Raw genomic sequence first — 72,089 nt, forward strand, 5'->3', positions numbered from 1 at the left:
ACAGTCGAATGAAGCAGTAGTGTTCAGAAATACTCACTACACAAATCACCTGCATCATAAAACTCCCTTGAGTGACTAAAAGCATTATTGTGAAAAAGCATTTAGCTACACTGACCTAATATTTCCAGATCCTGCCTTTTTCTATTGAACACTGAACATGTCAGATATTACCTCATGTATGCACTCCTGGGCAAACAAAAGCCCAAAATGGCAAAATGTGAAGATTTAGGTGGTCTTCTCAACAAATTATTGGTTAGACAACAAGTAAGAATTAAAGAAATGCAATCCTGAGAGCTTTTGTGCCACCATTTGCTTGTTAACTGTTTGCTCTAGGAAACTGTTCAGGGAAAAGTTAGAAACAGGAGGTTTACTTATACAGGAGGTTGTACAAAAAAAAGTTAAATCAAGACAATGATTAAAATGTTTGATGTCAAATTCAATACATGTCTGGATTCACAAAACTTTTCAAATACTCATTAACTGTTTGAAGCCATCAGCAGTAATTAATAGAGCATTGACTTTTCTTTCTGTAAAAAACTGTCCACAAGTTTACCCAAAAGGCTTAAAAATGTAAAAAAAAAAAAAAAAAACTATAAGGAAAATATCAGAAATATAATCTATGCCATACTAAACAACTTTGTAATTTTTCACTCATTTCCTTACAAATGATTTGTTGATGTTGAGTTGTTGTTTTTTTGTTGAAAATGAGAGGACCAAAAAAAAAACCAAGCCATTAAAAGAGAGAGAGAGAAAAAGAAACAGCAATGACCAAGAGCACAATGCCCTTCTCCTGTCATACATTCAGTCACTTTCTAAGCACAAAACCACTTATCTTAATAGCTGGGCTAAAATTACTTTTCCTGAGCTGCATATTTGTGTCAGCAATAACTCTTCTAATGCTTTTAAGTTATAATTGCAAATAACACACCTGATTTTAATAACAGTTAAAGAATAATAAAGCTCCATGGTGTGTAATGAACTGGCTGATGAACCTGTCAGTTCTGTAATGATGTCTACATTCAGTAGAATTAGATTTCAGACCAGTTAGATGCATATTACCTCTATCAGAAGAACAAGGTAGTAAATGAGACATCATTTGTCTGCCTATTTTTTAATTCCTGATGGAATTCGAACTGGTATTTACAACATGCTCCATGTTCTACATTTAAATGTATCACTGTTATGTCTTCAAGGAATACTGTGTGAATAATAAAATATAGATGTTTTATGCACACAGTGTTTTTTATTCGAACCTTAAGGCTTTTTGAAATAATAAAATTTGATAGTTTATATATTCCTTAAAGACATTCATAACCCATAACAAACAAACAAATTGTCACTTTTTTGCACACTTTGCTTTTCCAGTCAGTAATTTTTTTTTACATGAATGTGCTACTAAAATGAGAATATACAGTATGTAGAAAAGACCATACATGACTGATGTGCAGATTTATTGTCTTTTTGGCACATTCTATTATTTTATCTTGAATGATAACCTCATCATTAGAAACAAGGCGAGGTGACTGATGTTTACAACAGTTCTAGGGTAAATGACCTTGCATAGGGCGTTAATAAATGATCACTGTTGTCTACAAAACACAACGTTTTTTTTTTCTTTACAAAGACATTGTTGACATTATGTATTAGAAGCTGGTTGAATATTCCTCTTGGTTGTAGTGCCCCCCCACAAAAGAGAGTCTTTATGATAAAGGATAATCCATGTTCCCTCCTCAGTTTGGGTATTCCTTCCAAAGTTTGCACACTACACTCTGCAGAGTGCACCAAATACACTTTCACCAAGAAAGACTCTCATATGTCCTTTTCTATTCGAGCTGAAGTGGTAGAACTTTAAAAGTAAATGTCCCTCATCATTCTGAGAGCATGCAGAGAGCATTTTAGAGTAGAATTTACAGGGCAATACCATTTTCAATATATAAAAAAATGTTGCATAAAGAGAGACAAACAATTTAAGGTAGCTGGACATTTTTTAAGGGAAAACATAACTTAGATCCAGGTATGACCAATTTATCATGTTAAAACAAAACTGTTACAAGATTGAGATGAAAAAATCTTGACAACTGTAGCAAAAACTTTTTTTTTTTTTTTTTAATTTAGGAATTTGGGTGCTGTTTAAACAAATAGCCCTTGCAAGTACATAGACCCGGGTATCTTTCACAAACTGATAATAAGGAGAGGCCTTAAATAATGATGTAATCTTCATATCTTCTGACACTGTGACTCAGGTCCATGTTAGCATTGGCCATTTAGACAGAAAAGCAAAAAGAAAAAGTACACCAGAAGCTGGCAGGTTAACGAATATTTAATGTCTCTCTTCAATGAATTAAGTGAGTGAGTGAGTGAATGATTAAGTGAATGAGTGGTCGAGGAAAACAAGAGAGTGAATATTTTTTAGGAAAGGTGAACGCAGGGGCACAAAGTCAATTTCACACCCAAGTGCACTTCCGGAGAAGCCATAAATGGCAGACATTTGGAACGTGCTATCACTTTAATGATAGCTTTGTCCATAAACTACAGTATACAGAGAATGTCCTCAATTTACACATGCATACTAAAAAAAAGAAAAAAGAAGAAGAGTGTGGTAAAAAAAATGTCAAACTGAAAAGCAAAGCCAAAGAGTATGAAATGTAATAAGCCTTGTATAAGTGACTACTTCTGTAGCAGAGTTAAGTGTCTGGAACAGTGTGCCATCCCCCCAGGGACCCTACTCTACAAAATTCTCTGCTTTATGCTTAGCCTCTAGGCCAGGAACTGAAATAGAGCATAGAAGAGGGGAAAAAAACAAGAAACAGAACAATAAAAACAAAACCACAGAAAAAAACTTCTATTTTTGAAGGCTTCATAATAAAATGATGCATCATTTTCAGTGAAATTAGCTGAATGAAGAATGTTGGGCTGTTTTGGTAACTGCCGGATGAGCAATATGGGTCTGATTGAGGGAAATGATGAGGTTTAGGCCTGCTGACTTAGGGCCAGTGCTGGTAATAAGCTGTAAAGCCAGTCACATGGTTGAAAGATAATGACTATGACTATGTATCTGGAGGGTTAAACAAATGATTTCAACAAATGTGTCCACCTAAGCCAGATAATGACCATAGTGTATAGTGGAAATGGTAAAATGGTAGGAATAAGTTTCCACTGCTAGTCACCAAAATGTCGATTGCGACTAGCATCAAATAGATAATTAACCTGATATCCTTATAATGCAGTACATTTGCATTGTACATTTTTATAAAAATTTATAATTATATAAACATAACGTTAATGTCATTCGAAATACTGTATATGTTAGTATAAGCACTTACAGCACACCTGAATGCTTCCTACTTATCCAAGCTGTCATTTATCAATTCAACAACACTTCCAGTGAACCACTAATTGTAAGAAAGAAAAAAAAAACACACTATACAATAAGGGATTTGTAAAAGCAAACATATTGTGCTGCAAACTGTTGCAAGGTGGTTGTTTAATTTCAAAAATAATACTTGTGCAACATATAATGGGAAAAAATGTTTTAATTGAAAATTAACAATTGCTTTGCTTAAAGGAGAAAGGAAAGAAATTATAAGCTAGCTGGTGAATTCTCTTTTGACTATCTCGAAGCGAAATAAAATACATGCATACATATCTGCTATTGATGGTCAGATATCCGCCCACACAAAGCAAGTTCCACATGAGAAAATGCCTTACTGCTGACAACATCTATCACCATTAACACATACATAAATGTGTCAACATGAAAACAAATTGTGATTCTGCAGATTTGCCAGAAAACACACTCATACTAATAGAAAAATAGATTAAATTCAACTGGTTTTCAATTTGATGTTTTCATTTTCAATGGCGATACTCCTACACCTATATGCTTTTTTCTTTTTCAAGGGCTAGTAAATCTAAGACTGTTTTCATATATTCACATGCTCATTCTGTGAAAGGACGCATTGACAATCTCTAAAACATTTTGGGATTATGTTTCCCAGTTGATCTTCTGATGTGCTTGTCCAGGCTGCTTTGTTTGTCCAGTTATTGAAAGAAGATTCTGGAAATTGTGTTGAATTTGCTTGACATGATCCTAGCAGGAATTCCACGTCCATTATCTGCTGTTTGGCTTTAAGAAATGTGACAAAATGTTAAAATTCTGTGTTTAGACTCCTCTTGCTTCCATGGTTTCTTTGGATAAATATACAACCCAGTACACCATGTTGAATGCCCCAAAGGACACTGGAAAAAGGATGCGTGCATACTTATCAATCTTGCTGGCCCCGCCTGTAGAAGCTGTTGGCTGAGCACTGGATGCAGCCTTGGCATCTGTTTTCTGCATATTCTCCAATTTTGGAGCTATAAGATGGTGTAGAGAGCCAGAGCTGGTGGGCGTGTTGGCTGTCGAAAGCTCAGGGACTGTTGGCGTTGAAGGTGGAGCAGGGGGGGTGGTTTTGGAAGTTGATACTGGAGCAAGTGCTTTGGATTGGGTGAAGGATTTGGAATGGAGTCGTGTTAGGCCCGAGGAGCTGCCTGTTGTACTTGAGCTAGAAGATAATTGGCTTGTCTGGAGCTCTTTGGACATGGCTGTAGAAATCCTGCTGCCAGATTCATTTCTTTGGCTGCCCTTAGGGTCAGGCAGAGACTGAGTCGTGGAGTTTACACGTTTGCGTAGGTTGCCATTAGTGTCGGAGTTTTGCTGTGGGAGAAATAAAAAGGCATGGTGTTCAACAAACAAAAGAACCTTACAGTATTCCTTTGTAACATTTGTAAATTATTAATATATAATAAATAGCAATACTTTATTAGTCATTTATGTTTTTGTAATTTTTGTAATGTAATTAATGTATTATATTCTTAGAACGAGGTGAGTAAAAACGGTGGATCAGCTATTAGTCCACTTAGGCCACCATAAATACAACACATTCACATCTATCTCTTGTATATCTAGAATCTTGGCCATGTTTTTTAAAAGATGGAAGAAACCAAAAATCCAGAGGAAACCTTGTGTACTTGAGTACACACAAATGACAAGGAACTCAGGAAAGGATCCTGGAGCTGTGAGACAGCAAAGCTTCTTGCTGCACTACCATGTTGGCCTATATATTTGGTGATATATATAATGGTCATTTTATAATTCATTATATACATTATTGAAGATACAACTTTTTTTAATTTACTTTACACTTAACACACTGCTAAATAATTGGTGTGCTATTACAATAATAAAAAAGCATTCAGCAAAGACAACAAAAGAAGACTTTTTTCAAATGCAAATGACTCTACAGTAAACTAAGCATGTCTATTCAGGCGTTAGCTCCAGTACGAGATGTGCATAGGCTTGTTTTTTTTTTCATGCATATGCATCAGTAAGAAGCTTTTGCATGTGTTATTCTACTGTCAGTGGGTGGAACGTGGAGGCGTGTGGAACTGTATTAACCACACAGCTTACATCACCATACAAAGAGAAATGCAGGACTCCACACTACACTGTAACTGTACAGTGGATGTGCAGAATTTATATAAATAACATGCTTTAAGTGATATTACACAAAATATTTAAAAAATCCAATCCAATATACATTTTAAAAATGTAATTTAATTTGTGACACAAATCCTGGACAAATATCAGCTCTGAATTTCTTTTTTCTTTTGACTGTATAAGACTGGTATAAGGACATTCCTCATAATCTTACATTCTGGTGACCATGTTAGTTCTCACTCTCCAGTGTTCTGTATTGTTAAAAGATTTATAATCACACTCTTGATATCACTCAAATGAGGATGGGTTTCCCTTTTGAGTCTGGTTCCTTTCAAGGTTTCTTCCTCATAAAATCTAACACAGGTTTTCCTTTCCACAGTCATCATGGCTGCTATTTATCAGGGATAAATACACATTGCTCACCTTAACTCTTAAATTCTGTAAAGCTGCATTGAGACAATGGAAACTGTCACAAAGCAGCTTTACATACCTCTAGATTTAAAAAAAGATATATTTAAAATTATACCCAATGAGCAGGCCAGAGGCAATAGTGGCAATGTAAAACTACCTGCGGTAACAGGATAAAGAAACCTTGAGAGCAAACAGACTCAAAAGAAAAAAAAAATCCTTTCTATAGCTGGGTGACACCAGAGAGTCCAATTCTAAATAATTTCTGTACTCTGGAATTGTATAGTGCTAACTGCAATAAAAGGAGTATGAGTGTTATTAGAATTTTAATTATACGTTTTTGTGTATCAAACCAAAGTAACTTTTGAGATTTCCTTTAGTGTAAACTGTTCTTCACAGTTGCTGTGTTCAGTCTATCCTGTGTTATATTCTTTATATATATATATATATATATATATATATATATATATATATATATATATATATATATGTATACAATTGTATTTTGCTGGCAAAAATGCTGATAGTTGTTTGAGCAAAGAGTTTAGATAGTGAGATAGTATTTTTTGCTCTAACAAAGGACTTAGTTCTATCAACACACACAAACAGCTGAACATTATTATGAACTTTGCATAAAATGGTTTCTTTTAAATCTTGACAGCTGCAGATGGACTAGGCTGATTTTATTCAACCATACATTTATAACCAAAAACTAGGGTGCATCCAGAAAGTAGTCACAGCGCTTCACTTTTACTCTGGAGAGATCTAAAATTGGCTATGCACCAAAGCTCCCCATTGAACCTGATGGAGTTCAAAGGTTTGCAAAAAAGAATTGGAGAAACTGTCCAAAAATAGGTGTGCCAAGCTTGGAGAATCATACTTAAAAAGACCAAAGGTGCTTCAACATAGTAGTGAACAAAGGCTGCAAATACTTAAAAAAAGAAAAAATTTCACGGTGTCAATACTGGGTATTGTTTGTAAAATTTTAAGGAAAATAATGAATTTAATTCATTTTGGAATAAGGCTGTAACATAGCACTGTGAAAGCACTTAATTAAGGGATGTAAAGTATTGTGCAAATTTCAGGTGAGGTGTGAGTGAGATAGAAAATCTCTGTACATAACTTTAAGAAATTGTGAAAAAATATGCAGAGTGGAAGAGTGTGGTTATGGGACGATTCCCCAAACCACACTCTTCCACTCTTTCTTTTTTCCTACAGATTTTAGGTCCTGGTATTGCCTTGGCTCCTTGGCACTGGTGGGCAAAGCATACACGACGGCGGGGCAGGACAATGGCTGCCTGCACACCATGGCAGTCTTACAGGCCTATAAGGCTGACCTGCAATAAGAGCAGGACGAGGGAGACAACATAAAAAGGCAGTTGCAGCATTTCAGCATTTCCTCCCTCTCATGGGAGCACTCGTGGACACTCAGTGTCTGCCTTTCCTCAGTGCCCTTAGGAGATCGGTCTGTTAACCCTGCCACCTGTTTCAGGGTACATCTGTCTCCAGCAAGTGCCTCCCTCAGCTTCTGCCAACCCACCTGATTTTATTAAGAGACTACCTGGCAGCCTGGAAACTCCTGCCAAACGTGTCTCGATGTGTCATGCGCACTGTAGAAAGAGGCTACATGATTCAGTTTGGGCCTTGTCCGCCTTGCTTAAACGGGTTGTGCCCTGCTCTGGTGGGGCCCGAGCAGGCTCTGGTTAAGGAACAGGAAGAACACATTCTCTTAAGGAAGGAGGCCATTGAAGTGGTCTATCGGCTCGACAGAGAGTCCTATTTCTACAGCTGGTACTTCATAGTTTCCAAGAAGGATAGGGGCTGCATCCCATTTCAGATCTGCGTCAGCTGAACCACTCACTCATTAGGCTCAGGTTCAAGACGACCAGGTCCGAGGACTGGTTCGTCATGATAGATCGGAGGGACGCGTCCTTTCACATACCCATCCTTCCTCTACACAGGAAGTTCCTGAGGTTTGCTTTTGGGAGCGAAGCTTACCAATATCGGCTTCTTTCGTTTGGCCTTGCACTCTCACGCCGCACATTCACAAAATGTGTGGATGCTGCTCTGGCTCCTCTAAAACTCTGAGGCATCTGCATACTAAATTGTATTAACGACTGGTTAATTTTAGCTTAATTTGGGGTACTTGGCGATCTGGCATCGAGACGTCATTCTCACCCACATAAAGGAATTGGAGTCAAGAAAAGTGTACTTTCACCACATAAAGGAATTGGGGTCAAGAAAAGTGTACTTTCTCCAGTACAGAGAACCACTTATCTAGACATAGTTTGTCATTCGACCACAATGCAGGCTCAGTTGACTCCCACTTGAGTTGAGTCGACCCTCACAACCGTCAAGAGAGGATGAAAAGGCCAGTCATTTACAGTAAATCAGTTCTAAAGACTGCTGGGTCTGACTTGGCCTCCTATAGATGAGACCCCTGCAGTGGTGGCTCAGGACCTGATGGTTTTCCCACAGTGGCAACCAGCTCTGCATGATCAAGGTCATGCGGTGAGCCTTAAGAGCCTCCACACAAGGTCAATGGAAAGGGCCCCATCTCTTGTGGTAAATGCCTGAAAATGCTTGCCATGCTTCCAGCATTGAAGTATTTCCCCTGGGACCTAAGGGGCCATCATGTGCTGATCCATATGGATGGATGGTCTCTTACATCAACCATCAGGAGGATCTGTGCTCTCGTCTCTTAAACAAGCTGGCATGACAAATCCTCCTGTGTGCCCAGGAGAAGCTACTCTCACTGGAGGCAGTATACAGTACATCCTCTTGGACTGGACACCATGGTGCAGGGGGGGCCGAGGCCACACCTGTACGATTTTGCCTATTGTGCTGCTCCTGGGAGTTCTGGAGAGAGTTTGCCGGAATGAAGGCCATCCCCTTCTGGTAGCCCTTTACTGGCCAGGCCGGCCATGGTATGCAGACCTGGTAGCCCTTCTCGTACACCCTCCCTGGGATATTACTCTCAGGCAGGATCTTCTCTTTCAGGCAGAGGGCACTCTATTTTCACACAGTGTTGTGGCGGGTGTGGCCCCTGAGAGGGCACAGCTTTTAGCTTCTGGTCTCTCAACGTCGGTTGTGGAGACCACTCCAGTCCAGAGCTCCCTCCACTAGGAGGTTGTACACCACAAAATGGCACCTGTTTACTATAGAGTGTGAGAACCATCAGTTAGATCCAGCTAACTGCCTGGTTGTCCTAGTGCTGGAATTCCTTCAGGAACAGTTCACTAAAGGGGTGTCTTCTTCCACCCTAAAGGTTGACTTGTCTGTTATTATGGCATACCATGCTGTGCTTGCTGAGCAGTTGCTAGAGAAAAACCTGTTGCTGACACATTTTCATTGCAGTATCCAGAAGCTGAGGCCTCAGATGCAACCTAGAGTGCCTTCTTGGGATCTGGCAGTAGTTTTGGAGGCCCTGCCCAAGCCTCCCTTCGAGCCTTTGCATGAGGTGCCCTTAAGGTTTCTTGCAGTCAAGACAAATTTTTTTTCTTTAGGCCCTTTCCTTGGCCCCCTTGTGTTTGGTGATAACCCCAGGCATGGCAAGTGCCTTTCTCTTCCCCAGTATGTTCCCAAGGTGCCCTTTGTTATTCCACAACCAGTCTTGCTCCAGGCATTCTATCCTTCTCCCATTCAAACCCTCAACCAGGAGAAGCTTAATCGAGCACTAGACACATACGTCCACAGGACTGCCGGGTGGAGGAAGTCAGACCAGCTGTTTGTCTGCTATAGTCTGTATAAGCCGACCCTCAGTAGGTGGATTGTGGATGCTATCTCCTCCTCTTATAAGTGCTCTGGTCTCCAAGTGCCTTTCGGTGTTTGTCCTCTGGGGTCTCTCGCCAGGACGTTTGAAATGCTGCGGGTTGGTCCACCCTGCTGACCTTTATCAAGTCTTACAGCCTTGACCTTAGTGCCACTCCTTGCCCCTCTGTCCTTTGGTCTAGCTGTGCTCATCCACACTAGGCAGGGACTGGTCAGTCTGGAGGTTTTGTACACTCATTTTTACACAAATATTCTTTGAAAAACAGTATTACAAAACTGTTGCAAAAATTATTCCTATATCCTATTATTTAAATGGATTTTTTTATTTTTTATTTTCTAACAATGATGTCTGTTTGTTTGTATAAATAGAGTCAATAATTTTGGAAGGCACTGTGAACCACTGTATGTGGGTTAGTGAACCACTGAACACGTCTTTGATTTATATGAACTTAAATTGGAGGAGACCTATGGGGTGTCACAATGTAAAAAATGCAGTGTTAGTGATTAAAGCATTGACCTGCCTTAGCCTTTGTTTTTGTACAACATACATAAATTCTCCTATAACTAGTATAAAAAAAAATTACACAAAATTCTAGACAATAATAATTTTTTTAGAACAAACAAAAAAAGGGAAATAAAATAAGCAAATCCAATATATACCTGTGTAGAAAAAAAAATTTGTTTCCCTCTTTGTTCATGTTCTGTAGCTCCGCAAAAGTCTTTACAGATGTGCCTTGTCCCTGTTGCCAAGGCAACTCCATTAATCTGTTATCCGTATGGTGGTCCACTAAACTACCATCAGTCTGCAATCACTCCTTTTTAGGAGTTATTTCTAATAAAGCTCTATCGTGTTTAGATCACCAAAAAACAAATCAGAAATGTGGTTTTAAGGCAGCTTTGTCAAAATCAGTGTGTCATCAAATCTTGTATTTTAATTTGTGATTTTACAACCGGTAATAAACTATGAGGTCAGAAGCAGCTTAAGGTTGTGTACATTCTAATCTTAAATCACATTATACAACACTGTTAAATGATATATGCAGTAAGATTAATTAAAAATTTTTTATAGGAAAACTCTTGTAATCTCTAGTGAAACACATGATTGCTTCTATTGCATGTTGCTTTTTAATTAACCCAATATCTTTATTCTTTAGAATGTATTCTTGAAGAAACATGATGTCAATGCTTTTTCATATAAATTTTTCATATGAAAATAAATACAAATATTGTTTGTATATTAGATATAGATTGTTTGTATAGATAAAAGGTTACTTCACTCACTTGTAGAATCTCCTCAGTGTCTTTGCCAGATGACACAAAGCTCTTGGCAGCAGCAGTGGCTGCATTCTTGGTTTCTTTCTTTTTTGCTCGCTCCATTTGTACATTTGTGAAATAATTCACGGCAGCGAACTCAATGAGGGCCGAAAAAACAAAGGCAAAACACACGGCAATGAACCAGTCCATGGCTGTAGCATAGGAGACCTTAGGCAGAGAGTGACGGGCGCTGATGCTTAGAGTGGTCATGGTGAGGACAGTGGTGATACCTGAAAAATAAATCATGGCACTGATTACAATTTAGACCAAAAATTAAAGTAAAAAGCAATTGGTAAAATATTTGGTGTATAGTTTTTAATTGGCAACAGTTAATATTAAGGTTACCCCTACATAGATTTACTATGCCATTACACAAATATTCTGGGCTTTTTGCCCTTATTATTATTAGCCAAAAAATAAAAAAATAAATAAAACCCCCAAAGGATTGAGTATATTAGTGTCATGTATTGCTAAAGTCTATGAAGCTATCTGTATGTTCAAATCACAACCGTAAGTCACTGCAAAATGTCATCTGCCAAATGCCATAAATGTACAACCCCAGTTCCAAAAATATTGTCACAGTATCTAGGATGTATATACTATATACACATTTACTGCCCTCTGACCTCAACATACAGCCATTATTGTCAAAATAGCTGCTAACAAAAGTAAGTACACTCTAAGCGAACATGCAAAAACTGTGTCCAAAGTATCAATATTTTTTCTGGAGCACCACTGTTAACTAACACTGCCTTAATCCTCCTGGGCATGGAATTCACCATGCATAGGTTGTTGCTCTCTTCCACTCCTCCATAATGCCATCACAAGCTGCTGAATGTTAGACACATGGTGCTTCTCCACCTTCCGCTTGGGGATGCTCCACAGGTGCTCAATAGGGTTCAAGTCTGGAGACATACTTGGCCACGCCATCAGCAAGGCAGTTGCCATCTTGGTGGTGTGTTTTTGGTTGTCATTATGTTGGAAAACTGTCGTTCAGCCCAGTTTCAGAATGGAGGGAATCATGTTGTGATTCAGAATGTCACAGTACATGTTGGAATCCATGTTTTCCTCAATGAACGGCAGCTCCTCAGTACCAGCAGCACTCATGCAGCCCCAGACCATGATGCTACCACCACAATGCATGACTATAGGCAAGACAAATTTTTTTTTTTACTCCCCACCAGGGAGTCACCACTCATGCCGGACACCATCTGAGCCAAAAAAGTTTATCTTGGTCTCATCAGACAACAGGAAATGGACAAACTAATGCTCAAACTGTTTGCAGGCTTTCTTGTAAGCCAGTTTTAGAGGAGGCATCCTTCTGGGACAACTGGCATGCAAACCGACTTGTTGCAGTGTGCAGAGTATGGTCTGAGCACAGACAAAGCGGACCTTCCACTTCTGCAACTGCACTCATGCTTCTGTTTTTTGAAGCCAGCTTCTGCACCGGATGCACTGCACAAGGACTCAGCAACAATTCTAATTCTCAAATCCTCAGAGAGTTCTATGCCATTGTGCCATGTTAAACATCCAGTGGTCAGTATGAGAGAATTGTATTCAAAGCACCAACTGCTCTAATACAAATTTGTATGGTCCTGTCAAGCAGGCAAAAACATGACGAATAGGACACATGGCTTTGCATGGTTACACGACATACGGCTGTTATCACTTAGGGTGTACTCACTTTTGTTGCCAGCTATTTTGCTTAGTTATTTTATATTAGTTATAGGACAGTAATGCTATACTGCTACAAGCTAACACCTGCACATTGACTACTCTAAAATATATCCAAGTTTAATTTCTATAGTATACTTCCTTGGAAAGATATACTGAAATGGTTGCTGAAATGTGTCTTTTGTGAGATACTAAATATACTTTCTTTCGGCTTCTCCCATTAGGGATCGCCACAGCGGCTCATCCACAAGTTTTTACACTGGATGCTCTTCCTAACACAACCCTCCCCATTTATCCGGGCTTGGGACCGGCACTAAGCATGGTTGATTCCCTGACCGGGGACCAAACCCGGGTCGCAGAGGTGAGCGTGCCGCATCCTAACCACTAGACCACCAGGGAACCACTTTGTGAAATGCTATATATAGTGGGTATAAATTATCTAAAAGGGCAGAATAAAGACAGAAATAAAAACACCATAAAAGTAAGACTTTTTACATCTTAATAAAAAAATATAAAAAACACCCCTCCCAGCTAATATTTTATGGAAACCTCTTTAGCTTTTATTACAGATTAAAGTCTTAGTAAACTTTATTCCTAGTGTTTTTGTTCTGTCAACCTGCAAGGGAATCAAAACCTAAAAATGGCCATTTTTAGGTTATTTCATAGGTTTTGATGTGACTGAGGTCTGGGCTCTGGCTGGGCCATTCCAGGACTTTGATTATTTTTTCTGAAACCAGGTTTTGTTGATTTTGATGTGTGCTTTAGGTTATTGTAATGTTGAAATGTGAAATTCCTCTTTATTTTCAGATTTTTGACAAAGGACAGAAGGTTTTGCGTCAAAATATCTTGGTACTTGAAGCTATTAATTTTCCCATCTACAGTATATAGATACAGTAAGTGCTCCTGGCCCAGCACAAGTGAAGTAGTCTCAATGCATAATACTACCCCCACTATGCTTCATTGTCCATATAGTGTTCTTGGATGATGCTCCATATTGTCTTTGTGCAATTTTAGAATTATAGTGAAAAATGTCATCCTTTGTTTTGTCAGACCATAACAAATTTGCCACATGGTTTGGGGTGACTGAATGAATCTTTTATAATAATTCAGACAGAAATTCCTGTAGTTACTTCAGTGTTGCTGTTGGCTTCTTGGTAGATTCTTTAAACTTTGCAATGTCTCAATGGTGCATCATTTTCTCTAATTATTGATGATGGCTTTAGCAGTGTTCCATGATAGACAGTGCTTTTAATATTCTTTTAAATCTCTCTACTAATTGCTACCTTTCATCAATTAACCATTGCAGTTTCTTTGGCAACATGGCTCTTAGTAGGATGCACCCTCAAACATAAAAACAAATACTAAAGCTGACTTTTATCTGGCTTTAATTAGAATTACACTGGTCCCCATACATTCTCCTGGCAGTTATCTATTTCTCTATTTAAATCACACGAATCTTTTAAAATCAGATAATACTGTATTTATATTGTGGTGGTTAAATAATAAACTATTTTTTTTTTTAATTATGTATTTAATTCTTCTTTGTCTTCTTCTTCTTCCAGCTTCTCCCATTAGGGGTCACCACAGCAGATCATCCTTCTCCACCCCCCTGTCCTCTACATCTGCCTCTTTCAAACCAACTACCTGCATGTCTTGCCTTACCACAACCATAAACCTCCTCGTACTTGGCGGTCCCCTTTTCCTCCTTCCTGGCGGCTTTATCCTCAGCATTCTCCTACCGATATACCCCATGTCCCTCCTCTGCACATGTCCAAACCATCTCAATATTGCCTCCCTCATCTTGTCTCCAAAAAGTCCTACATGCACTGTCCCTCTAATAAATTCATTACTAATCCTGTCCATCTTCGTCACTCCCAACGAAAACCTTAACAGCTCTGCTACCTCCAGCTCCACCTCCTGTCTTTTATTCCACTGTCTTTTATATTATATGCCACTGTCTCTCAGAGCCGATTCTTGATGCAGTCCAACCTCCACCAGTAACCAGTCTGTCATTCCTACTGCACACTTCACTGCTGTCACACTGTCCTTATACATGTCCTGCACCACCCTCACATACTTTTCTGACACACCTGACTTCCTCATACAATACCACAACTCCTCTCTCGGCACCCTGTCGTACACTTTCTTTAAATCCACAAACACACAATGCAACTCCTTCTGACCTTCTCTATACTTCTCCATCAACATTCTCAAAGCAAAAATTGGTTCTGTGGTGCTCTTCCTCGATATGAAACCATGTTGCTCACAGATGGTCACCTCTTCTCTCAGCCTGGCTTCCACTACTCTTTCCCATAACTTCATGGTGTGATTGATCAACTTAATTCCCTAAAAAACTATGTATTTAATTATAACAATTAATATAGCATCTGGTTGAGACTAGACATATGCATTACGTGAGTGGCAGGTTTTACTCAGAGATCATATGCACACATGTGGCATTGTGTAATACTGTGTAATACTGTGTTAAGTTTGTTTAAATGGAAATCAGAGACATAGAGACATTGTTGCTTAGGAGTTAAGAGGCTGGACATTAAATATCATAAGATTATGGGTTCAAATCAACACCAACACCTAGCTGCAATTGTTGGACCCTTGGGAAGCCCTAAATTCTCTCAACTGTTTGTATGAATGAAATAACTGTAGGTTGCTCTTAATAAGTGTGTCTGCCCGAAGCTGTTTATATGATTTTGTTTCCCTTTTTGGTGCTGTTTCAGCACAGTTTGGACCAATGCAACCAGTCCAAAACAATCCGAGCAAGGCAATATTTGTCCAGATCTATGCGGTCTGGCATATTTCACTTTGAGTAAGAAAGCGATTTATATACAAACTGCCTAAGCTGCAAGACGTGAAAAAAACATTTAGTGTATTTATTAAAAAAATTATACAATTATAGATGCTTAGCTGCTAAATTGAGCCACTAGACACAAATAAGACAAATCAGTGGTGGATATAATTATCTACAGATTAATTGAGTGTCAGCTCCTTGTTCTTTATGCTTGAGTATTTTTTGTGAGTTAGATGCACTTGGCAAACCATTTTCCTTTTTGTTGTATTTGAGACCAAATACAAATACTTACAACATGAGCCTGATACAGAAAAACAGATAGATATAGATACAGCTAGTGGCAGTTAATTGTACTATTAGTATAAGATTGCAATTATGACAGGACAGCACCACATAATTAAACATCCTTTCACATCAGGTACAGTAGTTGTGTATGCATGTGTTAAAGTGTGTTTATTGATGTAAACACGATTAACTACATCTATAAAACTGCTCACTCCAGATGCTTGATATAGTCAAGGATATTACATCATCAAATACTGGCTTTTTACTTCTTTGCTTCTTATTGCCACTTTGCTTACAATGAAGGAGTGTCAGAGAACCACCAGCCACACCCCCCTCATGCTCTCCATACTCAAGCTCAGCCTCTCCCTCCATGTAATCACCCACACCTTGTTTCCATTCCTAATAAATCTTTTTATACATAAAATTCTTCTGAAGTAAAGGCCAGGTGAAATAAATACTGACTCTTTTACACATTTGTGGAAAAGTTCGTTTTTTTTACTTTGCTTTTGGACCCCCTGCAGTAACATGAATCCAATTATATGCATTTTTTCCATCTTCCTACAAATACAATGCTGTCTGCTGCTTCACATTTCTTTTGGTAACTTTCTCTTACAGTGCAGCTCGCTTTGCTAAAGCATCTCCTTTACTTCAGCCATTAAGAATGTTACTGGAGTCACAGTGTGTGCAGAGGCTCTGTCTATACCTTCAAGCTGGGCTTGTGTTTCGAGCTCCCAAAGACAGCAACACAATTTAATAGACTAGAGGTAAACAAGAACTGACTCTATAAACTGATGACGAGTTATGCCAAGAGTGATCTGTGAGTTTACTGGTAATATAAATAATGGTTGCTTGTGACAAAAAAGTCTCAAGGCTACAACAAAAAAAAGCTACAGAATGTACAGGCTCTCAGAGAAAAAAAAAATTACCATGGACACAAAGAGGGGACTTTGTAATACAGAATCATAGACGTGAGATGGCACATTACTAAAGCTCAAAAGGGTCGAGGCGCTTTCATCCACTAGGGGGCGCCCCTAACTCATTCTTAATTGAAATTGGTTCCTTTGAAAGACTAGCAATGCGTGCATGCATGAGTTGCTTCCTGAACCCTGCCATAAAGCATCCAGTGTGCCAGAATTTGAGTCACCACCCCACACACTCCCATACACACAAACACAAAGGCAGCCAGCATCCTCCTTCTTCTCCTCCTACACACACACACACAAACACACACACACACACACACACACACACACACACACACACACACATCAGGCAGTGGACTGAGGTACCAAAACAATATTTACTCTAGCACACAAACAGCAACTTTTAGCCAATGCACAAGCTACAAGATATATCGTTTTTAAAGACACACAATCACCTCCATAAAATAATAAAAATAACCATACACAAGCACTGTCATCCTGGATCAAAATGAAAGCGCAAGGTGTAAAATGCATGTGCTGGGTTGCTTTAAAACAGTACTGGGTGATTAAAAGCATTCTTACACACATCTGTCTCTCTCTACATGTCCACACAACTCATGCTTGTTCTCTGACTGAAAATTTCATTAGAATTGCAGGAGAGCACAATGCAATCAAATTCCTTACAAATAATGGAGGAAAAGCTATGTATTTTTTTGTTAAATTTGCAACTGTGAGAGAGTCTTAGCAAATGAGGTATGATCATTGAGCCTGAACTTGTACAAAATTCATATGAATTGAAAACGTTATGGGCATTTTAATTGGATTTTATATGTGTCATTACAAAAGTTACTCCATTACTAACCCTAACCTTAAGCAATTGTGTAGTAATTGAGCAGTTAGTGGGCGTATCGTGGTTAATTTACATAGAATTACATTATTTTAAAATGTGCTATTTGCCCTTGACAGCCAGAGTGAGACTCCCTGTAGAGTAAAATAAAAGGTTCAGCCTTCCACATGGATATTCAATAAAAAACTCTGTCTAGAATAATACAAAATACAATACAAATGCAAAATGAAACAGCATATGTCATGTTCATAAGGCGTGAATAAAACCTTTCTCCAGGCTCTATTTAAATGCTGTTGGCATCAGAGGTGTAAACTCGGCAGTGAACATATTATACAAAAACGACTCTGTCATCAGTCTGAGAAACTTTCTGATTGTTTCGAGATAATCTTCTTAAACCTGATCAGTTAATCCTAGTAAATAATATAGTTCGCATTTACCTATGAAGACTTCTGCAAATGTAAAACTTGTCTTTCAGTTATACAGTATAACTTCTCTCCTTAAATATCTTTGGAGCTTGACTAATCAATGCAGGTGATGAATTTCACTGCATAAAGAATTTACTGCATTTTGGACTGTATATAATTATGTATGCGACAAATAAAAATTGAATTAGTTTGCAGTGACTCCTCCCTGTCTTTTGTAGAAATGCAAACATTTAAACGCATAAAGCAATAGACATGCTATTTTGTTCTTGTTCTTGTAAGCTACTTAATACAAAATTAAATAATTCCCTTTCAAGACCTGAACAAAAAAAGACTACACTCCAGGCACAGAATGCTTAGCTGAGCAGCAGCAATGTCTGAGAGAGTGGCGACAGATGAATACTTATCAAACATGTTCAGTTTTAAATGTCTCAAAAGAAACCAAACCAAGTAAGATATTAGCAATTCGCACTTAACATCAAATCAGTAAAAGCTGGAAGTACAAGTAAGCCAATAGCTAGCTAAGTTAACTAAACAATAGCTAGCCATATGTTTTACAGTCTAAATTTTCAGTATTAAACTAAACAAGGATAATGTATAAAGTGGCATTTCTTAGCTAATAATTATACCATACAATTATGAATTAGCATGAGCTAGCTATATAATGAAGCTAGCAAGCTAATACAACAGAGAAAACTAAGAGAATTTGGATAAGTTAGCAACCAAACTAACAGTATCTTTCTTTATATATTGTTAATAATTGAGGTGGTGTTTTCTTCAGCATAGCGGAATTGGTTAGTTAAGATGAAACAAGAACTGTAAAATAGAATGTTTTCAGTTAAGTTGTGCCACATGTAAAAGTAACACTAGCTTTACTCTGGTAAATTATTATTCCTGGAGCAGTAATTCTGCAATCTGAAATTGACCCTGTTAGGAAAATAATTAGATTTTATTATTATATTATTATTTTTTGCAAAGACAAAACAAAAACAAATTTGTTCACACTTTATAATCAAATATATATTTTTGTATTTGTTTCTTTGTTTATTTTATTTTATAATGTACATGCTTTGAAGACCTAAGTATGCTTGGCTTTAGTTCTCCAACACTAAACCAATCTGGTTGCCTATAAAGTCCATTAATCTCCTGTATCTGGGATTAAACAAGATCACAAAAAGTGTCACAGTAGGACCACAACCTCAAATCAACTACAGCCGAGTATAAGAAAAGGGCACTGATTTATGCCTGGTAGTAAACACACACACACACACACACACACACACACACACACACACACACACACACACACACACACACAAAGTGAACTGCACAAACAGAGTGTTTACGACTTTCATTAGCGAGGTGTGACTAAAAAGCATACAACTCCATGTATCATCACAGTGAGTCATTATGCATAGCAGGTTCATTATTAGCCATCAGCCAAATACCCCAAATATCTCTCTTGAGAATTCCATACATGGTCATAACAGACAAGAAAAGCGTCAGTAAAGCATTCCTATGTGGCATCAATTTGAATAAAGGCAGCATGGAGAAACATATTAAGCACTTATACGATGCAATATTGTGCCCACTTGAAATAAGGTATGCACTATTAAACAATGTTGAACACTATCAATCATATCATGTGTTCTCAGTCCTCGCTACTTGTCTACTGCATTTTACTCTCTCTAAGTACTGTCCTTCATCTCGCACTCGTGTCACTAACCACACGTTCATGGCCACTCAGCTGGCAATGCTCCAAACACACCACACTGTGTTGAAGCTTCTGAAGGTGGGTCAATGGTACACTTTCCCAGCAAAGAATGAGAGCATGCTATTCTCAGCATCGCCACAGCCCCAGGTAAAGTGTAGCAAGACACAGGAGGGGTGTGTGTGTGTGTGTGTGTGTGTGTGTGTGTGTGTGTGTGTGTGTGTGTGTGTGTGTGTGTGTGTGTGTGTGTGTGTGTGTGTGTGAGAAAGCAAGAGAGAGAGAGCGAGAGAGAGAGAGAGAGAGAGAGAGAGAGAGAAAGAGAGGGTGAGTATCTAAGAAAGAACTTGAGTGAGAGACAGTAAGAGTTTCGATTGTTCAAGGCTATAGACAATTATCCCTTATTTAGCAAGAAAATGGGGAGACGTCATTAGACAAGATGTGAAAAGGGAAGCAAGACAAAGACGGAAAAGCAAGCAAAAAAGAAAGACAGGCCGCGTTTTCTCCTCTCTACTCCTTTACTCTTCTATATTTGCATGAGAATGTCGTTTTCAACCTATGAAAGTGAAAGAGCCGGAACTTTCTAAGGGATTTGTGATTAATACTCACCGAAGACAGTTCTGGCAGGCACAGATTCCTTATTTATCCAGAAGGACACTTGGGAAAGGATTACTGTCATGATGCATGGGATGTATGTCTGAATCATGAAGTAGCCCATTTTCCGTTTCAAGTGGAAGTAGACAGTCATCACCACATATTCACCTGAAAGAGAGCAGTAAACAGGAAGTGAGTTTAATTTCCCAAATCCTCACTGTCGAAAAAAATAAATAAACAATATGTAAAAAAAAAAAAAGAAACCAATATTAACCAATTATACCAGGCCATCTCATTGCTCCACCTATGACTAAAAAAAAAGCTCAGCGTGTTTTACCTGGAACTATGCCACATTACAGAAAAGAAATTTATGACTTGTCTCATGTTCTCTTTAAAAGTGAATTTGTGACCCAGAAAAAAGTGTGAAAAGTATGTTCTTTAAATAGGCGCTTTGCTATATAACAGTATTATATAACAGTTATTTCAGGTCCAGTAATTTGATTGGTCGAGTGGGGTTCCAAGAATGCTTATATTTCTTATAACTGCATTGGGTTGTTTCACTGTGTGCAATGTCAATGTCCTACATATAAAATTCTACTTCCAATTTTAAAACAGTTACTACAATAGTGTTACTGTAGTGACATCATCATCAGATGCTTTTTATAAATATTACTTTTGTCATAAATATCTCTAATACCGCCCCAAATGAAGATGGAAGGCATACCAATTTCACCAGAAGCAAAACCAAACAGAACAATTGCAATACTGTGTTTGAAATGGCACTTACTCAATATTCATTTTTTGTTTATTTTTTAAATATAAATAAGAAATATAAGAGAGTTAGAGTTTGGCTCTTCTTTCTTTAAGATTTCTTTTATATATCACCTTAGGGAGTATTTTCTTGCCCCTGTTGCCTCTAGCTTGCTCATTAGAGATAATTGGAAGGGATTGGGGATGTGCATCTACTTAACTGAGGTCAATGCCATTCACATTTCGATGCATGGTCAAATATAGGATACATTAAAGATACATAGAAAACAGCTCAAAATGCAATGCGGTATGATTCACCTCTATTACAGTGCAGTGCGTTCTGATTTCGATTTGATTCAACATTATGTGATTTATTGCAATCTGATGCAATGGAAAATATATTATGTCATATAGTTCGATATGGTACAAATATGTAAAATTGTATTCCTTTGTTTCAGAAGATGAATCAACTAATTCAAATATACAAATATATTTATTGTTGCTTCTTTTCAGAAGGCATGCTAACACTAGAGATGACTGTGTAGATATAGCTGTCTAGAAATTATGACTTCCTAAAATGAGCCTCATGAAATAGGGCGTTATTTGGACCATCTGTTTTGATATAAAGCATGCAGTTAGACTGAGAAGAAATTTGCATCTAAATGCATTTAAATTTACCCTTTATATTCCTGTTAATTTATTTAGAACTCTGTGTGCTATCAGTTTCTATTTTCCCTCAAACATGTTTCCATTTGGCCAGCATTTATGATCAAAAGCAAGGTGAGGCAGAACATAATCTGACTGATTCTTAATGCAATCCACTAAAAGGCTGAGCTGCAGAGTGTTTAGGGTCTTGCTGAAAGGTCTACCAGTGTCTTTCTGACCTTTCTGGGTTTTAATATTTGAACTATTTAATGTTTCCACAGAATTTCAATCTGTTAACAAAGTGGATAGCAAAATAAATCCTGTATTTATGTTTGACATGGAATTTCACCATTCAAAGAAATTGTCTCTTTACACACAAGTTGCAACAGAAAAATCTTTTAATCCTAAATTACCTAAATAGTATATAAATGACCATATCATATATATCATATATATATATATATATATATATATATATATATATATATATATATATATATATATATATATATAAACTTGCAATCAGAAATATTCAACCCCCTCATCTCAATAGACAATACAGTGATGCAGATGAAAGATAATGAAAATAAATAGTAAAAAAAAAAAAAAAACCTCGTGAAATAACAAACAATATTTATTGATACATATTTGAGTTATTTTGACAACAGAAGTTGACTTAACTTTGAAGTTCAAATGAAAATTGTAAGTCTTGTAACACATGAGCATGTGCAGTATTATTCAACCCCCAGCTTCAGTACCTTGTGGAGCGCCCTTTAGTTTTTATAACTTCTAACAAGCGTTTTCGATAAGTGCTGACAAGCTTCTTACTTCTCTCGATTGGAATCTTTGCCCATTCTTCACGTGCAAAAGCCTCTAACTCAGTAATGTTTGACGGCTTCCGTGCTGCAACTGCCTTCTTCAAATCCCACTGAAGATTTTCAATTTGGATATAAATCTGGTGACTGAAAAGACCACTCCAGGACACTCCAGCATCTTTTCCCCAACCAAGCTTTGGTTGATTTGGAGGTTTGCTTGGGATCATTGTCTTGCTGGAAGATTCAATGATCACTAATTTGTCAACAGAAGGCATCACGTTCTTCTTTAAAAATGACCTGGTATTTCTGGGAAACCATGATGCCAGGTACACAATCAAGATTGCCAGTTCCTGCCGCAGAAAAACAGCCCCACATCATTATTGACCCACCGTGCTTGACTGTGGGGATGGTATTCTTCTGGTCATAAGCCTGACCTTTCGCACGCCAAACATACCGCTGGTCCATATGTCCAAAAAGTTCCAGTTTGGTTTCATCAGTCCATAGAACTGTCTCCCAGAACTCTGTAGTTTTATTTATTCCTCCTGGCATATTCTAGTAGACTCCTGATGTTCCTTGAAGTCAAGAGTGGAGTGCGTCTTGTGGTCCGGCCATGAAGTCCTTGATTATTCAGTGTACGTCTTATAGTTGCCAGTGAAGCACTTGTACCAGCCTTCATCATGTCGTCCTGTAGCTGTCTTACAGTCACACAGGGGTTTTTCTTAGCTGTCCTGACTAAGTTGCTAAGGGCCCTTGATGAAATTATGAGCTTTCTTCCATGGCCAGGCAGGTTTGCAGCTGTTCCATAAGTTAAAAAATGCCTTATAATGCTCCCAATGGTGTCTCTTGGAATGTTAAATCTTTTGGAAATCTTCTTATACCCAAGGCCCTTCAGATGTGATGAAATAATCTCCTCTCTCAGCTTTTGTGGAAGCTCCTTTGTCTTTCCCTTGATTGCAACTCACCTTGAACACCTTCATAGTCGGGGTTTATATATGCATCACAGTGGAAGCATATGAAGGATTGTTATAGAGTTCCCAAAGGCTTAATGGTGTTTTAGCTCCACTTCAGGCCATAAAAACTGTCAGAAAGCTTTAAAAACAACATTATATAGGGGTTGAATAATTGTGACATGGTGATCTTAACAAAATATACTGTTAGACAAAAATAATACATCATACATTTTCTGTGTTGATTTAATGTATCATTAAACTCATTACAAAGCCATCCAAAGCAGAATCCTGCACTTTGAAAAGAATTTATAAATCCTTAAAACTGGGGTTGAATATTTCTGATTGCAAGTATATATATATATATATATATATATATATATATATATATATATATATATATATATATATATATATAGACACTCATCAGGTTTTATATCCCCACTAAAAAACATGCTGCACGGTATTTCTCATTATATCTGACATATATTTATTTTCCTTTCCTACAGTGTCCCAAGTGATTTTTTTTACAAACTTTCAAATAATTACTACATTAAACCATACAGTAAAAAAGTCCTCAGTTCTATACTTTTTTGCAGCATAAGGTAATTTGTCATTTTGTTACAAAAGTTCTGTGCGTGTACCTGTAATAGACTTGACTGTTTCACTGGAGACCGTATGTCCAATCAGATCATACTGAACAAGGCTGGACGATTCATCAGGAACTTCCACTGAATCCTTGGTCCATGTGTAGATCATCTCAGTCTTAGGGTAAGCATCTGGAAAACAACATTTATTTTGAAAGAGATGGTTGGAGCTAGACAAAGTGTGTCACAGCATTTTGTGTGTGTGTGTGTGTGTGTGTGTGTGTGTGTGTGTGTGTGTGTGTGTGTGTGCGTGTGTGTGTGTGTTATTAGGAAATCACCTCAGAGAGAAAAAGGAAAACTAGAAAAAAAAAAGTAGAAGAAAAAGTGCTGATCTGTTGTAATGTCACAGTTATTTTGGGGGTTGAGCTTGAACATGGACTGTGTGTCAATAGCAAATGGAATTGGTGGACAGAGGAAAATGAGGACGGAAAAAAAGATTGTCTCAGATGGTGTGGGTGAGGTATAGGTAGAGATTTAGCATGGAGTGGCGTACGTGTCTCTATATCAGAGTGTGAATGTGTGAATGTGAGTATGGTTTAATTTTAGATAGTACAAGATAAGACACATGACGGTTTGACTGTCAGCCCTGTGGGTTCGTTGCAGTGTCACAATCTTCAGCGTGTCCCTGATGTGTGTGTCAGCCGGTGTTCCAACGCAAGTAAGGACTTCACACTCAGCCACATACACAGTGCGCTGCAATTACCGCTACACAAACAAGCATGAAATGAGCAATCATAGAAAACCAGGCAGAGCTCAGTAGCAGTGCAATGCACCAGAGTATCACACTATACATCAACAGCCAAATGAGGGGTTGAGTATATGTTGAGAATTTTGGTCTGATAGACCTGTCTTTCAGCTCCCATAGTCCCAATTCAACTGTCCTCCTTTGAGACCGTCCATCTTTTTCTGTTCTCTTCCCTAGTCTCTCTCTTTCTCACTCTCTCTCTCTCCACAGTAGTGTGATGCAGAGCTGAAAGAAAGCATTGCTGAAGCAGAACGAAATACCCACCAACAGTAATAGGGGTGTGTGCGTGAGGTTAAAGCAGCCATAAAAGTGTGCATTCAGAAAGGAAAGAACTTAATGTAAACATAGAAAGCACATTCAAAAATGGGCAAAAAACAAAACAAACAAAAACACAGAAACAGAGGAAATCCTGGGTACAAAAGAGAGAGTATGAGCAAGCAGGAGCTGGAATAGGTCTAAACTGTCCTAGGGGCACAAAAAAATATCTGTAGTGACCTTGTCAGCTCTGCAGGATTCCATCATCTCCCTGTCTGCCTGCTTTCCCTCAGGCCTATACAAACGAGTCAGGTTAACTATTCTCCCAAATCGAGATTAATGAAACCTCCTCTTGAAAAAACAGAACTTGTCTGTCCTCCTCTACAATGTCACAATCTAACGACTTGGGTAGCAGAGGGAGGGGCTATGAAAAGCCTCTCGCCAGCCAAGCTTTTCTTTTCCCCATCTCCTGGACTGATTTTATCCACAAATCTGTCGGCTTGGCGAGATAAAAGCCCCCTGCTGTACACCAACCACAGATTCCTTGATCAGAGATTAGTTCCCCTCTGCTTTATAGCTTTCCTTTTTTTTGCTGACTGACCACCATAGACACAGGTGCTGATAAAGTGATTCTTTGTTCAGATCTAATTTGCATCTATACACTCTTATAAGGAAAGAAATGCAATTAGAGGGACTGATTCAAATTTCTGTATGTGACAAATGAAGATAGAATTGCAAAAAGGACAACCATAAAATTCACTAGTGCTTTAGAGAAAACATTTTGCTTTCATATCACATTAGTGCCCCTAATTATGATTCATTGTAAATACTGTCTATTCACTAGCCATCATATTGAGCAATTTATTAGGGATAGTTATACTGGTGGATGTATTTTAGGCAAAACTGTTCATGCTTGGACAAGTCTGGGTCTTTATCAAGTCTTTTTTTCACTTGTACATTGCCTACTCTGTCCTTAATTAGCAGCTTCTCTCCTAATGGTTTGTAGCCTCACAGATGGCCTGGACCTCACCAACGGATTTCAGGCAATGCGTACAGTATCTGTCATAATAAGTCGCATAAACTGTCAGAGCGCTAGAATGTTAAATATATAGTATATTTCAGTATCCTTAAATTTTTTTTTTACATTTTAATGTTAATGGCCATAATATTTATTTCTAATTGCTAATTTATTTCTAAAAAGTTACACTGCTTTACTTAACAAACTTTTTTATTAGTCAAGTCAAGTCAAGTTTATTTCTATAGCACTTTTCACAACAGACATTGTCTCAAAGCAGCTTTACAGAATTTAACAGTTAAGGTGAACGATGTGTATTTACCCCTGATGAGCAGCCATGGCAACTGTGGCAAGGAACTTCCTTAGATTTTATAAGGAAGAAACCTTGAGAGGAACCAGACTCAAAAGGGGAACCCATTCTCATTTGGGTGAAATCAAGAGTGTGATTATAAATCTTTAAACAATACAGAACACTGGAGAGTGAGAACTAACATGAGCACTGGAATGTGTGATTATGAGTAATGTCCTTCCTACAGTCTTATACAGTCGACACATTTATCACACACACACACACACACACAAACACACACAAACACACACACACACACACATACAATTATTGCCTTAATGCAATAGCAACTCCTTAAAGTTCGGAGTCTTTATAATGAGAAGTAATTCAGCAATACTCATTAGTGCTTTAACCAACAGTAATGGGAAAATTTGTCATTAACATTAACTCCTGCACAGCCCTGCTGCATCTAACCGGTTGCATTAAAAACAAAATTCAAAACTTACAGCTGCCAAACTTAAGTGGACAGGAATGGCCATCCATAGGAAAATCCACTAGCTTCATTGGACACTCTGCACTGATTGTCAACCTGTACAGCAACACATAGACAAACAAAATGACACTTAGCATAACACGATGACTGTGTATTGTAAAAATAATACATAGCCACGAGTTAGTATAGCTAGAGAACGCATTTAGTTGTGTGTATGAAAACAATAAGAAACATTTGCGCAACAGGAATATGTGTATTTTTTTTTTTTTGGTAAATGTGTTATTGTGCATGGCAGTATGCATGTTTACATGCACGCTTATTATAACTAAAGGTATCTTTTTCCTAAGGTAGAATATGTATTTTTTAATAGCTTGACAAAAGAAAGTGTTAAACTCTGTATGTATAAGCACTCCATATGTGGTCGCACTTAATGATCTCACTTCCATGCTTTACTAATCCAAGCATTAGGATCTTGTTTCACATATAAATAAATCACAGCCATGCATTTACTTTTATCAAATATGGATGCCACCAATGAGGTTCTACATGCAATAACTTACTGCTAACAAAAAACATTTTTCAAATATATCCAGTAGAAAAAAATTGCTTTTTGTTAGAAATTTTAAAAGAACATTTCTTTAATGTATTTCTTTTTCATATTACTAAACCACAGAATGGATATTTATGCAAATAATTTTATCCAAGTATTTTATATATGCACCTCATGGTGTAAAGGATAGTGCCATTTTTCATTATGCGGAACAGTTTATTCGGGGCAGTCATGTTGTGAGCCACAGATCTTTTCCCGTTTCTGAAAAAGGTATCAGGAGTCCACACTTTGGTCACCATCAGGTTGTTCAGCCGCAAAATTTCGATTGGTCCTTCATATCTTAGTCGCCGGTCTTCCCATGTCTGTCTGAAAAACACATCTATTGTGTACTCCTAAAAACAAGAAGAAGAAGAAGAAGAAGAAGAAGAAGAAGAAGAAGAAGAAGATAAAGATTTTAAGCAACCAGTTATAAGCTTATAAACTTGTAATAGCTTGACATTTACATTCTAAGATATTTAAAGTTGCATCAATTGCATCAAATTGGTTATTATCAGTGTGTGAAAAGACAATTAATCATGCTCTCTCTCTGTAAAGCTCTTCTATAAAGCATTTCGTTCTAGCCACTTGATATAAATAGAACTGTGCAATAGTGCATTTACGCCAACATCACACTTTACAGCACTGATTCCAAGATCTAACACATTTCACTGCTGAATATTCACTATAGTACATCTTGTTCACCTGACAAGCTGATTGGCTTGATAATTAGTTTGTTGACAGTTTACTTTAAATACCAACATTAAATATCAGCTATATACTATATGACAGATGCTGTGTCAGCACAAGCCAAAACTGACACATATACATACAAATTAACAAAAAAATACATTTTAAGATAGAAATATACATGATACAATGGCTACACGAAAGCTACCGCTAACCTCCAGAAACCCAAAAGCTTTTTATAAGGTCACAAATGTCACATTTAATTATGACAAATACATGGTAAAATGACCACCCACTCAAAAAAGACACATTCCAATGATTGGTTTTTATGTTAATGCATACATACCATTTCCACATCAGATACCGGGCCAAAACTAGTGACGTAGATATCAGTCTTTACCTCAGTCACTGGACCTATAAAAGGATGGGCACCATTAGAAATTCTACAAACATATACAGTTACTTTGTTCTATGTAACATCTGGATACCTGCTCATTAAAACATCAGTTAACCATGTACCAGCAACACAATGCAATAAATCATGTAGGTTAAGTGCTTCAATTACTCTTCACATGCAGCATCAAAATAGGGAAAAAAGTGTGATTTTTTAAGACATGGATGTTAGAGACAAATTGGCTGGTTAGATTATTTCAGATGCTCTGTGCTCCTGGGATTCCTGCCCCTCCCCTTCAACAGTCGATATTTTGTGCATGCTGAAATTATTTTCTAACCATGGCTGTAAAGAATGATTATTTCAGTTACTATACTCGCCCTCAACTAGGACCACTTTGGCCATTTTTCTTAAGCCTATCTTGTTAACAAGGTGTTTCCATGACCAGAATTGATGCTCACTTAACGTGTTCTTGTAACATTTCATACTAACTCTAGATACAATTGTGTAAAAAACTCAGGAGATAAGCAGTTTATAAAATACGTAATCCAGCCCATCTGGCACTAACAGCCATGCCACAATCAAAACACAGAGATCACATTTACCCCTTGTTCTGATTTTTGATTAAACATTAACTAAAAATCTTCTATCCTGTATTTGCATGATTTTATGTATTCTGTTGCCACTTAATTGGCTGATTAGATTACTGAACAAATGAGCAATTGTATAGGCATTCCTATTACATTGGAAAGTCTGTGTTTTAAAAAAAAAATTACTAATTCTAATGCTTATAGTTAACCAAAATGTTTACAATATCAATGTTCATTTTAATATTTAGCTGCTGGTTTTCTTTAATACACAAACTTTAAACTCTTTCCTGAAGATTACATAACATGTGGCTTGGTTTATGAAAAAAGGAGTTAACTGGCATAAATACATAATGCGCTAACTTTGTCTGTCATTTTTATCAGGGCAAATTAGCCCAGAACTCTTTTAAGCACATCAAGTTTGGTTCCCCAATTGATTGCTCAGAAAATGATGATTATGGCTCTGTATCTAACAACAAAACCTGGCATCCTTACACAAAACAAAAGCTCCTGAAGTTAGTTCTCACATCTCAGATCTGTAATCTACAGTAATTGAACATGCTTTTGCCATTGCATACTTATTTGGGTTGCAGGCATTATGAACTGAACTGAAATCAAACATTAAACAAATGGCTGCAGAAGGCACACACTGCATCATTACCCTGCCAGCCGAATGTTCTGAGAAAAAACAGATAAGAAGAAGAGGAAGAAAAAAAAAGCATGGCTGCCAAGTTGTACAGTAAGTACCCTCATAGCCAATGTTTGCACCTAAATGCAATTTAGTTCAAGCCCTTCTAAATATCTCCAACAGAGGCAACATCTGTCCTGAGCATATGAGTCTCGATGACAAAAAATTCATGCTGCAATTCTAAAAAAATTACAACTTTAATATACATATATTAAACTAATATACATAGCAAAAAACACCTAAAAAAAATTTAAGTGAAAAAAAACCTGATGCTCAACACATAAAACTAAACACTCTGACTATCAATTATGTCTAGTGGAGTAATATAATATCATAGCTTCACATTGTAATCAATAGGAACTACTATTTATTAAATGTATTTTTGCTGTAACTTCATTAATGCATTTAATATATTTACACATTAAAATGGATGATATATGAGTTGCTTACAGCACACTAAAAACATCTATTGGTTATTGATCTTCTTCTGACACGTTTACAGATGTTTCCATGCACATGTCCACATCTTAACTGAATTTCCCAAATAGTAACCAAGAAAATGCAAATTATTGTTTGCCCATCATTATGTGAATATTTTGAATTGAGTGTAACAAGATTATGTAACCAAAAACCTGCCAGACTGCCAACAAGCATAGAGAGAAAGGCATACATGCTTTCTTTTGCTACATCATCGTTTCATCATCACCAAAAAAAACAAACACTTGTTTAAATAATAAAGATATGAATGATAAAAATAAAAACAGATATAATTGTTTATTTACATATCTGACTTGTTTAAAATTGTTTATTTATTCCTATTTAAATTTGGGGGAAAATGATTGGAAAAGCAATGCATTTAAATAAATTCTGACTTCTCTAAAACAGTCAAAGGTCCTGAGCGTAGCCTTGTAGGGGTGCGCCTGTCAGGTGGAGTTGGGATGCACATGCACACTTGTCTAGTGAAAGGAGAAATGCACGAATGCTGCATACAGCAGAGTGAATGCATAAAAAAAGCTTCATTACACTTTCACCAGTCGACCGGCACGCAGCCTTTTCTAGTTTCCAACAGCAACAGAAGCAACAGCAGATCATTGCAGTGGATATAAAAGAAGCCTTTAATAAAGTTTTATAAATTGCAAACAAAATTTAGGTGAAGTGGGCCAGGACAAAAATCACTTAAGTCGACCAATAACACACTGATAACCTCTATGTGAACTTGCTGGCAATTATCTGACAGGTTAAAAAATAAATAAATAAGTCTGCATAAGTACAGTATTCATTCTCTTTGCTGTGAAATGAAAACAGTTATAGGTTGCTAATAAGGAGACATAATTAGCACAGTCTGTGACTACCTGAGTTTATTGCTCTATATCGCCTCCTAGTGGAGTAACAGAAACTTGCTATTTTTCAAGTACAATTACAATTCAGAATATGTTAATTTATAATCAATAGTTGGTGTCTAGAAAATGTAGTCACTCTGGACATATATCTGACATATCTGGTCTCTACTTTGTGTATAATCATAAATGTTTAACCAATATTAACCCAAAAACAGGGGTAAAACCTTCACAGCTACGGATGTACACTTCTTACAGGATGAGGTATGTTTTTCTATTAGAAGTTAGAAGTGTGTGTGTGTGTGTGTGTGTGTGTGTGTGTGTGTGTGTCTGTGTGTGTGTGTCTGTGTGTAATTAATGTATATATACAATATCTTACTACTTACAACAGGTTTTCAATAACCTGGTTCTGAAATACCCTGCCCTGGGTGGTGTTTTCCCAACTTTGGCTGAATCACTTTTATTTATAAATAAGATGATTAGTCTAAATTGGTGTTTTGGGAGATGAAAAAAAAAGCTGGGATGCACTGTCTTAAGGACAGCCAGTACTCCAGAAGTATGGTAAAGAACCTGTGATTTACTAAGGCTCAAGGGCACTTGGTTTAAAGTAGCACTAAGGGCGAGGTGTTGGCAGATGAGCTAGAAAGTAATGACCATGTATTCTTGAGTATGCATGTATGGCTGTGAACAAAGCAAACCCAAAGCTGAGTGGCCAGGCAGTATGTTACTGATCGACCACCATGCCAAGGGCACAAGCAGAGTTGTGCATCAGGACTGAGATCTGGCGGGACCCATAAAAAAATGTTGCAGGAGTTGATTATTTCATGCAGGCTGCGTGTGGCAGTCAGATATGAAGCTGAATAGGCATTTTTAAGTGTTGATAATTGACTTATTGTGGTTAGGGTTGCTGTAATTAAAAATGCAGATTTGTTTAGATTTTGGGAAACAGGACCAACTGAGGTCAATAAAACGTATTATGACCATCTACAAATATAAATCAGAATTTAAGATGTGGGTGGGATTGGTCAGTTATGTTTGTGGGAGCTGGATAGGTCAAAAATTACTGCAGGTGCAGATTGAACTAGACAAGTGTCTGTGGGTGCAGAGGGGATTGGTCAAAAGAGTCTGTCGGAATTAGCAGGACTGATCAAAAGGGTCTGTGGGAATTGGTGGGATTGGACAAGACTGTCTGTGAGTGCTGGTGGGATTGTTCAAAAGTCTCTGTGGGAGACTAGCAGGATTGGTGAAGGGAGCTAGCAGGATTGATCAGGTCTGTTTGTGGAAGCTAAGAGAATTTGCCAAGAGTTTCTGCAGGTGTGCATGAGATTATATGAGTGAATAGAGTGGAATAAAAAAATGGTCCAGCACACACCTTCAGGCAGAACCCCAAATAAAAAGCTCACATGTGCACCTGCCTTAGGTAGCCTGGACAACCTGTGCATACTGCCACAATTGTTCCAAGGGGCATTAAACATGTCTCATCCCGATTACATTAGAAATACAGAAGGCACCAATCTGTACAGAGACCACAGCAGGTCCTAGGTTTCAGCTCAGACAAACCCTCATACCCAAAAATCACAAGCTGAATTCTAATGAACACTTCAAGCCTTCATTCACCCATGTGAACTTAATTTTGCACTTTATTTTTTACTAGTTTAACACTGGATTTGATCATGCAATACATTCTGCTAAGATTTATGCTGTAGAACCAGAGAATTCAGAAGGCTTTACTGTGACAGCCAGCATCCTGGGAAAAGAAGGAATTGTAGGCACTGTAGGTCCGAATGGAACAGGGTATACATTTTAGATAAGATTTCCTAATGAACAACTTTTTTAAGTGTTATACACTCTATTAAATTACCTAGATGTTCTATGATTTTGTTTAAATGAATAATTAATACGTACCGCCGAATCCAGGGCGCAGTCTGTTGTCATAACCCTCCAGAAGTTGGTCTAAGATCTGGGTGAAATTTTCAGGGTATAACTTCTCATCCTTCTTTACCTGACCTGAGATTTTCTTAATGCTGCAAACGATACGCAAAACAAACGCGTTAGGATGCGCCTTCAAACCGCATGCAAAAGAAAGGGAGAAATAAAGAAGCCAATATCTTTCTCTGTCCTTATAGACAGCTTAAACAGTGTAACTACACTTCAACTTGGCTTTATATGTGACCCGAGGTTGGGAACTCGATATTAGATTATGGTGGCAATTAGCGAGACGCGAGTGCGCAACGTGTATGTGGAACTCACCAAGCCGTAACGCACAGAAAGTAGAAGAGTGTGGAAATGTAAGTGGGGCACATCGCAATCACCGTCTCCTTCTTGGCCGAGACCATCTTTTGCATGCCATACTTCAAGCTTCTTCACATTTCCAAACGTCTTGTCCCAGGGAATGGCAGCAGGCAAGAAAAAGAGCGCATCCGCACCAAATGCACTAATACCATCACCCCAAATCTCTCGATGGTCAAAATGAAAGAAAAGCCAATCCCCCTGGAAAAAAAATCTGTCTAAAGTCCCATTTCTTCACGCGAGATATAAATCCAAAGGTAAAACTCTGGCAGTGTGTAAAAGCATCCTCAATACGGAACGGAGATGTTGCAGTGCTGGAAACTAGGCTGGGAGTCTGCAGTGCTTCACGCGCGCAATGAGAAGGAAGCAGATAGCAGTGAACTCAGGCGCACAGCATGCCAGATTGGACCGGCTGTTCCTAATCCACTCAAGGATTTTAAAAGCCTCTAGGTTCATTATAAACCAACCCAAACGCAACTCCGGGTTGCGATACATAACGGATAGCAGGGCGAAGGCAGTTTTTTATTACCCCGTTATGACTAAACCTACCCCAATTGGGAGTTAAACCGCCCAATCTGGCAACGCTGAGTTTGGGGTGATTGCGCGGTACAACAAGACACGCCATGGCTTGTTACTGCGTGAAAACTTTGGCTTCGTGTTAATTGATGCACATCCTTACAATCAGAGGTGTCAGTTTTAAAGTGAGCCCACAGGTATTATTCAGTGTGTGATAGAGTAAGTGTTTGAGCTACTTTCCTCAAGGGATTGTGGTGCATTATTCCTGTAATCTGAAAAAAAGAAAAGAAAAAAAAAAAAAAATACATGGTGACTGCCACCAAACACTCCAAAGCACAAGTCTGGGCATGGAAACAAAAACACCAAGGGGTTTGTCTCATTTTAACAATCTCAAATGAAACGCACACACATACACACTTTCACAAGTACAGTCTCATTGTACAGTAACTGGCACAGTGCATGCTGCTTCACAGATTTTAGGTCACCTGGGACAGGAGAAAGTATTCAGATGGGTGTGTGTGTGTGTGTGTGTGTGTGTGTGTGTGTGTGTGTGTCACCATCAATGGAAAAACAGTATGTTGGTGTTCTAAGGTACCAACCTTCACTGTTGACTTTGCTCTTTGCAAGGCTTATTTGAGTGCCACGTTTAATCCTAGCAATGATAGAGGAAAGTTAATTAACACCTGCAGGCTGAACACGGAGTCACATTGGGAAGATTGCAGAAGTGCTATCTACGGTTTCCGATCAGCTGGGATTTTTTTCCACGTATATAATGGGGAGTAAGAAGATACTGAGAGAGCACAGTTGCTCAGTGAGTTGCTATGTAGAACAGCAAAATAGGCGGTTTAAGATGAACACTTTCATCAAGTTGGAAATACTAAGATTGACCAATGTGACGCCACAATATAATATACAGAGCGGAAGTGGTTTCACAGTTAAAATTGTAGATAAAAATAAACCCAATTGAGACTGTGTGTGTGTGTGTGTGTGTGTGTGTGTGTGTGTGTGTGTGTGTGTGTGTGTGTGTGTGCCATGGCCTCATTACTCTAAGACAGTGTGTCTGAATCATCTTCCTGGAATACCACCACTCTGCACATGTTGGTATTTTCCCTCCTCTAACTCACCCAGTTCAATCTGTTTTAGGCCTGTTAATTAACAGATAAGTTAGGAGCTGGGAAACACAAAAAAACCTAGAGCAGCAGTTCTCCAAGACCAGGTGTATGTAATTCATTGATACAAGTACTACAAATAAATTTTTCTTGTTTACAGTTCTATTTGCTTGTTTACAGTGCCATAGCCATGCTTATATATGCATACTAATAACTCGAAATGTCCAAAGAAAATAAAATATTTATCAGGCATCTATGAAACATTTAGTACCAGCTCTTTAATGAATATGCACACATATTCACATTTTATATCATATATTTTTTCCTCCGCTAAGAAGACCTTTGAGGCGTGTCCTAATTTAGTGTTAAAATAAGCCCATATGACCTTTCCTACTCTATCAAGTCTGCCTTTCAGTGATTCTGCAAACATCATCACTATGATGAGAGGTTAATGCATGTGTGAAGTTGTGGTCAGAGTCTGTTTGTGATGGGGACTGCATTTTTGTGTGAGGTGCTTTACATTTGTAAAAAAAAACACCTGTCCGACACAATATACTGTATATATATATACACACACACACACACACACACACACACACACACACACACACACACATATATACATTTATGTCTTTTATTCTTTTAATTTCACACAGTTTTCAGCTCATCAACCTATTTCTTGTTATTGTGCTGGGCCCTTGAGCAAGGCCCTTAACCTTAACCGCGTAACGTTTGCTAAATGCCATAAATGTTCTATAAGGTGTTTGTTCAGTCGGCATACAATCATTAGGTAACAAAAATTAGAAATTATTTTGTATTAATATGATTTGAGGTCCAGTTACCATCGTGGCACTAAAACAGTTGTAATGGTTACTTCTTACTTAAGTCAGAGCCCAAACTTCTTTACTTTAACTGGAGTAAAAAAACGTGTAGTCAGTACATCAGCTTTTACCAGAGTCTTTTAAAACATGAGTGTCTGTAGTTCTACTTGAGTAAAGGATGTGTGTACTTTTGCCACCTCTGAGCTTAATCACTTAGGAGTAATAAAGTACATAACCTAAATATCTCCCACCCCTAAACACTACATGCAAAAACAAATAAAGCGAAATTCACATCAGCCTCAAAGTTAATTAAATTTGTATGTATCAAGATTAGTATTTTAAGTGGCATTGCACTAATATTTAATATATATTTAATAATAACTAATATTTGAATCTGCAATAAAAAGTCATCACAACAAATGGTCTGGAACTTAGTAAACTGTATGACATCATCAGCTAAACAGATGTGATTTCCATAGGTATGAACCATGATCAGAAAATGGCAAAGTTTGAAATAAAGGTTGGGTGTGGCACCATAACATAATACTGTAGCCCACTATAAACTTTAATTACAATTAAATTTCAGTCATAAAGCATAATAACGGAGCTTTAAGAAGATTAATGATATTATGTGGATATCAGTGGTAGGTAGCAGATATGCACTGTAAATTAGTACATCAGCACTCTGATGCATTTTGGCATTGTGAGAACATCACTAAGAAGAGTGAGAGGGTGTGAAAGCATTCAGCTTGCTGAGGGTGAGAGAAAATGGGAGCGGGAGGAGAAAGAGGAGGAGGAGGAGAAGGAGGAGGAGGAGGAGGAGAGAGAGGCCTCTTTATTGCAGTGCTCATGTGGATAGGGCTCTTATGGAGGCCTGGCAAATGAAACTAATGACTCAGAACTGTGACTCAAGCTGTCTGGTAATCAAATCCCAAACAAAGAAAAGCATTTGACATGAAAAGATGCACATTTACACACACAGACACATGCACTCAAACCAACCACTGAAATACACAATCGGAAAGAGTAGTGCATCCGTGTCATTGCCTAGGTTATGGCAGTGTCACAGATGACTGTATAGTTACAGTTCAAGGAGAAAACTCTTACAGGCAGCTGTCCGACGCAATGCAGTATAATTTCGTAGATTTTCCTGATCTGAATTTGTTGTCTAGGATTTTGTTTTGGCGAACACAACCAGTATCCTGTAGACATTCAATATTCACAGAGTATAATCCATAATAGAACTTGGGTATATTATTGGTTTATGGGGAATACAGTTGCGCTACCTGTTTAACATTGACAATGTAGATATTAAATCAATTTTCAGAAAGGCTGACAGTAATGTCTGCTGTAGCTTCTGAGGGTTAGATGCCTTGCCTTGGCATTATAATAAGGGCATGAAGGCCAAATGGTGAAAAATTCTAGCTGTATGATGTTGCTACTCAGCATAAGCTGGCTCTCAGTGCCGGGTTACATCTGTTCTTGCTGGTGGGGGGTGCTGTCACCAGGGCTTTGACACGGGAAGTGATGCGTCAGCCAACTGATATTTTTCAGTGAGGGTAAGAAGAAAGAAACTGCCTCATAGAGGGAAAAAAGACAGGTCAAAAATAAAGAAAGCACAGTACAAACCATGGTTTAAATCATTCTCAAAAATATAAATTAATACAATCAAGCAAATGTATTTCACTACTTAAAGTGCAATATATAATCACTATATATTTAAATACAACACTGCATCTATCAGGGAACTCACTGAATCACATAAATATTTAAAAAATTGGTATTTAAAACTGCAAGACTTGGAAACCCATTAAAAAGAATGGGAATTGACTTGAATTGTGATGCTGAATGGAACTCAGATGATGTTGTTGGCAGGAATCTCTAATGCATACAGTATGTTTCCCTACACAAGGGCTACAGATAGCTTTTTAAAATCATATGTGGGCTTTGTCTCCAACCTGTTTGGCACAGGGGAATCACTCCTCCACAGGATGAGCTGCCATTTGTGTAGGCATTCAATAATGGTGTGGTTGGAAACCCATCACATTTTGAAATGGACTGAGATCTGTGGACGAGTGGTACAGGAAGTCTTTGGCGTATTCTTCCCAGTAGAGGAAACAATCCCACTCAACTTGACAGTTGCTGCAGTGTCTCCTGAAGAAACCTCCCAAGCTCCTGGTTGGTGCGTCTCACTTGCCGGTTGGATTGCAGATGGTATCCTGAAGTTATGTTCCGTATTACTCCCAGTTCTTGCTTTCCAAAGTTCTCTCCAGAGTTTGACTGGCTGTCATGAAGATTATTATGCAAAATTTCCTCCAAGAACTAAAACCTATACTATTTCAAATATATTTTATAATCACTATATATAGATATATGCTAAAAATATACTTTATACACTAGCATAACTTTATTCTGCATGTCTAAAAGCATTGTTAATACAACTATAACATATCACTCTGTGCAAGCCCTTTGGGAATAGGAACTATATCATGTAAAGGGTACTAAAAAATCAATATTTTTACAAGCCCCACACATGAGCATAAGCTATGTACAGCCTGCAGATCCGAAACATTTTTAAGACAGAAAATCTAAGGAATCGTATGAAGAAGCACGTCACAATTCCCTCTTATTAGCTCATTTTGATATAGTCAGTTAAATTAGTAATGAGCACAGTAGGAACAGCCTCTGTGTTTCTTTGGTGATTAAAAGTGAGCCACTGGAGCACCTGTCAAACCGCAAAGCATTACCTACTCCCTGTTGCTCTGCCAGTTTTAAACTTGCACAGCAAGAGGGATTTTCACTCATGCACTATTCACACAATTGATAGAAATTGTACTTTTTGATATACAAGAGAGGGAGAGAGAGAAAGAAAGAGAGTGAGAGAGAGAGAGAGAGAGAGAGAGAGAGAGAGAGAGAGAGAGAAAGAGAGGCATGCATATAAGAGGGTGATGAAACAAGAGTGGTAAAACATAGAAGTGTGGGGGTCAGAATTAGTGTGCAGACAACAGGAATGGCTTTTTAACTTCCTCCAGTTCTACCAACTCTTCCTCCTTCCTTTTTTTTTTACCTTGCCCAGAGGCTAGAACGACAGCCGTGATGAGATTATGTGTAAACTGGCTGTGTTACCAAACGCCTCACTACCACCCCATGTTAAGGCAATAAATATCTGCCACCCACACAGCCCCTTACAGCCCAAAACATATGCATGCTAACACTCTGTATTCTGGCCTGATACATCTTACTATATCCAGGCAGTGCTTGAAGAAGGCAGCAGGGAGAAGCCTGGTGCTGTTCTTGTGTGTTTAGCTTAAATATGTAAATATGATAAATATATAATTCAATTATAACCCATTGAAGTCAAAGCATACTTTATTTTCAATATATTAGGCAAACATACTAGTGGAGTGGTAGATGTTTAATGCTTAATGTACATCAGAAATTTGCAAATAGCAGAGGTATTAAAATGTACAGTATGATGTTTCAAAATTTGCCTACTCTAATTGAAATTAATATCAACAGTAATACTTATCTAACCCTTGTATTCCGATATTTGTCACACAATGCAGTCAGTACAATTTAGAAGCAACAACAGTTTCACATGATAAGGGATCCAAAGAAAGGGCCCCTGAGGACTAGTAGTTAAGCTTTGGTGAACTCCCAGCTCTGAGTCCCAAGCTTAAATAAATTGGGGAAAGTTGCATTAAGAAGGGCATCCAGTGTAAAACCTGTACAAAATAAAAAATATGCAAATTAAAAATCTTCTAAGGTGGCAACCCCTAATGGAAGCAGCCGGGAAAAAAGGACACCCAAGAAAATATTCAATCTTTGCTTTGCTATTTTAATTCTACACCACTAAGCATCTGGAAGGTTTATAAAATAAAGGGTAATAGCTGATAATTTGTCACTGTTGCTGTGTATGGTGCTGTTGAGGATATGTCTACTTTCTGTCCAGAAATATATTAGGGTATACATCACCAGGTGGTTGGAAAAAACATTGTTGAATCAGACTATGAGCATGTTTTCTTCATGACCCTTCTGTTTATTTAGTGACCTGGGCATAGGCATATTGTTTAAACACATACTTTGACACATTCTGAAATCTACCTGAGCCCACTGAAACATTTTTGCAAGTCAAACCAAAGCCAGCAATGTTCTAGAGTAGATTGGAGACACAAAGTGTTTGGCTGTAGTTTGCTCTCTCACCGGCCAGATTCAATGAAGTATACCAAGTATAGCAAAAGACATTTTTCTGCATTTTCTGTATCTAAAAATATCAAGCTTTAATATGGTAGGTAACATTAAAGTGGAGTGCTAAAGAGTGCTAATAGGTCACAGCTCTAGCATTGACAATTTGAGGCTAAGCTTGGTCTTATTATATTTTTCATGTCTTCATGTGTGTTTACTTTTACTTTTTTAATGACATGGTGAACTGTTTACATCTAAATAGTCCCTAGCTAGTTTTGTCTTGTGATGGGCTGGTGTCCAATCCAGGATGTATTTTAGCCTCACATGCATCCATTATAAAGCAGGAATAATGAGCTTATATCATCTTGTGTAGCTGTTAAAAAACTTTGAAGGGAGCATTAAGTATCCATTAAAGTTTTTGTGTCATGTTTAGGAGTATGATAAGTAAAATGCGTTGTTCACATACTGTATTGTGCCCATATCGAATCACATATTGGAGACTATGTTCCGCCCTGAACACTCCCTTATGCTTGAGCGAGGGCAGTTCTGAATCTCTTCAGCATTGATGCTGGTCTGCTCTACTAACTGCTCCTTATCCAGAAGACTGAAGTATAAATAGGAAATCCAAAAATAAACCTCAGCTCTCCCAGATAGCTCTCTGGAGATGGCCGGGTGGATAGCCAAGTTCCCAACAAACCAGTCACTGAAACATCTCCACATGGACGACCTAGCTTTGGGAAAGGACACAAGACATAATCTCATAAAAAAGGGTCACAAAAAAAAGTTTTTGTAGCATGTATATAAAATACATATTATATTGTGAATCCAGAATGGGTTTTAGACTCCACACTGGGTCACAATAGGGAAGAATCAGGCTGATTTTGAGGCTAATTTGCCACATGTAATAATTGAAAAACTGACCCTCACAGTCCAGTCATGAATTACAATTTGAGTATTTTCTCAAAAACCGTCCGGTATAAAAACTCAATCTTGTTACCATGTGCAGAAGACCAATACCCAATTACAGTCAAATTTAAACATCATGTTTTATTTTCTTTAAAGTCATTGTTTATAAGAAATTCTGCAAGATCTCTTCAAAGGGCTGGGATCATTGGTGTTTATTCTTATGTGAGCAAAGTCTGGAAGTGTGTGATGTTTTGTTCTGAGCAAAAAGACTAACGTGGGAGGTTTGATGGTTAGAGGATGGGCCAGGACAAAATATGAAATGTGAAATCTCCTTTTATATCTGAAGTTGAAAAAAACAACAACAATTGTTTGTATACAGTAATTCTTGTAATGTGGTCCAAATTTAAGCCAGTGGTTTCCATCCTCAACCATGAAATTACCACAAATTATGTTGTTTTCCCTGCACACAATCCAGCTAATCAGCTAATAAACAGATGTTCCTGAATCAAGTTTCAAGCAGGAAAAGTGTAAATTGTAAATGGCCTTGATCACTTCAGAGATATTACACAGGTTAGCATTAGTGAATCCTTTATTTGTTACAAAAAGACTTCTTACTCATTTATATTGTCTGTTGTATTTTGATCGCTGCTTACCATGGTTGTAAGGGGTGCTTATTTAATATACTATAGACTCTGATCTCTCTCATTAACATGTTTTAGCCTTCAGACCCTCTGCTTACAGGACTTTATTTAGTTTTTCACACTATTCTGTGTAAACTCTAGAGGCTGTTGTGTGTGAAAATCCCAGGAGATCAGCAGTTTCTAAAATACTCAAACCAGGCCATCTGATACCAACAAGTATTTCATCACATTTTCTCCCCATTCTGATCTTTTATGTGAACATCAACTGAAGCTCTTGACCTGTATCTGCAAGATTGTAGGCATTATACTGCTGTCACATGACTGGATGATTAGACAACTGCATAAATAAGCAGGTGTATATAACTTCACATGCAGAGAGTGACATTTTATGCTGTACATTTTATACTGTAATGAGGCTATGAGTCTATGACACTGATTTAAGACAAGGTACAGACAATTAATTTCTGGTCTCAAGTACAACAATGCTATAAATTAGTTTTAGACCATTACAAAAATTGTGCATAAATGTGCAAAATCCCATACATCTGTTATTTATTCAAATTGATAAGAATTTATTTAGCCACATACTGTATCTATTGCTAAATCTAAATGCAGTGTGTGTGTGTGTGTGTGTGTGTGTGTGTGTGTGTGTGTGTGTGTGTGTGTCTCAAAAATATTTCTGGTCACTGAGGTTAGTTTGATTTTACATTTAGTTTATGGCCCAGCATATTTAAATAAAGTAATACACACATTAAGTCCCACATAGATATCATAACAAGAATGTTTTATCCATGTATGTGCATTTGTGCCTCTGTGTTGTCTCTGGATGCGCAGAAACAGAAGCAGCACAGCTGACTGAGAATAGAACTGGTGTGAAAACCTCTCTTGCTGTCTTTTTCTGACTCTTTGGTTCTGTCATACTCTCTCGTTCTGTTACGCAATGACAAGGACCATGTGATCTACCTAAAAAAAAAAGATTTTATTGCAGAGTGGATATACAGCATTTCATTATTTCACATTTTTACCAATCTGATCTTGTTGAATATATGACATTGAAGCTTTACACTGCTTAAAAACTTCTTACGATTAAATATAAAATATATGGTCCTTGGGTCAAAGCTTGGAAGTTATTTAAGTGAATTCAGGAATGTTCTGTTTTATAACCTATCATATAGTATGTGTTAAAGTTAGGCTGTTCTGTGACTGAATATCAACTATAGACATCTATCCCAGTATGAGGGTGTTAAGCTCACTTCTAAAACCCTGAGTCTTTCTCTCTGTCTTTCTTTCACCGGCTGTCCAGCCAGCAGGACCAGATGAGCACGGATAATTACCAACTGGCTGTGTGGGGCAAAGGACACCTTCAGTGTGTTTGTGTGTGTGTGAACACTGAAGTTGGTCTGGGTGACACATGCCTTTTTGCTTCCAGAAGCAGCTTAAAATCATCATTTGTTTTTATTGATAATTCAGTCATGGCTCATTTCGTAGCATATGCCTATAGTTACTGTTCTATTGTATTTGACTGTCATGCTCTTTTATTTAGCCAGTATTATTTAGCTTGATCCTAACAAGGTATTCTTTTCACCTGAATACATCAGGAAATGTACATGAACCTTTCCTGTAGGAGGGTTTGAAACTATGGTTTTGATATAGAATGTCAAACATCATGTAACCACAAAGCTTTGGAATGTTTGACATTGCTGGATAGATGTAGGTGCTGCTACAGGATCATGAATCATTCCCCTGTGGCAAGAAATGTCTGGAAACTGTCACATTCTGTGGTCTATGTGTATCTTTGGCCCTTCCACTCCCGTTTCTAAAATGACACACAGCTTGATCTGGATGTTAGTTGCGTGAATAGCAACACCACCCCGAACCAATCTGATTCCTAACAAACCTCTTAATCTCCATGGCACAAGCAGCCTTTCCAAAGAAACATACTGACACCATCAAATGCTTGCTGGTGAATCATATACTGCATCTTTGACAGTGAATCATATCTTAACCCACCAAAAAAGAGCAAAAAGAGAAAACAGGAAGATTGTACAGCTCCTTGATAAATCTCAACGTGGGAGAGAAGACTCTACACACACAGTATATTTCTATTTCCAAAGGTAAAAACTATATACTGCACTACATATTTCAACTGTAACATATTTGCATGTTGCCCAATAGAATATAATTTTCAAGTCAGTACTAATACTGTCCACAGAGCTTTAAGTATCTAATTTGTAAATACATTCCTGACGTATGAAACAATAAAAAACAACAACAAAAAAAAACTTATCTAGTTTGTAAATGACTTTCAAACAAATCTTTGATTAAAAAAAATAAAAAAATTAAAGACTTTTAAATGAGAACCAAAAACCAGTGCACACTCTGAATGTATCTCTTTAACATATTAATTTGTCGCTCTAAATCTTTTCTTGCCTACATTGAGTCATTTAATATAGGCCAAGGTTGAAAAGGACATTTTCCTTCTTTATCTATGTCCAAGTGTTAGGGGGGATTCAGCACTTCACGCTAATATATATACTTTTTTTTACACTTTATTTTTCCTTCCTGTGTTTTAATTATTCTTATTTTAAGCACACAAAAATAAAAGTGTATCAACAGTCAACTGACAAAGACTGATTGTAAAATATAGTTAAAAAAAATAATCTCTGTATTTACACTAAACTATATCAACGTATAGCATGGTCATAAAACATTAAAAATGACTTGAAAATATGGTTTTATTGTCAAAGCAGCAATCAATTTACAATGAATACAATTAAAAATTATACAATTTTACTTTTTTTTTTTATTCCAAATTGAAAATTTTAAGAACTCAAAACTTCATCAATGCCCACCACAATACATTTTTCATGTGAAAATAGTGATATATTCTTTATATTGCATCATAAATAAATACAAATACATTGATGAATTATTATAAAGTGTTACCCACATATCATATGCACTGTTTTGGCTAGGAAACCTAGGACTCTGAGGGTTTTATAGGAAGGGTGCTCACGTGAACTGATGGAGTATTTAGAATTTCCACTGTGGTGACAGATTGTTTAGATGGGCAAGTGAAGGATTTGGCAGAGGCTCTTTTTTTCTATAGTTCACTGAAAGCCAGGCTTGGCACATCTCCTTCTAGGAGATTTTCAGGTTAAAGTATAAGTTAGAACCAAATAGCTAACAAACAGAGATGCCAATAGCTCTATTTATGCTACCTGGTGCCAGCTAGCCTGAAGTTATTATTTTAATATATTTTTTCTAATTTAGTTTTACTCTGTTTAAAATGGAACTGGGATTTAAATGCAGAGCATTTTTGTTCTAAATGACTCCTATAATTTGAGTTCTTGAATTAGTCAGGCATCACTTTGCTTCTGGTATCTATCACAATCTATGTAACAAACCCACAGTCAAGACTACCTTATAAATTGAAGCTTAAAGAAAAAGTTAAAAAGGGATTAGGAAAACAGGCTGTTTTCTTATACTATGTATTAAACCTCAATCAACCATATAGAATCCCTCCAAAAACAAAAAACAAAAAGATTTCACAATATTTTCACACCTTCCCCCTTCTCAGTCTCTCACATGCGCTTACTCTCTTTTACAAGAGCTTACTATCCTGCTTGGAACTGATCCACTGAGTTTTTTTTTTATAATTATTTGCTATTAAAAGACTTTTGTTATTGCTCTGATTAGCCTATATTTGGGCCATATACATATTTCTTTAATTTGCTTTCCAAACTGAATTATTTTAAGCCTTGTGCACCAGCAAATCAAGATTTTAAGATTATTATTATTATTATAGGGTGATAAAGTGAATCATAACTCTAACCCTAAACACTTTTTTTTAATTTTTTTATTAACTACCCCAAGTATTATTCAACCTACCAATTTACCAGCTTCATTCTAGTCTATGTGTGGTACAAAACACAAAAGTGCCAGATGGCATCTTTACCTGAGGACATCAATATAGAGTGTGTTACAGAAGAATAATATTGGCAATAATATGGAACAAGAAACTGCTCAGCAAGTCAATGTTGGATGCAGAATTCAGAGGTAGTTGCATGACAAAACAAGTTTAGTGCATCTCCTCTGACAATAGAAGGAAACACATGGATAATGATGGGTAAAATCAATGTCACATTCAGCACTTGGGATATTCACAGCAGTACATTTGAGCTAACAAATGAGTTTGGAAACGATTTGATAATACGGGTTTTGCAGTAGAAAAACATAGATTTTATGTATAAAACAATTATGGTGTCTTTACTCTGTACAAACTGGGAACATTCATTAATTTATTCATTTATTCATTCATTCATTATCAAAAAAACAATGAAAAGACACAGAACTGCACCATACTAGAATCATGCACACATATATACACACACTCCTATACACCAAGTGGCAATTTAACAAAACCGTTCTCCTGTTCTTGTTTTTTGGAGGTAGGAGGAAGCAAGAGAACCTAGAGGAAACCCATACACATACAGAAAGATCATAAAAAAAACCCATACAGACAATATGCTAACATCAGGGTTGAAGTAGAGACCTGTTTTTAGGGACTAAATTTACCCTCTCCCACCTGTTTTGTCATGTACAGTTACTCAATGTGACTGAGGATGCATGTGAATAAACTCTTAAGTCTCTTTCTAGGATCCAGAGGGGCAACCATCTTTTCAGCCCTCCACCGATCTGTGCTTTATGGCAGATCGCCATAGATAGGTAGATAGCTAGATAGAAGACTCTCCTCGGTGCAAAACCCATGGAAGCCAACAGGCACCTTAAGGACTCCCAAACTGTGTGGAACAAGACTATTTGGTCTGATGAAACGAAGATGAAAGTGTTGGGCCTCTATTCTAAATGTTATATCTGAAGGAAACCAGACACCGCTCATCACCCTCACAAAACCATCCCAACAGTGAAGCATGATAGTGGCAACATTCTGTGGGGGTGTTTTTCTTCAGCAGGGACTTGGCAACTGGTCAGGATTGATAAAAAGTGGAATTGAGCAAAGTATCGAGATATCTTTAATAAATGCAAGTTCCACAGCTCTCAGAAAATCAGACTGGTTCGAGGACACTCCTTCCAACATAACAACCATAAGTACACAGGAGTGGTTTCGGGGCAACTGTTTGATTGCCCTAAAGTTGCCCAGTCAGAGCCCTGACTTAAACATCTCTGGAGAGACCTGAAAGTGGCTGTCCACTGACAGTCTCTATCCAACCTGACCAAGCTTAAGTGGATTTGCCACAAAGAATGGCAGAAAATCCCTTAGTCCAGGTGTTCAAAGCTTGTTGCATCATACACAAAAAGGCTGGAGGCTATAATTGTTGCCAGAGGTGTTTTAACTAAGTTCTGACTACTTGTATACTTGTGCACATGCAATTTAAGTTTTTATCTTTTTAATAAATGTACAGATTATTTCTAGAATTCTGCTCTTGCTTAATCATTATCGGGTACTGGGTGTAGATTAATGATGAGCTAAAAAAAATCATTTGTGATTTCAGGCTGCAACATAAAGTTGAAAAAAATTAAAGGGGGGTTTGAATAATTTCTACATATATAGTTTCCCTATAACTATATATACTACATACCAAGAAAAGCATTTTTGAGCTTTCTCTCTCCTTTTGTGAGTGTGTCAGTGTCCGTATGATGTGGTTTGTAAGTGATTGTGTGAGCAACCTGATGTAGTAAATGATACTGTTTATTCACAGCTTTTCATAAACAGGCTTTAAGAAGATGGCTGCTTTATTCCAGTGCAAATACAAACTAGAACACAGGCCACTCTGTCAGTGGTCCATACCAGCACAGCAGAGCATGAAGCAATCAAATCATTCATGTTACAGTAAGTGCTGTAAGTAAATCTTTAAACAATTGTTTGGTTATTTGCCAAATCCAACATCAACATCAAATTCTCATATAGCATGTCTTTTTTTTCTTATTTCTTTTTGCATTTTCAGCCTACACATGGTCACATTTTTGCAAGCATGCACCTCTTTCATTTCTTCTTTGATCTCCATGTTCCCAAGCCAACATCCTTGCATCCATTTTGTGATGAGCTCTATGATTCTCTCACACACTAGATGCATGCATGATTTAAAGAGAAACTCTGACCTGTAGATATTAAAATTGCTCATGTGTGTTAGTGTGTGTGGGCTGGCTCACTGTTTAAGATGTGCCAGGTCATACATGCATGGGTAGGAGGAGATATATCTGTCTCTCTCTCTCTCTCTCTCTCTCTCTCTCTCTCTCTCTCTCTCTCTCTCTCTCTCTCTCTCTCTCTTTATTTTTCTTTTTTCTCTGTATTTGCACACACTCTGCGGGAGGAGTGGGAGCCAGTGCACATCTAAAAAAAAAAAAAAATTACCATAACACTGACATACGATGTATTTACACATTGTTTATTACTATAATCATGTTAACAAATAAATGGATTGTTCAGAATTTAAAGTAATTACATTTCTATAATATATATATATATATATATATATATATATATATATATATATATATATATATATATATATATTTTTTTTTTTTACTACAAACAAAACTTGAGAGATCAGAAATAGTTATGTAATATAGTACATACATGCTGCCAATGCTTACATATAAGCTGCCAATGCCACCTGGTGGATCAAGTTGTGGAGGAAAAAGCTTTGGTTCTGATTGGATGGCATGGTGTATGGACACATCTGGTGTTGTAGATGGGGTATTTGGAAGCAATGAATGAGGGTAGTGCCAGGTAGCAGAGTACTCGGTGGGAGATTTGGACTGCAGTGCTAAAACAGATTTTAGCTGTCTTTGCAAGAGAGATAATGGGACATTTTGTAGTGGGGTTGAATGTTGTAGAAGTCTAATGAACAGAGTTGGCTCTAGCCTTTGGTGGTTCTAAACAAGATTTAAATTGAGAACCAAAAACAAATTATCACCTCATCTGGTCACCAATGCTATCAAAGATTATCACCAAATCAACCAGTCCTGCCATTCCCTCTTTCTAAAACTGAGGAGATCACTAACAAAAGGCAATAAGGCCAAAAGTAGACTGCACCAAAAAGTGGAGAGTCGATGCAAGACTATTGGAGAATTGTGGCTGATTCAGATGTTTTGGCCTTCATAGAGAGTTAATGCTCCCCCAAAGAGATAATATTCATGTTGCTGTTATATACTGCGGTGGCTTCCAAATAACACTTGGTGCCAATAAAGAGACTTGCTGCTACCAAGTGGCCCCTGAAAAAACCTTATTATTTAGAAAATCTGGCAGTATGGTCAAACCAACAAGGTGCTTATTATCTGAGGAACAGATTTTCCCTAAGGGAATACACAGATGAGAACATGCAGTACTTATGTAGTCTATGCATTGTTCTGAGAGCCCAAACCCAAAGGCACAGGCAACTAGGCTAAGGTACTTAATTGTTTGTTTCATTTGGGATTGTGGATCACACTGTCAGGATGTGTCGTCCACTAAGAGACAGGTGGCATAGAAATAACAAGTGACACAGAAATAACAGTAGAAGCAAAAGGTTGTGTAGGAAATCTTGTTAAATCTTCCTATCTAGCAAGTTTACATAATCAGTAATACATTGACAGGAGTGTTAATGTCCTCTTGTGACTTTTCAAACTTCCTAGATGCACAGTGACACTTTCCAAATGCAAAAAATCCAAAATGTTATCTGGAGCAGGGACATATTGTCATCACTGCAACAACTGGGTTTGCATCATTGAACACTCTTGTTAAGTGAGTGACTCTCAGTGATATGAAACATATGCAGGCCCACTTGAGAAGCTATAATCGGTTTTATTTGACGGTCATGGCATTTGTACTTGCTTATGGCTATATCTTAAAACTGGGCACAACAACTTTATAGACCGCTCTCAGTCATAGTGATCTGATTTTCCATTAGAGATGTACATCTCCTGCACCTCCGAAAAATAACTCTTCAAGAAGTTAAGTGGAGTCTGTGCCCCTATTTGTTTAAATCAGGACCAATATTTGCCTGTGGTATTTGGGATACAGCCACAGGCTAATAACCCATTTCGGAAAGTCTCTTAAGTTCCAGCCATCCCAAGAGAGCTACCATTATGGTTGCCATCAGTAATCTTAGCATTACAGCCAATTTCACACATAGCTTGGCTAAATCCAATAGATGAGTACCATAATAACTGTTACACTTTGGCTTGACAATTTGGCTAGAATTCTTAATGAATTATAATAATTTCTGTGATCTGTATTAAGTAATTTAGATCATATCGTGATCTAATTGGAATTAATTATTTCTGAAACCTTATCATATGGAAAAGGGACAGAGTTCAGTCAACAAAACTAGAATTTGCATTGAATTAATCTTGAGACATGTGGCTCTCTTTTTGAACTCATATAAGTGAGGCCATTGGTGTAACTGAATTTTGTAGCCCATTGACACAATAATTGGAGCAAAGTGATTTCATGTAGTTGCCCAATGATCAATATTTTTAAGTTTAAATCACTTGACTACCAGCCATACTCTGTGAGATCATACAGTGATGGAAGGAACTTGCAGGGTGTTGCTGCAAGGGAATCTGCTTAACCACTGTAATAATGTTTATTTAGTGGCCTGTCAGTAGATGATATGAAAAAGACACAGAGAGAGGCCATTATGTGGTATAGAAAATAAGGGTGGAATAATATGCACAATATGCGATAAAGCAAGGGAGAAAAACTCAATCACATTTACAATGCTTAGCTACAGGGCAGACAGTTCATTAGTAAACAGAGTGAAAAAATATAGCATGTAATGCTGAAGAAAAATACATTACCCAACAGAGAGATATGCATGCTGACGTTTACCCAAGTAACAACCTTGTTGACTACTGGATATTGAATATTGTTTGAAGGAAATTAGAAATGTTTCTTTAAATGTCATATATTCTTATCATAGTACAATCACAACCAGAGGCCCAATACGGTATTTACGTTCTTGCAAGGTATAAAACAAGACTGGATATTGTGGTAGGCATAAATGAATGTAAAAGTGATAAATGAGAAGGTATAATGAAAATACTTTTACAACACAACTGGTTGTAATCATTTAGAGCCTTATCATTGAAAACAAATCAGTAGTAAGCATAAGAAAAATAAAAAAAAATTCAGAAGCATAAACATTTACACATGTAATATATTTTGATGTACATTAACAATATTGTACTTTACTACATTTTGCTTTGTAAACAAATATATCTTAATATATATGTATGTATTCAGAAGAACCAACAAATGATATAATGAAAAAAAACCATTTTGGCCCAGTCCTCCTCCAAATCATCTTTAAAATAGTCCCTATGTTAGACACTCAATTTTGATATCGGTGAATGATATAATATTTCTTTTTTGAGAAACTAGTTTTAAGTTAATGTTTACTGTTTTTTGGGATAGTTGTCCTGTTCATGTTCTCAACCTGATTTAGCTTCTTGGCTAAAACTTCTATGCATTGTCCCATGTGCATCACTTCATTCATGTTTCATTTGGTTTTATATACTTTAACTATGATATTTGCAAAGAAGCAGGCCCACTTTTTTATGCTCCCAGCCTCCACACTTTACTGTGGTTATGTATGTTGTATGTTCTATTTTTGTTTATTTTTTTTTTTTCTGAAAGATTTCTGATTGTTTCTTCCTGTGCAGATAATAGACATGCATATTTTTCCTTCTTTGCTTTTTTAACAGAGGAGTTTTGCATGGCATGCAGGAATGGGAATGTTTGTGGTGCAGTTCATTGCTCATTATTGTCTAACTGCTTTTTTTTGCCACTTTAAGGTCAGCCTTGAATCTTATCTTGATCATCGTTACTTTGAGAGCACATATCGGAATCTTGCCTGGTAAAACTGTCCTGGGATGAGTAATTGTGGCTTACTGACCTGACCACCTTCATATTATCAAACCAGTTGTAGAGTCAAAGAAGTCTTAAATTTTGTTTAATCATATTGTCCCTGAGAACATTACCAAGCTCCTTTATGTTCACCATGATTGCAATGTGTGATTCATCTTAACCAATAGCAAAATAATTTCTATCAGCATATGCCAAAGAAGAGTTTTGGCAGTACAGATATCTAGAATATTATTTGCATGTAATCTTACATATACATACATACATACATACATACATATATTGTATAACATAATAAAATGTAGTTCTGTGCTCTCCAAGATGCTTTTCTGCTCACCATGGTTTATTTAGTTATTATAGACTTTAGTGCAAACCAGCCAGGGGATTCTTCTCTGATCCCTCTCTTAAAAAAAGTCTTTTTAGACCCCCTTTACACACGTGATTTTAGCAAGATTAATCTGCATAAAACCTCCAGGGGATGGTCTACTACTCAAACTCTAGGGCTATGCTACGGTCAAGGTAAATTTTTTTTTCACTATCTTAATATTTTATTTCAAAGTAATTTCACGTCTTGGCCTGTATCTGATAGATTTATTTTGCGTAGTATTATTGCCACATAATTGGACGATAATTACAGGAATGTGCTTTCCTTTTGTACATTTTCTGAAACTCATCCAAACCCATTGCATTTTAGATGTTCTGGCAGCTTTCTACTATAATTTATCACCTTTCTGTATTTGTTTAAAAAAGATCTTTTAAGAGGTAGACTGCCTAGATAGCAAGGGAGCTGTGCTGTATTGACCTGTATAGACAAAGTAGGCTAGCTGCACCACTGAGGAACCTGGGTAACTAGACAGACTGCGTCAGAGGGGTTTTTACTGTTCACACCCCTTATTACCTGAAATAAAGATAGGGCAAGGGCAGGTAACATATGGAGAAAGGAGAATGAGTGTCTGTGTGTCTGTGTGTGTGTGTGTGTGTGTGAAAGAGAGGGGGAGAGAGAGAGAGAGAGAGAGAGAGAGAGAGAGAGAGAGAGAGAGAGAGAGAGAGAGAGAGAGAGAGAGAGAGAGAGAATGAGGGTACAGATAGACAAAAAGAAACAAAAAATCAAACTGTCCTAAGTATAATTACATTAGAAAGCACCCAAGAAGTCTTCTGGAATTTTGCACAAATTGGCACTGCTCAAGTACAGTTTAAAATCTCCAATGTCTAAAATAGTTGAACATATAACCACATATTCTATTTTTACACACCTTACAGTGCAACTGAAGGTAATGTGACTACAGAGTTCAGGGTCTAAAATATTTCTAGGAATATAACTTATGCTCTATTTTAGATCAAGATAAAAAATGACTGATCAATCATGCAATAAAACATTTGCCTTTTAATTTTCTAATACATTAAATACCCTGTTTATACTCTAGACTCAATGCTAAATGACCTACATGAAAATGGAAAGGCTGTATGTGCGTGTGTGTACGTGCGTGTGTTCTGCCTCGGCTTTGGTACAGAGCTAAAATTGAACTTCACATAAAATCATGCTGGCTATTCTGGCTCATTCTTTACACTTGTGCAAGGCTTCTGAAATTATGTGATCCAGCCTACCACAGCAAGAGCCACAAGGAAACTCCATGACAGAGAACTTTATAGATGCACTACAAAGCTCTAAATGAAACAAGCCAGATGGCATGTATGGATATGTCATAATTGAAATTCAGCTGCGAGAGGCAGTCCTTGGTGCTGTCTGTGCAACTTATATTTACATGCATCTGCGTTTCTTTTTTAAAGCATGTGGTTAATGATCCTTGTTTTTAATCCCGGGATGCATAACAATAATCTGGGTAAAATTATATTGGTGCAACCCAGAAGACAGCACACTGTATGTAACCATATATAAATAACACCTGCTGCATAAGAGACCAAAGCCGGTAATTTACGCTAAGATAGCATGATCAACTTTATTTAATTGTACGAACTACTACCAACACCTATTTAACGTATGTAATCTTTAAAACATAAGTAGAAAAGAAGAGATATACATTTGTCACTTAATCTTGCACCTGATGCAGACCACACAATTATTACATAACATAGATTTATGAGACTGGAAAATACAGATCAAGAAATCTTTGACACCTCCCCAATACAGAATCTCTCCAAATCTTATGGTGTTGTATGAGTATAGGTCAGAGCATTTTAATGTCAATGGAAAGAGCTTGATTCTCTAGATTTTTTACATAATGTGTGTGTGTGTGTGTGTGTGTGTGTGTGTTTGTGTGTGTGTGTGTGTTTTGGCTTGTTGAACTTCTGAAAGATCCATCCATGACCTATTTGCAGCATTTTGGCAGCAGCTGTCCATAATGGGCTTCATACGGCCGCTTATGGCAAGCCAGGTTCATATGTCCTTCAGAGGAAATAAATCCGCACATCATTCGAGACCCACTATCATGTTTACCATATTTAAAGTAGGGTAGTTTTTTCCTTTTTGAATCATTTTTTACAAAAGCTGTACATTCTATCATATCATGATAGAATTGGTGCATGTGCCTGTAGCATCTAAAGAACTACAGATGCTTATGTTTGGGGTTAAATAAAAGAAATGCGCTTCTTATTTATTTTTTTTCGCTAAGAAGGTGGCATCTAATTGTAGATTTGTAAACTTGTTCATCCCAAAATGCTACCATCTTCTGCAAATTTCCAACTGTAATCCTTAGAGAAATTTTTGTTTCATCCCCCTCAATGTGCGTGGGGGCAAAACACACATTTTCATTGCAGGCAGTTTCATTGAAGCTCAGTTTCATTATGTTATTGTCCTTATGGGCTCGGTTTTTTTTTTGTTTTTTTTTAGCATGTACTTATGTATCACAGCCGTTATCTGTTTTACAAATGTTAACACTCCCTTCATGCATTCTCTAAACATCCTGATGATAAATATCTATAAGTTATTAGGCTTCTGTGCCACCTCAAGAACTGTATACACCCTAGTAAAACAGGAAGTATTGAATCACCATGTTCACGAGTAAACGAGGTGAAAAAGAGAAAAAATTATAAATGTTTAAATGCTTCTCTTTTGTTTAGCTAATTTCTTTGGGTGCCAATAGTTGTGACTTATAGTTGAAGTTCATCTTTGGATTAATAATTATTTTAATAATAAAATAATTTTTTCTAACATTTGTCTAACATTTATCTTTCATCTCTAACAAGGGTGTGAATATTTCTGTAACCTAAATGTGTTTTTTGAAGAATGGTGTTCGATTCCTCCAGTACATTTCTGATGGGACATTCTTAAATATATGGACAAAAGAATGGGACGTTTGATTTTTCCAGCCATATGTGACAAACTGTTATTCCACAAACTGTTCCTGCAAAGTTGGAGGCACACATTTGCTTAACATCTCTTTCGATGAATATTCCATACCCCTGTGCACAAAGCGAGCTCCATGAAGATATCCATTACATGGGCTGAAGTGGAAGATCTTGAGTGGCTTGCTATAGAGCTCCCAATGGCACACCTTTTGGTTGAATTGGAATGCTGACAGCACCCCAGGTCTCCTCACCCTACATCAGTACCTGACTTTATTAAGGCTCTTTTGGCTGAGCACAAATTTCAAATTTCCGCCAATCACACTCCAAAATCTAGTGTAACATCTTACCAGATAGTTATTATAAGATCAAATGCTGACTAAATGTTGAAAGGGATGTTCAAAAAACACATAGAAATCTTATGTTCAGGAGTCAACAAACTTAATTTGAATATACATAGTGTATTAAGGATTCAAGGTGTCATGTTATATTCATGTAACAAGTGTAAAATTAGTATTAATGCTCCTAAAATATCAATCAAAAATTCAAAGTTGAGCTGCCCTCTGTCGCAAATTATTCGGCTCTTTTACAATGTTTCTCTGTCCCTTAACACTGCAGGTGATTTAGGGACATATAATTTCGGAATGACCGCTGTGTGACTGAAAAGTTGAGTCATCTTTAATGATGAGCATTTGCTCTCCCAGGTGTGAATTAATGACTTTATATTTGTCCTGCCTGTGCACCGCTCTAGAGTAAGGGGGCTGAATTGCTTTTTTGTCCCCCCCCAAACTGAACATTCTGATATCAAGATGCACTTTTCCTCCAGGCCCTTGATATGTGCTACCGGTTGTGTTAATGAGAGTCATTTGTTTTGTTGTTTGTTTATGATTTGCAGAGGCTATATCTGCCTTTGACAAAATTGGATCCAGAAAAAAAGGGGAATTATTTATGAAATAAAACAACTGTCCTGCTCAGAAATTGTATCACTGGAGTCTCTTTACGTAATGAAGATACACAATTCAATTTATATAGCACACATGTTTATAAATGATGATATGAACTATATATATAACTTCGAAGGGTGGCAATTGTTCTTTCTGTGTATATTTGGGTGAGATTGATAAACAATTGTGCAGTTACACAAGTGTCTAATCTACCTTTGAACTGAGGGATTTGTTGCCATGGAAATCATGAAGTGGTCTTTTGCTATATTGAGTACACCACAAGCATTTTAGGAACAATGCTGTTTCAAGACTTAGTATGCACAATGCCATTATGGTCTACTCATATTTATACATTTGCCATGTAATGAGTACTCAGACAGATGCAAATGCAGTCTATGCACTTTAGCAGGCAAATCCAAAAACATGTCTCAAACTGGAGGTCAAGAACATACAGACACAAACAACATTAAATAGGCAACAGCAGAGATATGGAACGTGAATCAAAACAGAGATCAAAACCCCAGAATGTTAATAAGAAGACCTGGCATAGATTTAGATCTTGTGCAAACACATGGGTATATTTGAATTTGAATACTTTACAGAGACAAATAACGTGAGTCCTTTTACACTGCCATGACAGTGTGTTTGTGCATGTGTGTGTGTGTGCGTGTGTGATATAGTATAGTATAGTCAGAATCTGATTATAGAAAACAATGTAATTTAGGATCCATTCAAATAATGTTGACTGAACTTTTTTTTTCTTTTTTGCATTTTCTAATAAAAAGCTAAATAAAACTACAACAATGATTCAATTGGATCAGAAATATTACTATTCACAATAAGTGAAGTAATGATTTTCATTCATCTATAAATTATCACCAAAAAATGTTGCAATATATTCAGTCAGGAAATAAGGAAGTAAGTCATCTTCTAAGTATTTCCCTTCTGAAATAGCTGACAGTAGATTAAAATACCCTTTTACCAAGCTTATTCACTGACAGATTGGTCTTTTCATGATCGTAGTAGGAAACAATTAGCTGTCAGCTGTCCCACCGTGTCACCGGAGAAAACTTCCCTGGCTGTGTGCAGATTTTTCCATGATGTAGAATGGCACAATAGCATTACGTCTGTATACGTATGTGCATGAAAGCATCAGTGGAGCTGGCTTCTAAGATAGTTAAGATGAAACATGTTAACTCTTGATATTACTGATCCTAACATAATCACCAATAGAAATAAAGAACAAAGAAACAAGCAAATCTGTATCAGAATGCTTCTAATTTGGGAGGCTTCAGACACAATATTTAATAGGATTGCAAGTAAACAGTGAGGTATTCCATATTTCTTGGCTTTTGATGATTTTTTCCAACCATGCTGTTTTTAATTACTCTCTAATCCCCCCTTATTATGAGAAATGAACTGTAAGACATTTTTAACGCTAGGCTTCTATATCCATGCCCAACCTCCTATAGCTTGTGACATCATTTTGATGCCAGCATCACTGATGACAAGACACCAATCTGGCAATCACACCATGGTGCTGAAAAGAGGTCATATGGTAAGACTTATATCAATTTAACCCATTTATTACTATTTTTAAACAGCCTACATTTTCATACGTCTATGCTGGATATCTTTTTAATATCCAACAATACTAATAGCTAATAAAATTAGAGGGACTGATTAACAAATTGTCTTATTACAAGAAGAAACTGTAATGCCCAAATGCATTATTTATATTTACACAATAAAAAAAGACTGCTTTTATTTAAGTGAGGGTATAAAATTGTATTTCACACGTCGTTATCAGAATGATTTTATCATTTATTTCATCAACCTCCTTTATGTTCTTACATAAAACAATATTTCGTTGCCTCCACAATACTGCTGCTTATTACAGTGCTACAAATAAAACAGCTGCATATCCTAAGAATACTCTCTGTATAGACTTCAGTTCAAAGATGAAACTGTAATATTTTAATTAGGATGAAATAAAAGCATAGTAAATAATAGCCCACCTTGACCTTTTAGTCATTTACACCATACATGAATGTTGTCTTACTAATCCTAACTGACTATGTATGGCATGTTGAAAACAAAAACAGAAAACAGTATTCAGGTGAGGTCATTGTTTATATTAATATTATAAAATACTCTCTCTCTCTCCTCTCTCTCTCTCTCTCTCTCTCTCTCTATATATATATATATATATATATATATATATATATATATATATATATATATATATATATATATATATATTCACTGGAATGAAATTAATTGAGAGATGAAATCAATGCAGCACGCATTTCTGTCTGACCGTATTTATTACAAAATATACATAAATAAATGCAAAAGAGGCTGAACACACATTTATACATGACATTCTTTATTTACTCAGATATGAAAAACTCCACCAAAACAACAAAAAATAATTGTAATCACATTAAAAACATTTGTTTTACTAATGGCCAAATCAAGCACCAAAATCTGCCATGATGCACACCTCCAACAATTAAAACTGTCCATGTGGAAACAAAGCAAAAGTTCCATTTGGTGTCCTGATAATTTCTGTAATTTAAAACACCGTAATTATATTTAAACATTTACAAGAATAATTTGTCTACATGCTCTGTTTTGAGTATGGCTTCACTAATAACACGTCTACTAAATGTTCTAAATGTACCTTCTAAATTAATGCTTTTTACCATCTCTAATCGACATGAGCATGGACAAATATGGCTGCTTCATGCAAATGTATTTTTAATTTTAGTGACCTCATACTCAACATAGAGCATAAAGACAAAATATTCTTGCAAATACTTTGCCTCTTTTATATTTATTAATTTATATTTTAAATAAAAAAATATGGTCAAACAGAAATGTGTGCTGTGTTAATCACGTGTTAATAAAATTAGTGCCGTTAAAATTCATTTGCACGTTATATATATATATATGGATAGAGAGAGAGAGAGAGAGAGAGAGAGAGAGAGAGAGAGAGAGAGTCTATCCTGTATGTCAGTTGTGTTTCTGTAAATGGCCAAAAGTGCACTGTCCTTGAAAATAGCCATGATCAAAACAACCTGGCTATAGTAGACTCAGGCTCAAGCTATATTCTATTAAGAGCACTGTACTTTAAACATTTATGTTATCTGTAGGTGTGTTACATAAGGTGCCTTAAGCGTTCTTAATGTTCTTGTAAATCTACTAGGAATAATAACATATATCCAAAATAATGAAAGAAGCAACAACTTAAAGTACCCCTATACACCTTATTATGTTGTGAATATCTAAAATTAGATACAACTAATAAAGAGGAACTCCAAAAGCATACCACCCCAGCTTTCCCAGCAATTAAGTACAAAGTAAAGAGACTACTTCTCTCAACCTTCTTTTCTAAAAGGACAGAGGAACCAGGAGTAGAAGGGGTATTGACAAAACTGTTCTAACTCTAACATAACATATGACAAGTATGAACAGAAAATAGTTCATAAAAATAAACAGACTGTCTATGTCAAGATATTACGTACATATCCAATATTTTTTGGAACAAGTCTACAGGTTATTTTTTGCCCAATTAGCCGCAGGAGCATGAGTATGGCCAAACACTAAGTTCAGGTGAGGATTCCTGGCATACTGTTAATATTCCAGTTCACCCCAAAGGTGTTTTATTGATGTTGAGGTCAGGACTCAAAGTTCTTCTACACATCTCTGGCACACCAAGTCATTTTAGACCTTGCTTCCTGCACAGTTGTAATGATGAATGCAGGTGTTATTGATTGTTGCCTCAGAGAAGGAACTTTGTGTTATGCTACTAGATTGTGAAGGGGAGGACTAATAACCTATGCACCATATCAGCTATAATTATAGCATAACTATAGATGTTCCTCAATCCAATCAAGTAGTCTACAATTATGAAAATTACTTTGGTAATCCATGCAGACTAAAAATTCAGTCATATCACATGGAAGAAGAAGAAGAAGAAGAAGAAGAAGTGTTATATCACACATTCAGATATGCAATGTTATGCAAACCTCAGTTTATGTACATTTAACTGTATACTGCAAATGGAAGTGCATATGACAAAGCATTGTACAGTTATAGCATGAAAACTCAGTAATAGTATGACACAGAGGCAGAACCAGTGTGGCATTGAGCGCACAAAGTCAGTCTGTCTACTATAAAGATTTTCTCAATTTTTTGCCAGTAGAGGAGAAAAAAATAACACTATGAGTGGATGTCATCTACTATCGTTCCAGTTTTAAAGTACAGTGTTATTTACTGTGCCAAGAATGCTTAGTTTGCCCAGTAGCTGCTCAGTGTTCTTTTTCTCTTTTTTTGTGTGAAAATCTGTGGTCTCCTGGGATATCTGTGTACCTGTCCTTGAACACTGTGATCCCATATCCTCAATACAGTCATTACAACACAAATGCCTCTATAAAAAAATATGTTACTCAGGGCTGTGCCAGTATAAATCAGCAGCTACAACACATAAAATGCATTGTGTGAAAGGCTTTCCATGTATTTTCGAGAGGACTATGACTATTTTAGCTGTGTGCCACCCATGTGAAATTAACAGTACAGTTGCTAAGCAGCCTGAGTTTCCAAGCACAATTGGTAGTTGCCACACATCTACGTACACCAACAGTGAACCATTAGCTCAGACGAAAATGCAAAAATAACTTTTCTGACTGCCTTTTAGACAGGGACACGAAAACTACACACAGAGTGTATCAATCAAGAAAATAACAACCGACGGCCTTAGGAAATGTATTGATTTTATTTGAATACAGGACTTTTTTTTTCTTTCTGTTTTTATTTTTAATTCCGGCAATTTTATTGCCGTTTGTCTCCCCCTAGCGGTGACTCGCGGTGGCTCATTGTTTAAACCAAACGGCTTTCCGTAGTTTAAAGATTAATCACGTGGCTTTATTGGCAGGAAGTGGAAACAATAGGTTAGCAGCCAACAGTGCTATCCGCCTGTAGATATAGTTGTTGTATGAGACAAGTTCCGGTAGTTAATCATCAGAAGCATTTCGTTTGTAAATCTGAAATGTCATATAATGTGGTATCCTTTTAGCGCTGGCGTTTCCCGGAAGTTAATAGGGAGATCTGTGTGGGATGGAAAAGCAGGCTGATATCTGATCTGTTCCCGGTCTGCCTCTCTGTACTTTGACACAATGCCATGGGGAACTGCTGGACTCAGTGTACTGGGATATTCTGGAGGGAGGCGAACCGGATCCAAAGAGGAGGAGGGTGAGTGTGCCGTACATATTAATATTATATATTTAACCTCTGTAATGATAAAAAAGGTCAAGCGATTCATCAGAGCGAGTACAGTAACACGTGATCAAGTGCACCGGCTGTAATCAATACCAAGAGCAGAATGCGCTGTTTTATTTCGGGAATAAACTTTGCTTTTACTCCAAACATCACGCGTTGATCGCTGTGTTTTTATTTTGCTATTAGTGTGACAGCTTGCTAATATACGTGTTGGATATTAATAGGGCCACGCCCCATAACCCAGCCCTCCTCTTTCAAGTGTCCAAGCCAACAAGCTGCAGAATGAACCGGAGCCATTAGATCCTAATTCCCTCAACGTGTAGACACTAAAATATTCAGAAAATATTGCACTGTAATTCTGTTCACTCAATTAAAAATTTAGCACTTGAATTTGTTTATGTTTTTTTAATCTGTTCCACAGCTCAAAATATTTCAGAAGTAGCACAACTGGAGAACACTATACAATAGAGGTATGCTTTCTTTATTCAATTTCTGCCTTTTTTTTTCTCCTTTTTGTCTCTTTTTTCACATTTAATGACTTCATCTTGAATGACTAGTCTCATCATTGGTTTTTATGTTGCAGTTTGAGAACCTTGTGGAAAGTGATGAGGTAAGCACTAAATCATTTCCCCCAAAATAAACCTGCACATTTACATGGCGTCTTTTTTGAATAATAAAGTATAATAATATTTTTTCCCAGGGTGAAAGTTCCCAGAGTTGTGCCAGGTATGTATTATTTTTTTCCCCCTCATACGATTTATGTATCATTTGAAATGAGTGTACAGTCGTGTAGTGCGTGTGAAGTGGAGGTTTTGTCCTAGAACAAGTCCAGATGATGCAGCAGTGGGGTAAAGTTCATCCAGAGGCACAGCATCTGTGAGAGTTGCCTCGGGAAACTGTTTGTATGAATAAATAGCTTGTTTTACACACAACAGGCTTTTATTTTCGGTTAAACAGGGTTTTTTTCTCAAGGTCATTCTCTTCCAAATGATCCTTGTTAGTCTTAAATGTGTTCAGTTGTGTCAAACCGGTGAGGACAAGAACAGTAGTAATAATAGTAAGATTATGATGTAACCTTTTTTTTTTTTGAAGATTTGTTTACACTTTTTTGTTTAATGCTAATTTACCCCCCGAGTGTATAAATGTGTTCCTGAATTAAATCTCGTGTTCCTGCGATAGGCTCCAGGACCACTATGATGATGTTTGCTGGAGATGAATAAAAAAAAAAAGAGAAAAATAAGATTAAAAAAAAAAAATCTGAAAATTATTTCACAGTCAGAGAAATTGTTCCATATATTTTCCACAATGAATATATATATAAAAATATCTCAGATTTTGGGATTGTTTGTTGATGACGGTTTTTGTCATCAAGTCATGGAAGTGTAAATAAAGAGCACGTGTCCTGATTATTGACACAAGGAGGCAGATGATGAATCAGTATCATTTATAAACTGTAACTGTTGTGTTTAAGGACCTCGGAATTGCAGAATCTCGAATGTCTTGAAATGTTCTTTGGGTTTTCCTTGGCAATAAAGCGAGAACTGCATTAGTGTGCACATTGGATTAACCACCATTCTAACCAGGCCATTCTTTTTAAGATTGTAATAAAGTACAGCTCTGAGCAAGTGAGAATTAAGATGAATAATGAATGAACAGTGGTGTCAGACCTATTCTGATGTACACAACTTTGACATGTATAAATTGTGGAATCTCAGGAGAGCTATGAAGACTGACCTTTATTGTATCTGGCTCAGGCCCATTAGTGAGGAGGAGATTGGCCATCTGAAGGGTCTGCACTATGCTGCTATTGCCGATAAGCAGACACTGATCGATGAGAAGCTGAAAGCTGAGGTATGACTTGTTACTCGTGTGCCTCGCCTTGTCCTTCCTGCTGTCCGTCTAAAAAATGTGCATAAGAGAGTTCACGCAAACATCATGGACTTAAAAGTTAATTAAACCAGTTTATTTTGTCGTTCCTTCTAATCCTATTCAGTCTTGTTTCAGTAAAAGAAAATATATCTAAAAATTAAAATTCATTAAAATTAAAAGGCAGTATATAGTAAGCAGTTGGATTCTACCTACGTTTAAGTTTTTCTTTATTTCCATGTTTTGCACTCTGTGTTGCTTTTCAATTGCTTTTCATTCCTGCTATTCATTATGTTCTTTTCTTCGGTTTCGTTACTGTCCCCCCTTTTTTGTTGTGTTATTTCTGCCCAGTTAGTGGCACAAGAGGAGAAGTTAAGGCTAGAAGAGGAGGCTATAGTCGCAGCTCAGCGCGAGGCTGCGAGACTCGCGAAGGAGCGCAAACTAAAGGAGGTGAGGCGTCTACACTGAGCACGCCCAGCCCTTCTCTAACCCTCTTGCCATACTTCTGTCACTTATTCTACTCCTGATATGTTTAAACAGTAATAAGTAATAATATTAAATAAATAAATAAATAAATAAATAATAATAATAATAGTACTATACATACAACAGAATTTTTTTCCTACCTTCCCTTAACATCTGTTCTTTATGTTGCACTTATCCTTATTTGCATTCATTTTTTTTATTTTTTATTGTTTTCACCCCATTTATGCACATTTTAGTCTGCAGGACAAATGTGGGGAAAAAAGATGTAAATAAATGCAGTTTGGCTGTTTTTATATAAGATTTATGATCAACCATCTGTCACAGTAGGCTATCATCACTAAATTCATGTGTGTTTTTGGAAGCAGCAGCTTGCACAGAAGAAAAGCGAGGCAGAGGGCAACGGCTCACATCGCAAACAGTAAGTGTGACTCGCACTCGGAAACCAACATATTATGTAATACCAGTAAGATAGTGAGTGCAGTATTTCATGTAAGTCGTTCGAGCGATTGTTGACAACGAGAAGAAAGGAAAATAAAACGGTATGAGCAGAGAAAGCCTGTGGGATTGTGCAGTTTTATAAAAGTACGTGTTATTAAGATCTACAGTGGTGTGAAAGTGTTGATTTCTTTTTTTTTTTTTTTTTTGCATGTTTGTCACACTTTAATGTTTCAGATCATCAAACTAATTAAAATATTAGTAAACACAGGGCCGTGTCATTTTGGATTTTGTTTTCCCTCAACAATCAAAACCTTCATTTAAAAACTGCATGTTGTGTTCACTTGTGTTATCTTTTACCAATATTTACAATTTTTTTGATGATCTGAAACATTAAAGTGTGACAAACATGCAAACAATTAAGAAATCAGAACACTTTTTCACACCACTGTAGTTGGTCAGCACTATGATGAAATGCATGTCTAGACATCAGCTTAAGGCACCCAGGATAGACACGGCAACTAAAATAAATATTCTTATGCAGCCAGCTTGTGTAAGAGTTAATGGTGTGAAATATCCTCTCACACTGCTCTCCTCAAGCTGTCTGCCAGAGACATGTGGTTTGACAGAGCATATATAATTTTTTATTTTTCCTCAAAATCCGCAACAAGGACTTAAGTGAGGAGACAGATTTTCAGCATTTCAGTACTTTCCTGGAATGTACGGTAGATATCTGTCTTGTAAGAAACACAACTATACGGAGAGCAACAACAATGTGTAGTTCCACCTCCTATGGAATCAGTGTCAGCTACTGTATGTGTCAGAGAGAGCTAGGTAGTGGGCTAAAATGACCCCATCCAAAAAAAAAAAAAAAAACAAAAGAAATGGCCTGTTCGGTTACCAGAGACTACATACTTAATTATTCATCTACCAGAAGTGTGAAGTATGTGAATTTTTTTTTAATTTTTAATTTTTTTTTTTTTTTTTAAACCAATAATGTCTTAGTCAACAAATCTTTTTAAGAATCTTGACATTGAATGTGGAGTGTGAAAGAATGCACTGTAACTCGTGTTTGCGTATGTGTGTGTCGCAGGCCATCGGGTGGAGAGTTTGAAGCGTACATGCAGAGTGCGAAGGCGCAGTCAGAGGCATTCCGTAGCAGCCGTGAGTTTTTAAACCTCTCAATGCTGATATTGTACGTTTTCTGCGAGGAATTGTAAGGTGGCAGTTTGGTTTTGCTCTGTGAAAGAATACTGGACACAACCACTCCTCTCCAAGTATTAATCACGTATCCCCCAGTTGCGAACCTGACATTATGTGTGAGCAGTGTCGCAAACCAGAAACTGCATAGAAGCCTGTGATAGTTACTGTTTCGGTAACTATGTGGGATTTGAAATGGGAGGTGCCATTTCGCAAAATTGTTAGAGAATGCACAGTGGAATCTTGAAGCCCGTGCAGAAAATGCATGTGGATGGCCAGTTGCTCTACCACGGACCCATTCGCCTACATTTGGGTCCTCAATCAGCGACTTATAAATTACAATAAGCCATTGTGCTAGATTTTAGAGAAAGATGTTTTAGGCATGACTGATTATGTGCCACTATTTGCTAGCTAGCTGAGGTTACAATCATTCTAATAAAAGCATTGTATGTAAAAGTTGTGCATGTAAGGTGCTAAAATATTGCAAGAAATTCTCTTATACACTTATGTACTGCTTTTTTTTTTTGTCTATGGTCTGTCCCTCTGTGGTTTGCTCCAAAAAAAGTGACTGGCTGATCTTACAAAGATATGTTGAGTGTTCACCTTCATATGTTGAAGGCCACAGTCAATAATATATTATGGATTTTAACTAGTGTTAGCAGCCAATCACTTAGTTAGCTAATGTTGTCCAGGTAGCTAATACATTGAAATTATGCAGCATACCGGTAAACACAAAAATCAACAGTGAAGGTCTTTTAGAACATTTTGCAGCAGAGCATGATGTCCATCACCCAGTTAATCAAAGCTTTTTATTTGACACTAATTAATGCCTATATCATATTATGACATGGAATAATTTTGGGAATTAAACTGTTCTTGGAAAATAATCAGTGTAGCTGTAACTTAGAATGGATGTTTGTTCCAGTTTATATTCATGGAACATGGACACTGACAGAATAAAAATTATTTTTACTTCAACCAGCCACTAGGGGGAGTTAGAGATCTTTTGCCATCACTTTCAACACACTGTTAGAACCTGCACTCATGCAGACACCTGGTCTAATGCAAAAGTCAAAAAGCAGAAATGTTGTATAGAAAGCTAGTATTTATATAATTAGAGTAATACATAAATATAATCTTAATTGATGTAATAATGATCTATTCTACTTAACCAAAAAAAGACACTTTTTTTTTGTCTGTAAGAGAGAGTTGTTACCAGATCTGATTACACACTAAAATAGCATTTGGGGATCAGCTTAGAGATATTCAATGCCTCCGGGGATTCAAATGCCAGTGTATATTGTTTTCTTAGTATCTCAAAAAGCTGCACCATTCACAATCCCACCTCATTGTGGGATGTCTCATGATCTCCTGAACTTTAGCAAAACTAAGGAGTGGACTAATAGAGGACTTCAGCAAGAAGCAGAAGCAGGAGCAGTCATACCAACCGCTAAAGATAAACCAATGGAGAGATTGGACAATTTCAAGGACCTAGGTGACATTAACAACCTGGTGAAGAAGGCTCAGCAGCATCTGTGCCATCTAAGTGACTTTAAACTACCCTCTCAGAGGTTCAGGACTCTCTACACCTGCACTATTGAGAGTGTCCTGACAGGTAGCATGACTTCCAGGTCCAGGAACAGCACAATGCAGGACAGGTGAGCCCTCCAGAGGGTGGTGCGATCAGCTGAGCATACCATCTGCACCAAGCTCCCTGATCTGCAGGACATCTACAGCAAGTCAGGAAGACCTCTGCCATCCCAACAATAGACTCTTTTCTCTGTTGCATTTAGGGAAGCACCTCCTATCTTGAAGGCGAACACTTAAAGTATGAGGGGGAGCTACTTCCCACAGGCCATGCGGTGTCTAAACAGGGAACACCTAGTACCTGGACATCTCTCTGTCTCACTTCCTTCATTACACAATTATTTTGCAGAAATCGCACAACTATCACATTAACACTCAACTGGCACATGGACACTTTAATGATAATCACACTGGGGCACTTTAGATCTGGACTTCTGGTAAATATCTGTCATATATACATCATCCCTTTCTGTCTAATGTATATTAGATTATTTCTTGAACCTATTTCTTAAACTTATGTCATAAGAAGCATTTCACTTCAAGTACTCTGTATGAATGTTTATATGACAAATTTTGATTGGAATTTGATTAACCATTTTTGATTTAAATTCAAATATGATGAAACATTAATATCCAGGCTCTGTGTGTATCTCCAGGACTTTCCTCTGAGACAAATTTAGTGACTCCTAATACAGAGAGCAGCTGGGACTTCACTTGCAGAACTCGCTCCACTAATGATGATGCCACCTCGCTGGACCTTGAGTGGGAGGATGAGGAGGGTAAAGAAAAGCTTATTTATTACAGACACATACACACATGCGCACACAAAAAAAAGGTATCATTGATCAAGTAAAATCAAGTGGACTGTTGCTAACTGTTAATTTAAAGTTGTGTTTTCTGCATGAGAGGCTTTTCTTAGAAGGATTGTTTCTAAGGGAACTGTTGGCATCCAGGTTGCAGCTAAGCATTTTAATATACCCGACATTAAAGGCTTTAAACCCAGTAGCTTACTACTGATATTCAATGTCGTCAATGTCAATACAGAGTATACAATTATACTAGTATTGTAATAATACAATACAAGTATTGTGAGCAGCAACTATGTTGTATATGCAAATATTTTCTTTTAATCTTATAAAATCCAAAATTTTCTACAAAGAATTTTCAAAAATGGCAGTTCTTTTAAAGGATGAATTTAATTATTTTCCATTTATATATTTTTTTGCACTTGCATTTATATTTTCAACCTGTCCTGGAGACGTCCTTAGGGGTCGCATGTCCTCTTGATACTTGCATATTCGCAGACAGTCATTACGAAACATCGCTTGTCCATCGCGTCCATGTGGCTGATATTTTGCTGCTGCTCAAACTGTTTAAACATATCTATTATGACTGGCAGGAAAACCAAGGAAACCACAACATTTTTTTTTTTCCTTTTTTTTTTTTTTAATCAGCATAAAAGTATTACTATTATTAATAGAATTTGCGTTATTATAATTTTTGTTAACGTGGAAATGACTTGTAAATTCTGTAGTAAAACTGTTTGTTTTCTGATCATCGTTTCTGTCGATGAATTTTCCCTCCCCTTTTTTCTTAAGTTCAATCGTTGTATTATTGTACATCCATATAACTTTAAGAAATGGGACAGGACTTTCAAGTCTGAGGTCTTTGTTTGCACTTGGGGTGGATTTTGATGGTTCATCTCTGAGCCAAACTGAGCTTGTGTTAACTAACATCATATCACATGTTGCTCCAACCATGTCAGTGCAAGCATTTCATTTCATGCCACAAAAATAGCAGTAAAGAATGCTGCTAAGATACATTCATTTCCAAGTCCAGACTCGCTAGAGACAGGTTGCCTGACATAAGGAGGCAAGAATTTATGTAGCACTTTTTGTTATATCATGGTGGAATCAGCTATTTGTAACAACAAGCTGCTTTGGATGCCTGGAAGGGAATGTAATAGGAAAAGGCCTCTGTAATGAGTTTGTCAATTAGGCATGGTGTCGGGTTTTTTTCTTTTAATAAACAAAACCACATTAGCATTGTTTTGGCCAAATTATGATTCTAATAGCAGGAATCTAAGGCTGTATTTGGTGCTGATTTTTCTAAACTAGTCACTAAAAGTTTGAAAAAACACCAAATACTTTCTCAGTCTTCCTTAATTGTATCTGCACATTTCATTTCTTTGGTAAACTTCTTTATAATTTGTTGCATTGGGTAATTGCAATAATGAGCAGGTATACAGTAAATACATGCAGTAGTACTTATAAATAAGTACAGTGAAAGATCACCGACTAACTTTTAAAAGGAAAGTTATTTAAATGACACATGTCCAATGACTTGTAGGTATGAATCGGACGGGTGCTGCATGGGAGCGCTCTAAGACAGAGGAGGACATCCTGCGAGCTGCACTCCGTCCTGCCGGGAAACAGTTGGGAAGTGGGCCGGCTTCTGCTTCAGAGGACTCCAACGCTCTCGAATGGGAGAACGACTTCGTCAGTGCTCATGCTGAAGACAGTAGTGAGCAATGTGACGAGGAATTCGATGGATTTGTTAATCCAGTACTGGACACTCCATCTGAGGCAGAGCCTAATACTGACCAGCAGGACAGATAATCCTTGGCAAGAACATGGGTGTTAATTGACTAGCTCTATTCTGTGTACATTTATAATTTAGCCTTATTTAACACTGGTGTTTGAATCAAGTGCAATTTTGAAACTGGTGAACGGTTTTGAGGGACCCCCACACCCCCCCCCCACCCCCAAACAGAACGAGATCATGACCGCAATGGTATACTAGGCCTACCTCATTAGAATCAAGTAGGGGTACAGAAATGCTAAATTTTTTTTATTTTTTTCTTGCATAATAGGCTGGTGTTTGTTTGAGCCAACCACTCAGCACTAAGCTGTTTTTTTCCACTTTTTAGCAACGTGGAACCTGTAGGCTAAAGATACATTTAGGGGAAAAATCCTCCCTTTGTCCAGTATCAATTTTCCATCATCCTCATTGTTCACATATAAATCATGTATAGCTAAAACAACAACAACAAAAAAAGAAACACAGGCTGTAAATGTATAGTTGCAACTTAAAAAAAAAAATCCTCATGAACACCGTGTGTGAGAAAATGTAATGCATACACAAGTGCTTTTAAAGTGTGCTTTTAAATGTACACAGGCAACAGCTTTAAGTCGCTGGATTTGTCTTTATACCAAATTCTGCCTGGTTAATGCAATTCGTAAGTATGTTTTAGATGTACATGTAGTTCCATGCCCTAAACTACAAATGAATTCAATAAAATTTGTTATTTCCAAATAAGTTTACAAGCCAGAATGCACTGAATCACTCAATAACAATGAAAAGAAAAAAAAAAACTGCCATTATTATTTTACATATTGGTACAATATCTGCACATGTAAGTTAAAAAGTGGAATGCAATTAATTCTGTTATTCCTTTGTAGCAACTGTGTTTGGCCACTTATATGAATATCCATATTAAAAAATGACCATATTTTAATTTTAAACGTTTAAACGATTTTGTGCCTTTTTTGTGACACTGTAGCTCACGGCACAGTCCCCAAAATTCACGTTCAGTTAAGAGTGAATTTAGCTTTAATGGTTTTTGGACTAATGAAAGGTTTAGTATGTCTGTCACCAAACCTTACCATAGCTGATTTTTTTTTTTTATCAGGAAAAAAAAAAAATCTTCTTTTGGAGCATTCCAAACTCTTAAATGTGAAAATCTCATTGAATTGCACATCTGCACATTTGTTCATCTACTTAAGGGTTGTTGCGAATAAAGGAGCACATTTTCTATCTTATCTGCAAATCTCACTGATTGCAACAGGACAAAAGAACAAACAAGACATACCTGTAGTTTGGGAAAATTGTTTCTCTTGAAATTTGACTGCTAATAAATGAATCAGATCTGAAACTCTTGTGGGGTGATTTATATGGTCTTCCTCATAATGTAGCTGGAATAAACATGTAATACTACAGTTTTATTCTTACAAATTAGCCAGTTTTTTGTGATGTGGTAGATACTGCTATGAGAAGGAATTTTTCTTGTTCTTGTTTATTTATTTATTTTTTTCATTATTATTTTTAGAGGGCTGCATGGCCTCTTTTAAAAATAACATGTGCATTTGAACTGCGATCCTGAATGTAGCTGTATCCAAATTGTCAGAAATGAATCTTGTGGGAGAAACAAAGACCACAGACCACGTTAGTTTTAATTTTGGATACAAATATGTTTGTCAAAATAAACGGATCTAGATATAGATTGTGCCACTGTATTACACTCCTAACACACAAATGGGGTAGATGATCGACCAAAAAGCATCCAATATTTTTTAGGTAGTGGGGCAGTTACCCAGATCAAACCCTGGATCGGTGATGCAGCAATATTTTCTTTGTCAAGTTAACCTGACTTGCGTTTAAAAAAGTCCACGTTTTCAGTCCTATTTAGAAATGGAACAACATGCTATTAGAGAAGGCCAAACAGCAGGTGGCAGTGTTGCTGCATGAGTAAATGTGATGTATCTATGATTAATCCAACCTTAACATGCAAAACAAGTTCATATATTCAATCAAATTTCTTGTGCATGCTTTATGTACATAATGAATTCGTAATCGCTGCATTACTACTACACTAACATATACAGCTACCTACCAACAACTATACTTTTTTTACTGTATCTATGATAATCATGGCACTCCTGTTTCCTATACATAACTGTTCTAACACCTCTGAATTGTAAATATATAAGTCGCCAGGCAGGAGGAAAATCTGGCGGAAGCAGAACAAGTGCTGATAAGCACAACTAATGCATAGTGCATGTGAATAATGGCAGCTCTCACTACTCATACTATAAACACTTGCGGTTATCTGGGCTGCTGACTTGATGAATGGCTGCCCAATCTTTCCCACAAATGTTGCAATTTTGTTGGTTTTAGCAAATGCTTCCTTTTCCCTCAATCAGCCATGTTTTTGAGGGAAAGTACCCCATGACTGTAAAATGGGTCAGTTTTCTTGTCAAGCATATTTCATTTTATGTGCGGTAATGGGGGCTTCAATACAGCACTGTGGCTGTAAGGATGGAAGAAACAGTAGGTGATGGAGGTGTGCATGCCTAGAGAAGAGAGGTAGGTAATATGTCCCCCACCCCACCCCACCGTCATTAAGAGCAGGAGCAGCAGCACCAAATGAAGATATATGACTGAGAGAGGACACCTGCTGCAGAACACAAAGCATTCTGGGACACATTTCGGGGTGATTGGGTGTAGCACAGAGAAGAGAAAAAGTGAGAGAGATGGAGGGAGTGTAGCTTTGTTTACTAGCTCTCTCAGGCTGATGCTATATGGTTTAGAACTTATTGATCAAACTATATTATTCCAAATGGAGCTGAATTGTGTTTTCGATAACAAATGTGTTTATTGATCTCATGCGTAATAGGCATACATTGATTGCAAATGAGAGCACAGAGAAAACAATCTAAAAGAAAAGAAAATCCCAGCAAAAAAAGTTAAAATGGTATTT

At 37.1% G+C, this 72,089-nt stretch overlaps 2 protein-coding genes across 4 annotated transcripts; one reads left to right on the forward strand and one right to left on the reverse strand.

Moving 5' to 3' along the window:
• Positions 1–1,005: 1,005 nt before the first annotated feature.
• gabra4 (gamma-aminobutyric acid type A receptor subunit alpha4) lies at positions 1,006–33,942 on the reverse strand. Of its 2 annotated transcripts, XM_046850286.1 has the most exons (10): positions 33,362–33,942; positions 33,017–33,135; positions 28,455–28,522; positions 27,554–27,774; positions 26,846–26,928; positions 24,033–24,167; positions 20,247–20,399; positions 10,940–11,202; positions 4,263–4,696; positions 1,006–4,126 (listed from the first exon to the last, which is right to left on the reverse strand). In XM_046850286.1, the coding sequence occupies exons 1-10, from the start codon at positions 33,454–33,456 to the stop codon at positions 4,042–4,044; spliced, it is 1,656 nt and encodes a 551-aa protein (XP_046706242.1). In that variant the 5' UTR covers positions 33,457–33,942; the 3' UTR covers positions 1,006–4,041. The 2 variants fall into 2 exon arrangements, with proteins under 2 accessions (XP_046706242.1, XP_046706241.1); XM_046850285.1 differs by having other exon boundaries at positions 1,007–4,696; positions 33,362–33,941.
• Positions 33,943–60,610: 26,668 nt separating this feature from the next.
• ap1ar (adaptor related protein complex 1 associated regulatory protein) lies at positions 60,611–70,484 on the forward strand. 2 transcript variants are annotated; one of them, XM_046850251.1, is made up of 10 exons: positions 60,614–60,949; positions 61,398–61,446; positions 61,560–61,586; positions 61,677–61,702; positions 62,731–62,827; positions 63,194–63,292; positions 63,694–63,746; positions 64,857–64,927; positions 67,207–67,329; positions 68,900–70,484. In XM_046850251.1, exons 1-10 carry the CDS (start codon positions 60,879–60,881, stop codon positions 69,166–69,168), a joined length of 885 nt encoding a protein of 294 aa, XP_046706207.1. In that variant the 5' UTR covers positions 60,614–60,878; the 3' UTR covers positions 69,169–70,484. The 2 variants fall into 2 exon arrangements, with proteins under 2 accessions (XP_046706208.1, XP_046706207.1); XM_046850252.1 differs by lacking the exon at positions 63,194–63,292 and having other exon boundaries at positions 60,611–60,949.
• Positions 70,485–72,089: the final 1,605 nt, after the last annotated feature.

The sequence above is a fragment of the Silurus meridionalis genome, chromosome 5, assembly GCF_014805685.1.
Source record: "Silurus meridionalis isolate SWU-2019-XX chromosome 5, ASM1480568v1, whole genome shotgun sequence".
Lineage (NCBI taxonomy): Eukaryota > Metazoa > Chordata > Actinopteri > Siluriformes > Siluridae > Silurus > Silurus meridionalis.

Coding starts and splice junctions, on each gene's coding strand:
- gabra4 (XM_046850285.1), bottom strand. CDS start 33,456: ATGCAAAAGATGGTCTCGGCCAAGAAGGAGACGGTGATTGCGATGTGC. Junction 26,929..27,553: donor ACTATCCTTTACACCATGAG/GTGCATATATAA, acceptor GTTGCTGTACAG/GTTGACAATCAGTGCAGAGT. Junction 4,697..10,939: donor ACACTGAGGAGATTCTACAA/GTGAGTGAAGTA, acceptor TTTCTCCCACAG/CAAAACTCCGACACTAATGG.
- ap1ar (XM_046850251.1), top strand. CDS start 60,879: ATGGGGAACTGCTGGACTCAGTGTACTGGGATATTCTGGAGGGAGGCG. Junction 63,747..64,856: donor AACGGCTCACATCGCAAACA/GTAAGTGTGACT, acceptor TGTGTGTCGCAG/GCCATCGGGTGGAGAGTTTG. Junction 67,330..68,899: donor TGAGTGGGAGGATGAGGAGG/GTAAAGAAAAGC, acceptor AATGACTTGTAG/GTATGAATCGGACGGGTGCT.